Source organism: Monocercomonoides exilis, assembly GCF_001643675.1.
Source record: "Monocercomonoides exilis strain PA203 chromosome Unknown scaffold9-1957334, whole genome shotgun sequence".
NCBI classification, from domain to species: domain Eukaryota; phylum Preaxostyla; order Oxymonadida; family Polymastigidae; genus Monocercomonoides; species Monocercomonoides exilis.
Genome location: NW_027150554.1, coordinates 223,559 through 294,389, shown reverse-complemented (window position 1 = coordinate 294,389; position 70,831 = coordinate 223,559). Strand labels below are relative to the sequence as shown.

General features: G+C 35.6%; 12 protein-coding genes across 12 annotated transcripts in view; 6 read left to right on the top strand and 6 right to left on the bottom strand.

The window, feature by feature from the left end:
- Positions 1–226, bottom strand: part of MONOS_4590 (uncharacterized protein) — a 2,479-nt gene extending 2,253 nt beyond the window's left edge. The window contains exons 1-3 of the mRNA XM_067874677.1: positions 204–226; positions 71–154; positions 1–23 (exon numbers count right to left, since the gene is read on the bottom strand). The exon at positions 1–23 is cut by the window's left edge and continues 1,303 nt beyond it. The gene's annotated coding sequence lies outside the window, so the exon portion shown is untranslated. The remainder of the gene's footprint in view (positions 24–70; positions 155–203) is intronic.
- Positions 227–2,141: 1,915 nt separating this feature from the next.
- Positions 2,142–2,785, bottom strand: MONOS_4589 (uncharacterized protein; the record flags this gene model as incomplete). The annotated part of the gene is made up of 2 exons (XM_067874675.1): positions 2,142–2,698; positions 2,752–2,785. The coding sequence occupies 2 exons, from the start codon at positions 2,783–2,785 to the stop codon at positions 2,142–2,144; spliced, it is 591 nt and encodes a 196-aa protein (XP_067732289.1).
- Positions 2,786–3,050: 265 nt separating this feature from the next.
- Positions 3,051–6,118, top strand: MONOS_4588 (uncharacterized protein; the record flags this gene model as incomplete). The annotated part of the gene is made up of 5 exons (XM_067874674.1): positions 3,051–3,081; positions 3,244–3,299; positions 3,355–3,869; positions 4,826–5,110; positions 5,302–6,118. 5 exons carry the CDS (start codon positions 3,051–3,053, stop codon positions 6,116–6,118), a joined length of 1,704 nt encoding a protein of 567 aa, XP_067732288.1.
- Positions 6,119–10,724: 4,606 nt separating this feature from the next.
- MONOS_4587 (uncharacterized protein) lies at positions 10,725–17,753 on the top strand (the record flags this gene model as incomplete). Its single annotated transcript, XM_067874673.1, has 2 exons — positions 10,725–10,938; positions 11,389–17,753. The coding sequence occupies 2 exons, from the start codon at positions 10,725–10,727 to the stop codon at positions 17,751–17,753; spliced, it is 6,579 nt and encodes a 2,192-aa protein (XP_067732287.1).
- A 9,114-nt stretch (positions 17,754–26,867) lies between these two features.
- Positions 26,868–29,917, top strand: MONOS_4586 (putative EF-hand domain-containing protein 1). The gene is made up of 3 exons (XM_067874672.1): positions 26,868–27,013; positions 27,131–27,455; positions 27,552–29,917. Exons 1-3 carry the CDS (start codon positions 26,918–26,920, stop codon positions 29,744–29,746), a joined length of 2,616 nt encoding a protein of 871 aa, XP_067732286.1. The 5' UTR covers positions 26,868–26,917; the 3' UTR covers positions 29,747–29,917.
- Positions 29,918–30,058: 141 nt separating this feature from the next.
- On the top strand, positions 30,059–33,049 carry MONOS_4585 (uncharacterized protein; the record flags this gene model as incomplete). The annotated part of the gene is made up of 4 exons (XM_067874671.1): positions 30,059–30,208; positions 30,267–30,383; positions 30,443–32,584; positions 32,756–33,049. The coding sequence occupies 4 exons, from the start codon at positions 30,059–30,061 to the stop codon at positions 33,047–33,049; spliced, it is 2,703 nt and encodes a 900-aa protein (XP_067732285.1).
- A 5,522-nt stretch (positions 33,050–38,571) lies between these two features.
- On the bottom strand, positions 38,572–39,377 carry MONOS_4584 (uncharacterized protein; the record flags this gene model as incomplete). Its single annotated transcript, XM_067874670.1, has 3 exons — positions 38,572–38,604; positions 38,880–39,182; positions 39,240–39,377. 3 exons carry the CDS (start codon positions 39,375–39,377, stop codon positions 38,572–38,574), a joined length of 474 nt encoding a protein of 157 aa, XP_067732284.1.
- A 3,032-nt stretch (positions 39,378–42,409) lies between these two features.
- On the top strand, positions 42,410–44,872 carry MONOS_4583 (uncharacterized protein). Its single transcript, XM_067874669.1, has one exon. It carries the CDS (start codon positions 42,435–42,437, stop codon positions 44,154–44,156), a length of 1,722 nt encoding a protein of 573 aa, XP_067732283.1. The 5' UTR covers positions 42,410–42,434; the 3' UTR covers positions 44,157–44,872.
- Positions 44,873–46,629: 1,757 nt separating this feature from the next.
- Positions 46,630–56,152, top strand: MONOS_4582 (uncharacterized protein; the record flags this gene model as incomplete). The annotated part of the gene is made up of 2 exons (XM_067874668.1): positions 46,630–46,654; positions 46,715–56,152. 2 exons carry the CDS (start codon positions 46,630–46,632, stop codon positions 55,429–55,431), a joined length of 8,742 nt encoding a protein of 2,913 aa, XP_067732282.1. The 3' UTR covers positions 55,432–56,152.
- A 3,399-nt stretch (positions 56,153–59,551) lies between these two features.
- On the bottom strand, positions 59,552–60,375 carry MONOS_4581 (uncharacterized protein; the record flags this gene model as incomplete). The annotated part of the gene is made up of 1 exon (XM_067874667.1): positions 59,552–60,375. The coding sequence occupies one exon, from the start codon at positions 60,373–60,375 to the stop codon at positions 59,737–59,739; it is 639 nt and encodes a 212-aa protein (XP_067732281.1). The 3' UTR covers positions 59,552–59,736.
- A 5,466-nt stretch (positions 60,376–65,841) lies between these two features.
- Positions 65,842–66,648, bottom strand: MONOS_4580 (uncharacterized protein; the record flags this gene model as incomplete). Its single annotated transcript, XM_067874666.1, has 2 exons — positions 65,842–66,336; positions 66,382–66,648. 2 exons carry the CDS (start codon positions 66,646–66,648, stop codon positions 65,842–65,844), a joined length of 762 nt encoding a protein of 253 aa, XP_067732280.1.
- Positions 66,649–70,489: 3,841 nt separating this feature from the next.
- MONOS_4579 (uncharacterized protein) overlaps positions 70,490–70,831 on the bottom strand; it is a gene marked incomplete at both ends in the record, with an annotated part of 626 nt that continues 284 nt past the window's right edge. The window contains one exon of the mRNA XM_067874664.1: positions 70,490–70,680. Within this exon, the coding sequence (XP_067732279.1) occupies positions 70,490–70,680 (191 nt within the window). The remainder of the gene's footprint in view (positions 70,681–70,831) is intronic.

Here is a 70,831-nt window from a genome sequence, read left to right as displayed (position 1 = left end):
AATTACACCATATCTCTCCCAAACTCTTTGTTTAAATGAAAAAAATTCAAAATGCAAAAAGAGTTCAAACCTTTGCTCTTGAGTTATTTCTCTAAATAGTTTGCACGTAGCACCAAGTGTAATTAATGTGTCTGCATTGCAAAATGAAAAGATTCTTTGAAAAAAAAGTTAAAAAAATGTTTAATAAAAACCACAAATCAAACAGCCTTAAAACTTCTGTTGGGAGATCTTTAAAATAAAGGAAAACAATAAATTTCTCGTAATTAATCCAGAAAAAATAAAAAATAAAGCTCAAACCATGTAATGATACACTCATTAGACATTTCATGCATGAATGGGTTATGGCTGATGATCAAAGAAAAATTTATTTCAATATGTTAACGATGAATTGTTCCGATTATATTAAAAAAGTCTATTTATCAAACCCGTATTTTAAAATTGATTTAACCTTGGGGTGTGTTGAAAATAATGCTATTAATTCAGTCCAAAAATAAGTATATAAATAAATAAAACATTTTTGGAAATTTTGTGGAAAATGAAAATAAAAAATATAAACATATATATATTTGTTATATTGCATTGCTCTTTGCATCTTGCATTGACACAATTCAAAAATCAAAATCACAATTTTCTTTGACACGACCGTCTGTGATGGTTCAATTTTTGTTATTTGCATGTCAAAATACAGAATACAACTATCTCATAAGTGAAATAATTATGACTGTTTGAAGATTAATTATAATATGAAAAGTTATAAATGGGTCATTATTTTTGAATTCATATCTTTTTTTCGGGGTATTGATTTTTCAAAGATTGTTTACCTTTGGGAAGAGATTTTGTATTCAAATGCCAAATAATCACAACTGATTCAAAAACAAATGCACTATATGAAATAAAAAGAAAGAGGTCTTGAATATGCCCGTTCACTTTTCAGTGTTCATTTGGGGGAAAATACGGACTTTCAAGCTTTTTTTGCACAAAGAATTGAAAAATCACTTCACTCATAACTTTGTTTCGCTTTCTCAGATTTTAAAATAAATTTGATATTCATATCCGTAAACAGGCATCGTTGAAATCAAAACATAAAGGTTTTCAATGTTTCACGAATGTCAAAAAATGAATATATTTTCTACGTATTTTTTGATAAAAATAATCAATGAAAAATGCATAATTTTTTAACGAAAATGCCTGATAGAAATATTTTGCCCCATTTGTTTCATTCAAAAGAAATTTTCGAACCGAAAAATTTGAAAGAATAAATATTATTTCAAAAATAATCACACAAATGAACAAAAAGACATTGGAATTTGATTTTCAAATATTAAAATTTTCAAAAATGAGGACATTTCCAGGTTCATATTATTATTGGCACTTTTTTCTTTATTGGCATCAAAATTTTTAGAAAAGAAAAAAGGTTTTAAAAAAAAAAAAAAAAAAAAAAAAAAAAAAAAAATACAAAATAAAAATGAATTACTCTTTTCGCTTTTCTTTTTCTGTTTTCACGTTCAAAGGGGTTAAATTCATCACTTATTTTATCACCATCATTCTTTATTATTTTGAATGCCCTTTCAACTTTTTTTTCCCAAAAGCAATTCTTCTTCTTCAATTTCTTTTTCTTTTTCCATATTTTCTTTAATTGACATCTTGTGTTTTTCATTATATTCACCTCATTCGTCAAGAAGCTTTTTTTTTATTATTTCTTTTCAAAAGAAGTCGAAACAATGAGAATGAGAAGGAATGAAGTATTGAGAAGACTGAGGAAGCTTCATTTGAATCGATCCAGATCCACTGCTGAGGACTCCGCAGTTAATGAAGGCTTTTTTGATCACCGATAGAATGAATGCAGTGTGAAGGGCTTGTGGCAACACATCTGCAACAGCTGTTCTTTTTGCTGATAAGGAGGTGGATAATGGAGAGCTGTAATTGTTTGATAGCTCTGACTTCAATACTGCAAATACTCCTCTGTCCAGCGGTTGCGAAATATGTGTAGAATGTTGAACGAAGGTGACGACGTCAATTTCGGTTTCCTTGAACTGTCTCCATATAGTTGGATCAGCGCGTGATGAGTTCGAGTCCAGGAGAAGAAAGAAACGATGAGATTCCTTCAAGATACGTTTTCTTCTGTCAATGATAGCTGGCAGCTATACTGTTAAGGTGTATTTTTTGAAAGACTTCCTTGCCATCCAGCGGTTTGTGCTTGGGAAAATTTCAAGTGACTGTGTTAATTGCATCGCCAGTTCTTTGAGAAGAGTTTCACTTGGACACAGCACAACAGAAGGAAGAGAGAAGCCATCAGCAGCGAATACAGCAACGAGAGTAGCATTCGGCATCCGTTCTGCAGTCTTTTTGAATCCAGCTTGTTCATCTGCAGGATGAACAACAACGCCACGTGAAGAAGTTGGAATGCTAAGCGAAGGTTCGTAGACACTGATGATTAATTCCTCGTGATATTGATTTTCGTCGTGTAATGTTTTTAATTTTGCAAACCACGGCTTTAGGACTTTCTGACAAGATGCTGCAAGTCTGTTAATATCAACTTGCTTTGGAAGCGACGACTTCAATTCCAAATGGCGCTTTTTGAATTCGTGAACAATCTTCAGAGTGACTGTCTTTTTCTTCTTTTCTTCTTTTTCTCCTTCTTCTTCACTATCGTTAATAATATTTTGGCATAGGTCTATTTTGTACCAGTTTGGAAAGGCTTTTTAAAATATTTTTATTAACATATTATTAATTCTCATAATTATTGCAAACAAACTGCTGATGGAAAATCGAGTAATTCTTCCATCAAAAACTTGATATTTTTTCTTTTTTTCTCAACCCATAATTTTATCTTTTTGATCATGATCTATTTAAAAAGATTTCATTACAATGCCATTTTAATGAAATGATACTTGATCATATTTGACATTGTTGCATTGACAATTTCCTTGTTTTTATTTGAAGTAATACAGACCGATGAATGTTTGAATGTAGAGTATATGAAAAAATACACATTTGAATGTTTTGTTCACCTTAACAAATTTTTTTACTGATATGACGCAAGCAGAAATATGTTGTTCCCCTTTAATGATCAGATTTATAGTATGTTTATTAATTTGCATTGATAATATATGAATTTTTACATGTTTTTTCATTCTTTTTTTGTTTATCGTTTTTTTTTGATGATTCAGCAATTGTGTGTTTAAGTGAATGACATTTTCATATTATCTTTTTGTTAGCATCACTTTTTTTTTCAACTTTCAGAGGAGGATAAAAGGATTTCAGCAATTACCTTTTTCTGTGCAAAATATGGATCAATTGTTTGTTTTTTATTCATCATCATCGAATATCGTTAAGTTGTGTTTTAACAAAAAGCTTACACAACTTTTCAATATGATTTATTGTCGTTTCCCTTTCTTCCACGGATGCAAATGCTCAGCCGATTCTCCACTTGGCCACGATGCGAATTATGTCGATTATAACAATGTCTTTTTGAATTCAGACAATCCAATTTATGAATGCTACACAACAAACACAGACGACCAGAGGGTGTGCTATGCATACAATTATGCAATTGCAAGTGCCTGGACATATGATCAATCAATGAAAAAGGATTGGCTGAAAGACAAGACGATATATGTTTCAATGAATGGAAATGATTCATATGAGCTGTGTGGGGCATATACAACATTTCCGTGTCTGACAGTGAAGAAAGCGTTTGAGATGTGTGAGGTGCAGATTAGCTTGGCAATCACGCTGATGGATGGGAATCACATAAGCGAGACAACAACAATTGAGATTGGATCAAAGAAGATTTCAGTTATTGGAATGGGCAAAGAGAAGAACGTGATTGGAACAGGAGCTGTTTTGCTTTTATTCTCTGCTCTGCAGTATTTTTATTCTCTTCCTTTTATTTTTTTCATCTCCTTCAGACTCGTCTTCTTCGTCTTCTTCGTCTTCTTCATCTTCATTTATATCTTCTATTTCTGTTTTGTTATCTTCTATTATATTGTCGTCATCGTCTATTTTTATTATTTTGGCTGTTGGAATTATTTGGCTGGAAGCTATGCTGAGAAAAGGAAATAAACAAAATTTGGAAGCAGAAGAGGACCAATTTCATTGGCCGTGAGATAGAAAGCGGAGATGGAGAAGAAGGGTTTTGAGATTGAAATTGGAGGGATGAAGAAATACTAGTCGGAGGAGGAGAAGAAACGACGAGGAAGAAAAAGTGTGTGAAGAAAACTCAAAATAAAAAGGTTTGCTGTATAATTTGTTTTGTTTTTCTTGTACAAAATTAATCCTTTGATGTTTCTGTAATATTTTTTTCATATTTTTCTTTGAATGATTTTTTATCATTTATTTTTTATAATTATTTTATGACAATAAGAATTTTTTGGATGAATATTCAAAAGCGAAGAATGTGAATGGAATATAGAAAGAAGGCAGAGGATGGTTACAGTTGAAAAAGTGATTTTGGAAAAAAGCAAATGATGAAGAATGTTGGAATGTTGCTTCCGTTCAGAAGCATTGAAGAAAAAAGATGCTTTTCTGCTTTTAATGGAAGCCAATCGTCTTCAGCAGGAGAGATAGTAAAAGGATCTGACTTTCGGAAATATTTTGCTACATAGCGCGGAGATGCAAAACAGGCGTATGGTCAAAAAATCAAAAGAGAAGGAAGAATTTCAGTGAGTGAATCGCGTTTCTCATCTTCTTCCCCATTCTTCTTTTCACCATCTATATCCCTTATGTCCCTCTCCAAATTATCATTTTTCAACATTTCAACAGCAAATGAGGCATATTCAACTCCGACCACATCCTTTCACCAAACACCATATCTAATGAATAGTTGCTCCTTTTTGTCTGTTTGTGATGTGTATGATGGTGGAATTGTTCCTTCTCTGAACAGCCCTTCATCATCCCTGGATGCCTCGAACACCTCGTTTGTCAGGTGCTATCGATCACAGAATGTTGCAGTCAATGGGAGTGAAGATAATCCTTCGAAACCAGCGAGACAGCAGATAGCAGACAATGAGGCAAATTCATTCACTTGGTGTGTGTGGAATGGCACAAAAACCACTGGAACAAGTGGTTCTTATTCAGATGGGGTATCGAGTGGAGGTGCGATTAACATGTATAACCTGGGATCGGGAACGCTTTCAGTGAAATTTTGTTCTTTCAATGACTGCTATGCGCATTATGCTGGGGGAGGAATTTTTTGCTATTCAATTCAGTCAAGATTGAGAACAACTCGTTCAATGCATGCACTGCTCAAAAAGATTACGGAGGAGGGATGTATGCTTATTATATTACTTCGTGTGTCAGGATCAGTGGATGCGAATTCCAGAAATGCAAAGCGAATAGCGTCGGAGGAGGCCTTTATCTCGAAAATTTTAATGTTTCTGGATCTTCGTGTATTGGAACAGAAAGCGGCAAAGGAGAGAGCGCTTGCGTGTTTGGGTGCTCATTCACTTCGTGCTCTCTAACATATTCAAGTGGTGGAGGGATGTATTGTTACAATGTTCCATCTGCATTCAAAATGAGGAGTCTCCAATTTATTTCGTGCTCAGCTGTATCATATGGCGGAGGATTGTGTTTCAATCCAAACCAACAAATAGCTCCTAGCAACAACATTTATTGTTATTTCTTCTTCTTCCATGACTGCAGTTGCAACGCTTCCACTCCATATGGCCACGATGTGTATTTTCAAGACAATAACAATCTCTTTTCGTCATACAACCCATTCTACGAATCGTACACAACGAATGGTGATAACAGGAGAGTGTGCTATAATGGTAATAGCCTTCAACATACAGAAAAGAAGGGATGGTTGAAGGAAGGGATGAAGGATCGGTATGTTGGGGTGGGTGGAAGTGACACGAGCAATCTGTGTGGGATGAGCGAGTCTGCACCTTGCAAGACAGTGGGACATGCGGTGGAGTCGAGCATGGCGCAGCTGAGCTCGACAATCACAGTGCTGGGTGGAAGGCATGTGAGCGAAGGGGCGACGATCAATGTTGGGGAAAAGAAGATTTCTGTTTTGGGGAGAGGGAAAGCAGCGAGTGTGATTGGGACGAATTCTCTTTCTTCGATTTCAACGACGCTGTTCAGTGTGACGAGTGGGCAGTTGGAGTCGAAATAATTATGCTGGCTGAAATAACGGCAAATCCCAGGCCTGAAGAAGGTCATCCAATAAAATCATCCGTATTTGTGCTTGCGCTGCCACAGCTGCCAATAACTGCATTTGAGATGAAAAAACAAAATTCTGCTGCAGCCCCTCGTCTCTCCTTACACCCCTCCCAATCGCTGTTTCCATTGCTCCCATCCCCTTCCCCGCTGTATTGGTTCACCCAGGTGCCCGGATCATCGAAAAATTCTTCTGTGGCGAAACATCCCCAGCTGCGCCCTGCTGAGAAATAAAATCCAAAAAAATAGAAATAAAAAAGGTGCAACACGTCAACGGCTCCCTCGTGAGGCAAACAAAATGGCACACCTCCACCAGTTTGGCTGAAAAGATAACATTCTGAAAGGAAACGGTGACACCCACCGACACCAAGCTGCCCCACAAGCCCACTCATGCAACCCTACCACAACATATTAGCAACACAGCGCGTAGAAAGAGGCATCACAACATGCTCCATGCACAGGCACAGCCCTCTGGCCGATAAATCGCTGCCCCATTTCCCAGTCAGCCCAGAGGCTCAGCACCCGTACCACCTCAAGGATCGAGTCACATCCCTCAGATGGTGCCATGTACCATGTCTGTTCCTGGCTGCAAATCCTTTTTCTACATGTTTTTCGTTTTTTATTTCAAATAACATATGTGCGCAAGTCATTCATTGAACTTTTCCCGATCTCTTTTTTTAAACGAAAAAATTCTTCAAAAATTTAGAAATGAAAATTTTTCAATGGCAAAACAAAACACATGAACAATGCCATAATACAGTTTTCTGTAAACTTACAGCAAAATGCAGAATCTGAAAAACTTGAGATGAATAAGATGAGTTCTGATTGGATAAGAACATAAAAAGAAGATGGAATGAAAAAAGAAATAAATGAAGTGAATTAAAAATTAGAGAAAACAGATTTTGAAAGTCATCCACAAAAAAACTTGACGATTTTTGTGGATTTTTGAGTTGATTGCCATCCGTCCCAACGTCGCATCTTTCAAATGATCGTTTTCCTTCTCTTTCCATCTTTTCTTCCTCCTCTTCTTTCTCTCGAACCAACAGACTTCACACTTCCAATCCTTTATATCTCCTTTGATTATTATTTCTCGCTTTTCCAAAATAAATTGCCCCTGCTCTCTCGTATATTTCGTCTTCGACTCCATCTGCTGCTCCATGAGGCTTGTGCTCTTAAAAAATATCCTCATCTTTGTTTGCTGACTTTAAAAGTGCATTCTCTTTCATCGATTTCACTCCCCATAAACTCCGGCTCATCATTCTCTCTTTTCTTTTCGTTCTGCCTGCTTTTTCTGTTGTCTCTACTCCGAAATGAGCAGCTTCTTCCACTTCCTCCATCGCCAACAGGCTCGCCGAAGGTTAAACCAACATTTCTGCAGAATACGGATTTTTCACACTCAAACACATTACGACATCTATCATTTGAATATTACATCTCTTTCTTCTCTTATATTTCTTATTTTTTCTTTCACAAAACATTCCTTCAAAATTCAACACAAAAACAAAGCTCAAAAATACATAACCTCATTTTCCCAATGCATTGAATGTCCCTCCTTCCTTCCTTCTGCACTGCCATTCTTTCTTCCCAGAAAAACTATACATGAAAAGATCTGCTTTACTGGTTTCCTGCTTTCCTTCTTCCAACGAGACGTCTTGAAGCCGAATTCCAGCTGTTCATCTCTTCTTCTTCTTTTATTTCCTCTTTTATTCCACTATCTTGTCGAATAGATCCATTCCTTAAATATCTTCTCTCAACGTGTTCCTCTCTTCCATCCTCTTCATCTTTTCTTCCAATGTCCCTATTTCGCCATTCTCACTCTCCCATTGCAAACAATTAACTACTTACAAAAGCAGCAATTATATCTATCTTTCATATAAATTCAATGTTTATCACAGAATGAAAAAACAAAAATAATAAATGTTCCAATAATTATTATTTCATTGCAAACTGTTTTTCACAATAAATAAAACATTTACCTTTATAAATAGAGTCTTTCGATAATTTATTAAATGAAACATCCATTATTTTGCTAAGACTATTGAATAATTCAAATAATAATTTTAATAAAAATAACATCATTATAAACAATAGATGTGAAAGTTCGATTATCCAAACAATAAAAATATTATTCTCTCTTTGAACATTGAATTGTGAAGTTGTCCTGAACTTTGTAAAGCCAGGAAATTGAATTTTTTATTCTTTGTGATCTAAAAGTTAGAATTATGGGTTGAGAAAAAAAGAAAAAATATCAAGTTTTTGATGGAAGAATTACTCGATTTTCCATCAGCAGTTTGTTTGCAATAATTATGAGAATTAATAATATGTTAATAAAAATATTTTAAAAAGCCTTTCCAAACTGGTACAAAATAGACCTATGCCAATATTTTCCATCTAAATACCAATTAATATTCAATTCAAATATCAATTACAAACCAGATCGCGCGCTTTTCGTAATGTGAGGCTTGTCCCAGATCGAGGTTCTATTGTAACTTCTTCCAAGAATTGCTTTTCTTTTTCGCATTTGATAATTGGCGGGTGCCCAACTTTTGCAGTCGGTCTGCCGTTTTTTATTGCTTTAACTGCGTGCTCCAAAGATTTTTTGCTGATTCCGCCATATTTAACCCCGTCGACCAGCCTGACAACATTGTCATTAACAATGTGTGCAATCCTTTCAAATCTTGAACTATATTTTCTGTTCTGAAATGAAAACATTGCTTCCTTCAGTCGCTTCTACGCAGCTTAAGCTTTCTTTTTCACTAAAAATAACATATAAATAATATAAAAATGATCATAAATATATTTTTTTATTTTTTAATTTTCATTAAAGAATTTTTAATTAATATTAAAATTTTTGAATGAATAAGAATTATTTACAAACCTTTGTGCAGTCCAATTTCTCATGAAAGCTCAATGGAAGGACTTGAACCCCCCCATTTCCCCCCCATGAGAAATTGGATTTCTTTCAAAATTCGAAAACTGGAATACACGATAATTGTCTTTATTTTAAAAATATTTATTTAAAATATCATTTGTTGAAAAAAAAATATGTTTTAAACAAAAGAACCAATAAAGAAAAAAGTGCAAAAAAAAAGATGACCCTATTCCATTTGTCGAAACTTAGTGAAATGGAAAAAGAAATAAAAAAACGAAGTGTTTAATAACAAAAAATAACCAAAATTATAAAGAAATCAAGTTTATAAACAATAACAACACTTAAAAATCTCAAAACAAAAAGCACGTGAAAATACGAGCAAGTCTATGATCTGAAAAATAAAACAAAAAACACCAGATCTTTTCACAAAAATTAAAATATGAAAAAATATATTCAGAAATTGTATATTATAATATATTAATAATTTTCTGTTATTTCTTTTTTCTAAAAGTGCTCTGGAGAGCCAGAAAATTTATGTCCCGATTAATTTTTTGGGTACCGATAAATTTCTGACCCTAAATATTGAGTTTTTTTGAAGCTTTTTTCATTTCTTTTTATTTTCTGAAAAATAACCATCATGTTTTCGAAAACTAATTTAAAATGTTATTTATAATTATTTCAGTTCATCAATATGTTCAATCAAATTGTTCAACAAAAACGAAATAAAACATTACAAAATGTTGTGAATCTCAGTTATCATCCAAAAAAATGATCAAAATGAATTGCTGTTTCAATTTAACATCACTGTTTTGCACAATGAATCTAATATTTTTCACAAATGAACATTTTCAAACAAACGAATTATGTCGATCTAAAGTATTATTTAATTTTATCAAACAGAAAAGTTGATTAGCCTGCGATGAGCATTCATCTATTTCTTTTCGCATGTTTGCTCTTTGCCGGGAAATTAATGTTGCATGATGCCACACAAGTGTATTTTTTCGAAAGCCAACATACTCGCTTTATTTCTCAATTGCATAATAACCCTGTTTATTCGAATGGAGGCAATTCAAACGATGCACATTTTCAGGCAAATAGAGAACTAAAAAATGTAGAAAGGGGGAACATATTTTGTAATTCCAAAGGATTGCAGCAAGTTACATCAACAGCAATTAATACATTTTTGAGATTATTCAACACTTCGGCTGAACTGAAAAATGTGGCAATTGAACAATCTTCCTCACAATTTATGATTCTAACAGAAAAGTCGAGGGTAATGCTGGATTCCTGTATTTCCCACCAAAAATCATCATCTCCTTTTCATTTGCAAAGCGGGTCAATCATCCTTACAAACATGAGTTTGATCCCCCAAAAGAATTTCAACCCTTCCAGCCTCGTATTTTCATCTGATGATTCGAATTCTATGGATTTGAGAAATACCATCATTTCGGATCTGGCTATTTCTTCATCGGACAATTTTCTTGTTTCAGGGAAGAGCCACAGCGAACAGATCACTAATTGTGCCTTTAGGAACATGTCTATGAAATACTGTGAGGACATTGATTGTCAAATGGAACACTCATGTTTTCGAAGTTATATGGAGAACTGCCTCATTTGTTCATGTGTGAATGCTTTTGAAGGAGGAATTTCAAGTGGATCTTTTTCTTCTCAGGAATTTGTCTGCAAAAACATGACAATAAACCTTGGGAAAAGAGAAACAAATGCTCCTGAGAAAAAAGAACAAATGAATATCACAGATAGTCAATCCTTTTCGTTGTGTGAATGGATTGATTGTACAGCCGAACAAGGAGGTGCTCTTTATGTTCATGACAATGCAAATGCTATTCTCACTGTTGAAAATTCAACATTTACAAGATGCAATGCCTCTTCTGCAAACGGCGGAGGTATATACGCTTTGAAAATGGCAAAATGCATTGTTCTTTATTCAACATTCCTTCATTGTACAGCTGCTTCATCAACAACACTTTCTGGAGGAGGAGGAATAATGATTGAAAATGGCTATGTCCAACCAATTATCGATGATTGTTTTTTTCAAAATTGTTCTTCTGGCAACGATGGAGGGTCAATTGTCCTTTGTCAAGTAATAACTCATACACAGAAAGAATGCATAATAAATTCTTTTTTTGATAATTGTCAATGCAATAGTTCTTCAAACGGTGCAGGAGGAGCAGTTATACATTGGTTTCCTTCGGACAAAGTTATTGTCTCAAATTGTCTATTTTTCAATTGCCATTCAATGTGTGGAGGTGGAGCTGTTGGATTATTAATTGATAGTTACAATAACGGAACATTGCTGTATTTCTGCTTTTTTAACAATAATTCATGTGTGAAAGGCGGACATGACATTGCACTGCATTATTCTTCAGAAAACAACATTGATCCAAGTTGCTATTCAACAAGACAGACAACAAACAGAGTTAGCGCATTCTACAATTCAATTTCTGATCAAAGTGGATGGCTACGAAATGATTTTGGAAGAATTAGGTTTGTCTCTTCAGTTCAAACGCAGCCGAATGCCATTGATACATATTCGTGCGGAATAAATGAGTCTCATCCATGCAGCACCATCAGCCATTGTTTGACACAACTTATTCCTGAATATGTGACTGATATCGAAATACTCACAGGAACAATAATCGAAACAAATAGTTTTGATTGCGGAACAGACAGTTTTACTGTTTATGGCCAAAGTGATTTGAGTTCAACAATTCAAACAGAACTAGAGTCTGGTTGTTTGTCTCTTTTTTCAGTCTCAACAGGCATCTTGTCTGTCAGAGACCTTGTTCTTGTGCACAACTCAGCACATGCAAATAATCGAGCTTCGAGGCTTTTTGAGATCACTGGAGCAGGAGAGATGCATATAAGTGGTTTGAACATATCTGCCGGAAATGGGCAATCTTCAGAAGCAGCAATTTCCACAGAGCTTATAAATGTACATAATGGTATGCTACAGATGGAACGTGTGAATTGGGCAAAGACAATTTCCACAAATTCATTGTTTTCGCTTTCTTCAACAAATGAAGTTTCATTGACGCTTTCAGAATGCACCTTTGATGGAATTGAAAGAACAACGAGCGGAGCGGCTGTGATGTCGTTTTCCAATGGCAAGGCAAATATCGATCTGGATTCTTGCACTTTTGAAGGATGTGGAAGCACAACATCAGGTGATGGGGGATCGATGATGCTATGTGTTGGGAGTGAAAGTGAAGTGAAAGTGAAAGGAGGATCTTTTGATGGATGTTTTTGTTCAGCATCCAACGGACTAGGAGGAGGAATCTTGCTTCGATTGATGAATGAAAATCCCAATTTCCTGATTTCTTCTTCCTTTGGCACAAACACAGCCAAATGGGGAAATGATATCTTTGTCATTTCTCCAAATCTGGAAGAAACTGCAAAGTCACAAAAAATCACGTGTGTGACAGCTTCATTGGATTCTTTTGACGAAGTCCGAGGATATGACAATGGAAACGCTAGTGTGGCCATTCCTCTGTGCATCTATCTTCTTTCTCCTCCATCAGAGATTTGCGTGAGTAACGTAGAGGCATCTGATCATTCACATTGTGGAATTGTTCAATTCCCATGTTTGACAATGAAGCACTCCCTCACACGTATTACAGGTGAAAAGAAAGTTGTTGTGAATGGAATGATTGCGATGAGTGATGAATTGACCTTTGCTGATCAGAAACACGAAATCAAAGGAAATGATGATCAAAGTGGCTGGACAGTTTCAAATACCTCCGCAGGAACAAATACGGCAATGGTGACCGTTGGGGTTGAAACAGTCTTGTCAACTCTTATCTTCTCTATTCCTCCTTCTCTTTCATCACACTCCACTTTCATATCATCATCTTCACAACTGGCTTTATCTCAATGTTCTCTTTCCCTTCAAAATCCATCATCAGAATTGGTGTTGCTATTTTTATCTATTGAGTCTGGAAAATTAGCTATTGATTCGTTTTCGTCTTCATCAATCACCTTGATCGAAAATCCGCTGATCTCGTTGTCTGGAAGTGGAACAAATACCGAGTTGATGAGCACTCTGTGGTTGAACATGACGAACTGCACTTTTTCAGAAATTGAAAGGGCAGCCGGAAGTGGAAGCTGTGTAAACATTGGCAACAGCAATGATGAAAATGCAAATACAAAAACAAATATTGAAAAGTGTGTTTTTGATGTATGCTCTGTACAGGCTGATGAAAGCAGAGGAGGGGCTATCAATGCTCAGATAAAAGGAAATATTCAAATGAATGTTATTTCATGCACATTTATAGGATGCACTGCACCAGCTGGAGAAGAGAAGATAGGCTTTGGTGGAGGAATGGCACTGAAGTTGATTGATGACGATTCTTCGTTTGTGATCTCGTCCCCTGTTTTTGAGGCAGACAAGCCAAACATTGCAAGATATGGAAATGATCTTTTTGTGGAATCATTCAACTTGACAAAGAGCATCACAAACACCTCTCTTTTATTTGTATCTGAGAATCTGAATGATATTTCCTTGGATTCGATGAGAGGGTTTGATGGAAATGATTCAACGAATGCCATTCCATTGGTGTATTTTTGGCGAGCGATTGGTACACAGATATTTATTGGAGACAAAGGAAAAGATATGAGTGCATGTGGGTTTTCAGATTATCCTTGTGTTTCAATTGACTATTGTTTGGATCGATTGCCTGAGGGAAATGAAAAGAATATTAACATCATTGAAAAAGGAGTTCTCCAAAAAAGTGTTGATCTCGGTGGAATTTCAATATGCTCAAATAATACAGACATGTGCTCTTTGGAATGTCTCTCATCACTTGAAGGATCAGAAGATGCAGCAATGAAGATTTCTGGAATTACTAAATTTGAATTAATTGACATTGTTGTTCCATCTTCATTCGCATGTGGAGTCAGTTATTTGATGCATGTTGATTCTGGAAATGGATTATTGACTCTGAAAGATTGTTCGTTCTCAAAAAATGGAGAAAACAATGTGGAAGAGATTATGAATTATGGACTGATCAAAGCAGATGGAGGAACAGTTCAATTGGAATTTGTGAAAATGCAATCGTTATCTTTTTCAAAGGATGTTATTTCTGTGTTGTCTTCAACGATTTTGAACATTAAGAACTTGACGATGAAGAATATTGAGCTGAATGGGGCAAGTGGATTGAGCATATCAAAGAGTTCAAGAAGAGAGAAAAATGAAGTTCAACAAGATATTATTATTGAGTGGAGTTCATTCGAAGAAGTCACTCAGAATACAACAGAGAACATTTCCATCATTCGAAATGAGAATATTGATGAGCCTTTGAAAATGGTGATACGAAACACAACGATGAAGAAGTGTGGGGGAACAAGGTGTGGAAAGGGGGGAGGGATGTTTTGTGTGTTGAATGAGGGAGGAAGCTTTGATTGCTCATTTTGCACGATTTCTGAGTGCTTCTGCTCAACCACAGGAAGAGGTGGCTGGCTGTTTCTGGAATGCACCTCGGCAACTGAGCAGCCGTTGAAATTTGTGTTATCGAACATCACATTCAGAGACAACTCTGCATTGAGAGGGAGAGATATGTATATTCGATGCAATTCAATTGAAACACAAATAGTCGATGAACAATTCTTGCTGGATTTCAGATTGCCATTTGTGAAGGATCTGGCGATGTGGGGATGTGAAACAGACTCTTTTGTGGGGGAAGAAGATCTTCTGCTGAGGGTTGAGAAATACCAAAGTGAGACTATATTTGTGTCTTCGGTTGCAGACAATCACAAAGACAGCAAGCAATGTGGAGAGTTCAACATGCCTTGTGAATCGTTGAATGTGGGAGTTCAGCATATTATTCCATCTCTGTACTCTCAGATGTTGATAACAGAGGAAACAGAAATTGTTGGGAAGTGTGATGCTCGTGATGTGATCATCCGCTCGCTTCAATCTCCTTCAGCAGCATTGGTGCATCTGAACTCAGCAATAACTAATGAGGGAAATCTTATCACAATCTCAGAGAAAGTTCGGATTGAGAGATTGAAATTCAACTTTGGCCAGTCATTTTTGTATTCAGGCAATTCTATTATCCATGAAACAAATGGCCAATTATCTCTTTCGTTTGTTGATTTTTCTTCGATTGGCCAATCCGAAAACATTGAAGCTGTTACTCTAAACTCAACATTGCTGAGCATCGAAAATGGAATTTTGCACATTGACAACTGCTCAGTGTCGTTCTTCTCATTTAAGAAACCTTCATTTCTATTTGGTGGAGATGAGATTTCATTGATGAATGTGAAACTGGAGCAGATTGAATCGACAACAAATGTGTTTGAGATTGAACAATGCAAAGAAGTTGTATTCCATGGAGTATCTGCGGAAGGAGTGAAGTTATCCAATGGCTGTATCTTTTCAATTAAGAACATAACTTCTGGAACAATCACTCTTGTTGATTCGTCATTGAACAACTGCTCAAGGAATTCAGAAGGCGCTTCTGTTCTTTCAGCTTCACCAGCCTTTGCCCATTTAGAGTTTTCAAACTGTTCTTGCATAAATTGCAATTCCTTGTCTGACAAAGGAAGTGTTGTTGAGGTGCATGATGTGAAGGATGCTTCGATAAACATGTGTGAGATTGAAGGAGTGCTTGTGAAAGAAAGTGAAAATGAAAGAACAAATTCTTTTGAAGATATCTGTCAATGGAATGGATCGCTTGTTCATTCATCAAATTCTTCGTTAGTGATGAAATACGTAACAATTTCGAATTCTTCAACAGGAGGATTATCAGTGTCTGCTGGAAATGTGAAGATTGAGAAAGGAGAATTCTTCGACAACAATCCTTTCATGGAAAAATACCCTTCTCTTCGTCGGAACATCATTTGTTCGGATTTAGCTTCATTGACCATTTCGAGCTTGAAGGGAGGAGATGGGTTGATGCCCAATTCTTCTCTTTGGATTTTGAATGATGGATGCACACTTGGAGGGATAGCTGCAGAAAGGTCATCGCCTTTCTTCATTCCAAAACTGGAAGAAGTTTCTGTAAATGAAAATGGAAGCAACATTTTTATCAAATTCAAGGGATCTCTTTTTGTGCCATGTGATTTGTCATTCAGATTGATATTCAAAACAGGGGATGTGGAGTTGGTTGAGACATATCCTTTTGAGAAAGACGGTTTTGTATCAGAAACAGAAGTGATTGGAAGAGTTCCATCAGAAAATATTTCAACTATTGCAGATGAAACGGATGTGTCAGTGATGATATTGTTTGGGAAACAATTGGCTTCGACTTCTCCGCAGATTCTGAAGAACAAAACAGAGCCAAAAACAGATGGGGAAGGAAGACTTGCTGAAGGAGGGAAAGAAGGGAAATTTTATTGGTTGTTGATTGTGATTGTGCTTGTTGTTTTATTGTTGATTGTTCTCATTGTATCAATAATATTGGCAATTCGATGGAGAAACTCAAAAGAAGAAGCGAAAAAATACAAGGAGATTGTTGATGATAATATCAAAAAGGATCCGAAACTGATTGAGATGGTGACGATGGAGATGTCACCAGAAGAGCAGTGGAGAAGGGCAGAGAGGGAGGCAGAGAAGAAGAATGAAGAGAGGATAAAGAAAAGAATAAATGGAAAGGAGATGGTCCATTCCGAGTCATCAGAGCATCTTCTATCTGAGAGTGGATCGACTGAATACATTCTGGGAAGAGACTCAGACAAGATTCCTCAATGGATGCTGGAGAAGGTTGATGATGAGGAAGAGATAAGGAAGAGAACTCCCTCTCCTTCTATTTCTTCCACTTGTTCAACTGATTCAGATTCAACATTTGTTCGAGGGGAAGATCTGTGCCCAACAACCTCATCAATGTCGAATCTGGTGGATGCCATGGCCTGCTCGTCTCCTCATGAAAAACTGATTGTGGATCTGCGAGATTCATTGTTCATGTTGCTTCATGGGAGGAATGAGAAGAAAGAGATGGCTATTGGGAGTTTGCAAGAGAGGGAGATGACAGCTGCGCAGATCTTGTTCTGGGTGGTGAATGGAGCACTGCACTCATTTGACGAAATGGAAAATCCACTTTCATCTTTAGAAAATCTGAGTCCTCACATTGTGCTGTTCTCAGAGCACATGGTGATCTGCATTGCGATGCACTCAGAGTGTTCTTCTGATGACAGTTCAGATTCCTCTTCAATCTCCTCATTGAGTATTGTTTCTTCTTCGTCCAATATTTCGTTGATGAGCGAGAGATTCACAGACTCGCCACCTCCTTCATCAGCATTTGAGGATGATGAAGGATTCAGAAAGGAGTGCTTGAGGTGGAAGGCTCCAGAGCTGCTGATGAACAAGAAGATGGGAGCGACAAAGGAGTCGGTGGCATTCTCGATTGGGATGATGCTGTGGGAGTGTCTGACGCTTCATGTTCCGTTTGGGGAATATGAGGCGGTGATTGCAGGGGAGAAGATTGTGAATGGGGAGAGGCCGAAGCTGGAGCTGGCAGAGGAATCAGGTCTGTTTGGGGTGATGCAGAGCTGTCTTTCTGCAAAGGCTGAGGGGCGACCCGCACTGATGGAGCTGAAACGAACATTTTTTGGGCAGTTTCCAGCTGAGGCGATGGTGATGACGATGACAGACGCAATGTGCTGTGAGGAGTCAGAAGAGTCAGAGGAGTCAGAGGAGAAGGGCAGGCAAACAAGGGACAGTTGCCCTTCTTCAACGATCATGAGTGACGAGACGAAAAAGTGATGGGTGAAAAGAACAGAAGCAAAGACGAGTTGTAAAGCTGAGAAGAGATTTTATTGTTTTTGTTGTTCTTCACATTTGTATATTTCTGTTTTTGCATTTGTATTTGTTTATTTTTTTCGAATTTGTCAATTTCTCTGAATTTTCCGTTTTCTTCACTTTTTGTGTGATTTCACTTTTATGTTGTTGTTGTTTGTACCATTTGCGTTGTTTGGATTGTATGTTCTTTTGCAACACCATTTTTGCTGGAGAAGGATCAAAGCAGAATTTTGTGGAGCTTTGCTTCCACACATCTGCTGATCAATTGTTTTATTATTTCATTCATTCACTTGTTCATTCATTCATTCCATTTTATAACTCCCATTTGATTTTTGGTTGAGCATGTTTTTCGTTCATCTTCTGTCTTTGAAACGAGAAGAACAAGCCAGGAGCATTGGAAAATGCTTCTTTACAAGCGATCTTGATTCCTTTTGAAAGAAAGTGATCTTCATTTATTTTTTACAAGTCGATCAATCCTCTTCTCCAGTGACTTAATTATCTTTCATTCATTTCACATTATATATTCATCATCTGTTGTATTATTAATCTTGACAATTGGATTGGAAAGATAGAAAACAAAGCAATCGAAAACACCAAATTGTATTTTCTTTTGTCATTGATGAGTGTTTTTTCAAAAGCCAAAACTTTGAAATTGAATCAGAAAATCAGAAATCCTCATTTACCAACAAGATCAACTTCTTATGTGCGGATGTTCAATCAACATTTTGACCCACTCACAGATTTGTTGTTACTTGTTCAGATTCCTCTGCCAATTTCAAAAGGAATCAAAATTTCACCCACTGACACATTTGAAGTTTCTTTCGTCACAACTTAAAACATTGAGCATCAACAATCTTCAAATACACTTTTTGAAAATTGGTTCTTAAAAAAGATCATCTCCTTTCTCCTCTTCAATAATAGAAATCTCATTCACAGTTGCTCCTGCCTTTGCCCTGCATAGAAAAAATAACGTTTAATGAAGGAGAATTAAGTGGTAATTCAAAAAGCAAATTGCCCATATTGTTGTTGGATGACTTATGTAAAAGGATTGCGAAAAAAGGATGGAAAGATTCATCTAACAAATGAAAATGGTTTCATAGAATATTATGAATTTTTCCTTTTGGATTGGACTGGAAAAGCCATTCAGGATATTCTTCACAAACAATTTCATTTGAACAAAGCAATCAAAGTGACATGTTTTATCACATCAATCATATTTCCAAAAGTCTTTGACACAGATTTCTCGGATGAAGAACTCATTCAACTGTGACTGTCCTTCAGATTCGTTTCTTTGCCTCTCTTCCATTTATTTGTCATTCTTTTTTCCATCACGATCCCACTCATCTTTTTCTGTGAGTTGATTATTTTCAACTTCTCCAATAAATAGTGATTCAAAAAATCGATTCACAAATATTGAATGATGTCTTTTTCTTTCTTTTTTGAAACCAATATGAAAGCAATGGATTCTCAATTCAGAGCAACAAAGAAAACGCACCAAAAAGATCTTCACTTTGCTGATCAAAAGAAAACTCACATTGCCCATTAAAAAAGAAAATCAAATAATTATTATATCATTTCGATTTATTTTATGAAACATTGCTTTTTCAGAAAACAAACTTTAAAAGGTGTGCAACAATCAATTACAACTATTAATTGGCAAATTTTTGATTTCTTCCGAAAGAAAAAAGTTGGTTTTCTCCAGCTTCATTTGTTTCAATGTTATCCCCAAGTTTCCATTCAAGAATTGTGGCTTGACAACTCCAACAAAAAGATTGTGGTACATTCACATAGCAGAGAATGTCACAAACAACGACTGGCTTCCAATTGTTGCCCAGAATGTGATCGTTGCCAATAGCGGTTCAGACATTGATGCATGTGGCATTCTTCAAAAAACACAAATGAACCAAATGCCTAATGATGCTATCACTAAAGAAGATGATGAAGAAGAAGACGAAGATCTTATCGAGATGTCATATGTTGGATATATTCTATCAGAAGATATTCTCAACATCACAACCTCCTTCTCTGTTCCAGCAGACAATTCTTTGACGATATGGCCCAAAGATGAGGGAAAAGTGCCTTTTTATAAATTCTTTTCCTCTCCAATCGCAGTGAAAATATCGGGTCCATTCTCATCGTCTTGCTCTGCAAGGATAAGATTGCCAATTTCAATAACAAGTCTGATTCCTGCACGTTGGAAAGGATACGGATAGAAATATCTTCACAATATATTGATAAATACAAAATACACACATGCTGGTATTTTCATTCAAAATTTAAAATGTTGCATTTCGTTTGTCTTCCGATTACCAAAAATTAACAGAATGAATTTCCTCGTTCGCAATGTTTTTCCAGTGATTGACGTTAGCATGAAAAAAAATACAATCGATTCTGCAGGACAGATTCGTTCGCTGATCTCTCACCTTTCCAATGGATAATCTCGTTCAAAGAAAACAATTTGATCATTGAATCCATAACAAATAAAGAAAAATCGAAAAAGCGTTGTTTTTCTCCATATTCGCTTGGCCAGAATGTCAACAAAAGGAAAAACAGTGTGAGCACACGTGTTTTATTTGATTGTTTTGAGTTTTTTTATTTCATCTATTTCATTTATCCAAATATATGCGAATTAAATGTGAATGGCTGAAATATTAATGCTTTCTTGAACAATTTTTTTTTAAAAAAAAATGCAGGAGACAGACAACACAAAAATGTTCAATAGTTTGCGATTGTTATTGCAAGCGAATTCTTGTTCATTGCATTTTTTCTTTGTTTTTTATTGAAGAATTGTTTGACGAGCTTGGAGGTTGCGATGAGGAAGATCAGAAACAGAAAATTGTTGAAATGAACGGTCTGGTGGACTATATGAATGAAGATGAATGCAAATCTGTTTTCACGATTGAGCTATTCAATAAAATAGATAAAATGATTGGAGAAGAACGAATTAATTTGAAAGCTGCAATTCTTCTGTTGAAGCACATTGGTTATTGCAAGAAATTAAAAAACTTTCGTTGCTATAGCTCTTTCCATTCTTTGCTGCCTAAAAGAATCGAGGAAATGATTATTAAAGAAGAAGAGAAAAAAGGAGAAAAGAATGAAATGCTTCTTATCGATCTTTGCGAGTGCTATATAATGACAAACCAGTGCATAATTCCAGACAAATTGATTGCGATTTGTTTGCCTTGCCTTTTGAAAGCTGCTTCTCATAAACTGGAAAACGAAGAAACACGAAATGAAGTAGAAATGGTTCTTTTTTCTTTGAGTTTGATTGAAACGACAATGGTTTGAAGTTTCCTTCACTTTATTTGCTTGGAGTTGCAATTATTTATTTTTTTTAGAGAGTGAATACAGATATTTACCTGAATGAGATTATAGAAATCATTGAATATCACAAGGAACATCGGAATTTGACACGACTTGGTTATCAATCGGCTTGGAAGTTTATGATACTGAGACTTCAACGAGAAGGAGAATTTGAAGACGTCATTTTGAATGAGTTTCATTTTGTGAAAGAAGCAACAAGAGAATTGGATGAGCTGAGGGAATGTGTGAATTGGAAGAGAAAAGGAGGGAAGGAGAAAGAGGCGAGGAGAAGCGAAGCGAAAGAAGTGAGCGTCATAATGGAATGGCTCAGAATGGTAATGGCTTATTTTCGTGAACGTCTGTTTTTGGATGAAGAGCATATTGAGCTGATTCGTTGCATTGTCGCTCTGTGCAGAGCAGCAAGAGAACATGAAAAAGAAATAATAATAGTGTGCATTTTGGTTTTTAAAACAGCAGCACAAACAAAAACAGTTTGCGTGGATTATTTAACGAAGAGTGGAGCAGCGAATGTTGTTTTGGAGGAAATTCAGCAAGCAACTTTGAAACATGACATAGCGCACAATTGTTTGAGATTCTTTTTGACAATTTCAAAAATATTGAAAAGGAAGATGGTTGATGAAATGGAAAAAACGAAAAGAAAGGTTATGAAAATGGAGATATCTGAAAAGATGGAAGAGGAAGGACATGAAGACTTTATCATTAGCTTTCAAAAAAAGTTTGGTTTCCTTAATAGAAATTGTTATCCCAGCTTATCATTAATTGCATCGGACTATTTTGTGAATGTTTAAGAAAATGATGTTTGAAAAATTGTGTAATTTCTTTTCTTTTTTTGTTTGTTTGTTTGTAATTTCACAAAGAAACAAAAAAAATGATTCTTTGAAATCCAAAAAAAGTCTGTTTTTTTCAACTTCATCCAAATGAAGTGAAACTATTCAAAAAGAAAAAAACTTGTGGATCTTCTTTTGCTTTTTTTCTTTCTCCAAAGTTCTTTCAAAAACGACTGATCTCTTCAATCTTCAACAAATGACTCTCTTCAAATTCATTATTCGCTCCGTTGATTGTTTTGTCAATACAAACTCTTCTAGGTTTATGGGCAAAAAAACCTGTGTTTCTCCATGTTCTTTCTGCTTTTAATGCTTCTCAGAAATACTCAGTGAACATTTGAAATACTCAAAAAAAGCTCACATCATTGAAAAGCTGTTGCAAGTTCAGAGAAATAAACAAATTCAAGGATTTCTTATTCCCTTTTTATCATTATTCGACATTTCTGTATCCAAAAAAAAATGAAACCCATTAAAAGCATGTTGAGTTCGCGAAACATATTCATTCGAAAGTCTGATTATTAGAATGCATTCTGGCAGAGATTCTTTAACTTTCTATTGTCAACACATTCTTTTGGTTTGTAAGATTTTTCTTTATTCTCTAACGATATTTTGATATTCATCTGTTTTGTCTTTTTCAACCTCTTCCACTATTTTGATTCAAACAAATAAATAGTTATATTTTAATTAGAAAGATATGAAAATGCTTTATATTTTTGCATTTCAAACGTATTTTCAAGACAAAATGGAGCTCAGAATCTATATCAATTTAAAAAAAAAATGTGAAACAATTTTTTTTCACAATTAACAAATAAAACTGAAATTCCAATCGCAAAAGAACCTATTTTCTTTTAAAAAAAGCACGTCAAAAGAAGACACAAAAACATTGACAGCAACATTTTTTGTGAACTACAATTGGTTTGATCAAAAATTGTCAAAGATCTTCGTTTTTTGTTTAATTCCGAGAAGGTAATTAATTCGAAATTACTCTTTTGAGTTATATTTTTTTACCAACTAATCCGACTTTGGAACTGTTATTAATCAAAAAAAGAAAATCAACGATGTTTGAAAAATATTCATGAAAACAATATCTTGAAGAGTTGGTATAAATTTGAAGTGTTTTTTAAAAGCAGAACGAAGATGAGTGATTGCAACAAATCTGCAGATTATATTGAGGAGACGAATCCGAAAGAAAAATTTATCAGTTTGCTCATTTTTCTTTGGATATGTTTGTTTTTTTAAAAGCATTGTTCAAACAAAATGAACCTCAAAGAATTGTTTGACGAATTGAAAAATTGCTCTGCATTAGAGCAAAAACAGAAAATAGAAGAAATGAATGGATTAATTCCTGGAATGAATTTTGCAGAATTATATTCTATCATGGCAAAAGAATTATTCAACAGCATGGAAAAAATGTTTGAAGAAAAGAAACTTTCGATGGAAGATGTGCTTGAATTGATGAAGAACATTGGATGTTGCGCGACATTGAAGAGCATATTCAACTCAAGTTTTTGTATTTCTTTATTGCGAAAAAGGTTTGAAAAAATTATCGTTGAAGAAGAGAAGAAAAAAGAAAAGAATGAAAAGCTTCTTGTTGATCTTTGCGAATGTTATCTGATGTTGTCACAAGACATTTTTTCAATTGAAATAGTTGTTATTCGCGTGCCTTTCCTTTTGAGAGTTGTTTCTAAGAAAATGGAAAATGAAGAAAAACCAAAAGAAGTGGAAATGGCTTTGCTAGCATTAAGTTGCATTGAGGCTCAAAATGTATGAGTCGTTGTTTTTTATTTTTTATATTTTTGCTTTTTTTCTTGTATTTTGAAGAGAATAGATAAAAAAATGTATTTGGAAGAGATCAAAGAAATCATCAAATATCATCAGGAACATCGCAGCCTTACTCGTCTTGCCTATCAGTCTGCTTGGAAGTTTTTGATCAACAGATTGAAACATGACAAAAACTTGGAAGAAGTGATTGTGAGTGAGCTGCATTTTGTGGGAGAAGCAACGAGAGAGTTGGAAGAACTATCAAAATGCGCACATTTGCAAAACACGAAAAAGAATGCAAAAGAATGTGGAAAAGTGGAGATTACAAGATGGATGAAGACGCTTTTCCGATTTGTTTATCATTCTGCATTGAATGAAGAAAACGGACTTGCTGCTTTGACTGGGAGCGTGGTGAAGTTGTGTAAAGAATTTGAAGATGAAGACAAAAAAATATTTTCGAACGGAATCGATCTTTTAAAAGAAATAGCATTTAGAGGAGGAGTCAATGCTTATGAGCTGTTGAATGGAGAAGCAGTTGATCTCATTTTGAAAGAATTTAGCCAATCAACATTTGATGACACTTCAACATCGAGTTGCTTCAGTATGATTTCGATTATTGTTAAAAGTTTGAACAGAAAGAAAAATGAGGGAAAGGAAGAAGACTTCAATGAAACGAAAAGAGTGAAGTTCAAAAGAGAAATGTTTGAAAAGTTGGAAGAAGATGGATATGAAGAAAATATTATCAGATTTAAAAGAATGAAAAGTTATTTAATAGGTTCTGAAACCTTCGAACACTTTTTTATTTTTTGCTGAGTTTTCTCATTTCATTTCTTTTTTCTCTTCTTTTCCTTTTCTATTCATGAAAAAACAACAAATTTGTTCAAATAATTTACGCCTTTTGGTATTTCTTACGTACAGATTTAAAAATTTTACATAGGGTGGTTTTTTCATTTAGGATTTTTTTTTAATCCGGACATAATTTATAATTCAAATATTTTAGCAAATAAACAATATTGTTTCCCAGAAATTTCCTTTGTATTTTAAAAGCACATGTGTCATCAATTCGAAAACAAATTTTTTTTTGAAATGGGAGAAAATACGGACTTTCAAGCTTTTTATGCACAAAGCATGAAAAAATAGTTTCGCTCAGAACATTATTAAACTTAATCAAATTCGGAAATAAATTTGATTTTCATATCTGAAAACAGGCATTGTTGAAATCAAAACATTTAGTTTTTTTATATTTCTCTAATGTCAAAAAATGGACCCTTTTTTTAATATTTTTTTTTGAAAAAATTCAATGAAAAGTGCATAATTTTTCAATGAAAATGCTTGAAGCAAAAAATTTTTCCCCAAATGTTGTAGATTTTTTGAAATAAATAATTTTAATTTTTGAATATCTGACTTTTGAAGAATTTTTCTGTTTTCATTAAACGATTCAGTTCATTTTTTGCACACACTTCTAATTTTTTCTATGATATAAACAATTCTGGTTATTTTTTATTTTCGGCAATTCGCTCACTTTGATTGAATGGAAATCAATCGTTTTTGCAAAATCATAGTCAATGAGACGACTCAAAAAGTATTTCTCAATAAATGCAGGAGCATCTAACTTAAAACAAACACTTGCACTTTTTTATGTTAGATAAAGGATCATTTTTCTTTTAGCACCTGGTATTTTATAAGATCCAAATTTTTTTTTCAAATTGTTTCGAACTGAAACTTGTATTCAGTGACAATAATTGTCTAACAAATTATATTTTATTATTCAGTTATATGCCTTATTTTTTTATAAACTATTTTTTTTAAAAAAAAGATTTGAATTTTTTTAAGTTTTATTTTTTGATCACTATTTTGCACATGCTTCCGCGAGTTTGTTTAAACGAGTGTTTTCCTTGTTGGAATTATTTTTTGGTATTCCTTTTTGTCATTTCTCTTGTTTTTTTTTACTTAAGAAAAGCCTTTATTTCCAATAGTTATCACACATCACTAATTTTTAAATAATGCAGAAATATAAACAACGGAACATGCTTTTATTCAGATTTCTTGTCCTTATGTGGGTGATTATTTTTGAAATCATAACTTTTTTCGGGTTGTTGATTTTTGAAAGGTTTTTTGTCACTGAGATAAGATTTTGTATTTGAATGCTGAATTCTTCACAACCGTATAATTGGCATATGTTTTTTCACAAACAAAAATGATGATGTCATTTGTGAGTCTTTTCATTTTTCAGTGTTCTTTTTTTGGATGTTCAAGTGAAACATTCGAACCGAAAAATATGAACGAAAAAATATGTTTTCAAAAATAATCACTTATGTTAAATATTATTTCATTTGACATTAAATATTAAAGTGTTCATGACCACTTTGGTGATTATTCATGAATTCATAACTTTTTTTTGGATGTTAATTATTTTGAAAATTCATTGTGATTTTTCAAATAGTTGGAATAAACTATTAGTGAGTATTTTAGATTAAAAATTTTAGGGGGTGTTGTCTTTTCAAAGGTTGTTTGTTTTTGTTAAGAGTTTTTGAATTGAAATGCTCAATTCTTCTCATTTGTTTCAAAAGCCATTGTTTCATCTGAAATAATGATGAAGATCTTATCGATTCGCCTTTTCCCATCGGTGTGTTTATTTGTGAATATTTCAGTGTATTTTTCGGTTCGAAATTTTTGAATGAAAATATTTGATTTCATGAGTAATCACCCACACATCCCCCTTCCTTTTTTTTTTTTTTTTTAAAAGTTAATAATTTCCAAAACAATCTGTTCATTAAAGAAGAACATTCATTTGAAGGAAGATAAATTAAATTATAAAGAACCGAAAAAAGAAAACAAAAGATGAAAATATAATTGAACATTAAATGTGAAAAAATAAAAAAATTTCTTAATTTTCTATTGTCGCAAATCTCTTCATCTTTCCAATTAACTCAGGCTTTATGTATTTATTGCAATATGGAAGCAACACAAGGATATCATTGACTGAATTGAAACTTATTTTTTTTTTCCTAAATAGATATTATAGTCCGCTTTCGAATTATCAATTCTGTGAACTATCAACAAAAACAGAATATTTTCATTATTCAATATAGATCGATTAAAAATATATTTTAAAAAATATATATTAAACTTTTATTAAAACGTTATTCTGTTAACGAAAATTCCCATTATTTAAATTCAGTTTTTGCTAAAACTGTTTGAAATCTTCAAACAAGGTTAATGTCTTATAAAACTGAAAAATTGTCTGCTGATGACAATTTAAAGGCTCAGGTTAAGCTGCCTTTTCTTCCTGGCACGACATTTACAGATCCAAAGGTTGCATTTTCTTTTTAATAGCTCAATTATATATTATGTTTTTAATATTTCTCTTAACCATTAAATTCATAATGGAAACAAAATCGTTTTGAAAAAACAACAATTAATATTTCTAAGAAAACCAATTTTGCAAAGTCGCACACACTTGGATACAAAGATGGAATTCCAACTGCAAAACTGGATTATCCATCCATAGGAAATGAATTCCGGCGCACTATTGATGAAAGATTTAGCTCTGAAGAATTGGAAAAGTCACGAGATTTTACATTTGGATGGACAAGAAAATGCTTGGAATACAGCTCTGTTGGTGGTCCTGATATCAAATCAAGGGGAACAACAATTGTTTCAGCAACTGGAACAACAGCACCTCCAACTGCAGAAACAATTCCATCTTTTATTGCATATGATAAGTTAGTTATGTGTTTTTATGCATATTTCAAAGGTACCAATCCTTTTTTTCTTTTTTAAATCGAAATTTTTGAACGATATTTCTTATTGAACATAAACATAATATAAAAATATATATAACAAACAATAGAGGCTGTACATGAATCGCGGGAAGAAGTTTACAGAGTGAGAAATGTTGATATTCTATTTTATCTTGAAGACGATACCATAAGTGTTGTTGAACACAAGCAGAACAATTCAGGAATTGTTCAAGGAACGTTTTTGCGTCGCCATCGCGTTCCGCGTGATGAGCGCGATCCAGATTCTGGGTGCATTGAGCTTGACGATTTGGAAGTTGGGAAGGATGTCCGCATATACGGGCGACTGTTCCACATATACGATGCCAATGGCTCGACACGAGAGTATCTCGAAAAGGAGTACGGTAAAATTCTGAGCGAAAGAGAGCCATTGCCCTCAGACGCGCATGCAAAGGAAAGAGAGAAGATCGAGTCGCACATCCGAGTGACGGTGCGCGATCCAGACACGACGACGCAGAAGTTCCTGAAGTACGACAGACAGGTGCTGAGGTTCAACGCAGTGTGGAACGACGCGACGATGTTTGGCGAGCAGCGCTTCTTCGCACTGCACTACTTCCTCTCTGACAACACCATCGAGATCGTCGAGCTGCGCAAGGCGAACAGCGGGCACGAGGCGTTCCCGTCGTTTGTGCGGAGGCAGAGTGTGCCGAGAGACGGGGTGGCGCATCTGCACCACTCCGACACGGCGTATGAGCCGATGCAGCCAGAGGACCTGATGATTGGGAAGGAGGTGACCATCTTCGGGCGCACGTTTCTCTTGTACGACTGCGACGACTTCACCCGGCGCTGGTACCAGCAGAACATGGGTGTGACTGATCCGATGGATCCTCTTCCACTCGGGGCAGAGGAGACGTCCACGGCAGACAGAGAGGTCCCGCCGTATTTGGGCTTCGGAGAAGAGCTGGACTCGCTCGCCACGTGCTTCCACATACAGCCCAGGCCGTGGCCGAGAGACTACTTCAAGCTGCTGGTGAAGGACAAGGACGCCTTCCATTTCCTGTGCAGAATCGAGACAGCGTCTCCAGGCGAGTCAGAAAGGCGCTTTGTACTGACGTTCCATCTGAGCGACGACACGCTCTCGATTTACGAGCCGCCGCAGAGGAACATCGGCTACGTGCAGGGCAAGTTTATGGAGCGGACGAAGATGTACAAGCCAGACTCGAACGTGTACTATGGCCCTGGCGACTTCTTTGTGGGGGCAGTGCTTGAAATACGGACACGGCGCTTTGTGCTGCTGGACTGCGACTCGAAGACGATGCAGATGCAGAGCGATATGGGCTGTCCAGAGCCAGATTTAGTGAGGATTGAGGCAGAATATCGTCTGCGGCTGTCAGACCTCTACAACATGCAGAGGGCGAACAAGGCATTTGACAAGTTAGGAAAGACAGCCACACTGACAAAGTTCAAGCAGATGATGGATGCGTTTCAGGTGGGGCCAACACAGCTTGAGATGCAGGCGCTGGCTGAAGTGTATGGAAACTCTTCATCTTCAGGCTATTCTGAAGGAGGAGAAGGAGAAGAGCCGGAGTTGGACATTACTGCCTTCCGCGAAGCGATCAGAGAGGCGCCACGAATTATGGATGGCACGCTGTTCAAGACAGATGCAGCGCTGCATGTGCATCCCATCACGCCAGGCACAATCACAGTGACTGACGCTACAGGCTCGAAGACACGGAGCTTTGGACCAGGCGGACGGATGGGGGTGTCGATGAGTGGGGCAGGCGGAGTGGGGGTGAGAGACGCAACACTGGCAACGTCGTCGGTGTCTCTGGAGCCAACAGACCATTCCGAGCTGACGCTGACGACGAGGGCGTTTGGGCCGGTGGGGAAAGCAACACAGCCGTCGCCTTCACTTGTGAAAGCAGTGCCACATTCATCGGGTGTGATGACAGGGACAATCAAAAGGACGCTGCTGGAAGGAGAGTCAGAGGCAGACTTCAGGAAGAGGCTGGCAAAGGAGAAGCAGATTATGATGAAGGCAGTGGAAAGAATCAACTTGAAGCACGCGTCGCTGACGGAGGCATTCAATGCATTCACACAGAAGCAGACACCGCGCCTGTCAAGAGAAAGATTCAGAGACCAGATGATTAAGTATGGTGTGCTGCAGAAGACATCCGAGATGGAGCTGTTGGAGAGGCACTTCTTTGGAGATGCGGAGGACATTGGGTATCAGGACTTCATCAGAGCTATGAATCCAGAAGAAACTCCTTTATCATTCACTGCTGCTATTGCACCTGCTCGAACTTAAATCATTTTTAATTTTATTTTATTTTTTTTTTCCAAACTCTATTTCTGTTTCTGGTTTATTAACTTTCTTTTTTATTTTTAAATCTCAGTTTAAACTTCTCTTGATAGTTTTCTATTTCATGTCACAATATTTCTTCAAATAAAGAAAATTTCACTTTCAAATCCAAAAAAACTTTTCTATGGGCTGAAATATTCTTCTAACAAATTTGATTATTTCGAAAAGATTGAAAGGCCAATGAGCTGGAGTGAAGGTTGTACTTCTTTATTTACATTATTTCCTATTTTTATCGAGTATTAAGGTCATGATTCTCCAATGAGCCTTCGTTCTTCGATGCGAATGGATTCAAAAGGCTTTGCAAAAGTCACATTAGCTCAACATGAAATAGAAGCCATATCAATGGCGCAAGAAGATAAGTTATCATACAACGTGAGACTTGAGGAAATAAATGCATCAAACAAAGCGGTTTCAGAGTCATTATTCTTTTTTCATATTTATTTTTATTTTCTAAAATTTGTAAAAGGAAATACAATCATTAATACTTGAGTCGCACAAATTAATAATGCATCAAGTTCAAAGAATGAATCAACATGGAATGAGTCTTGAAGACAAAGATGCTTTAATTTTCAGAAATGAACTTGTTTGAAATTACTTTTAACAAACAGTTTTCTTTCTTTGAACATTTTTAAATTTATTCAGGAAAATGAAAAGTTGAGACAGTTTAAATATCAGATGGAAAAAACTATTATACCTCAGATTAACACAATGATGACAAGTGTTGAACAAATGACAAAGCAACTTACTGAAAAAGATGCACAGTTAGATTCAAAGAATAAACAAATTGAAGAATTGAACAATAAAGTTGCAGAGCAAAGTGAAGAGATCCAAAAATCAAATAATCTTATGAAAACAGATATTCCTGAAATTAAGAATGAACTCCAAAAACTAAGAAAGCTTAACCTTGATCAAGAGAACAAGATTAAAACTTTATTAGAAGAAAACGAGATGTTGGCTAAGAAAGCAGCCGATAGTGAAGCAAAAGCAAAGCAGATCCAACGCGAGGCAACTTCGGCCATTAAAGAGGCGACTGTGGCAAAGTTGAGTGAGATTTCGTGCAAGGCGACGTTCAGCAGAATGTTTACAGCAACAAAGCGGATTGCCTCTTTCCACCGCGATTTGATGCTCGAAAAAGAGCAGGACCTCAGCTACGCTGCAGCAGAAGCCATTTTGAATGAAGAAAATGCCATCGCTAATGCTTTGCTTTGTGGTGTGCAGCCATTTCAACTTGTTTCGAACAGAAAGGATATGCAGCAAGAAAGCTATAAATTGCAGAAGAACAAATTGATTAGTGAGAAGAGTAGAAACAGAATAAATAATGAACCAATAGATAAAGAGGCACCAAAGGGAACTTCAATAAGAGAGCCTCAAATTCCTACGCTTTCTTCTGTTTTGAATGAGATCCAGCAAAGTGATCCAGTTATCAAAAAGCTTCAATCTCACATTAGTCGATTTCAAGGCTTATCAACACCAAACAGTCGTCTCTCAAATTTAGGCCAAGTTTCCCCTGGCAGTCAATCGCCTTCTTCTTCCAGCAGCCAAAAAGAAGAGAGCGACACGCCAAGAAGCAGAAGTGGAACATCTTCGAACACTTCAAATAGCCCAGCGGTGCAGTCACCAAGAGCGGATCTGCCTTCGCCTGTGCTCAGCAGTGAGGAGATCCAAGAAATCAGCGCACGCTTCGACGCCATTCTCTCCCAGCTGAACTCGTCTGGCGATGTGCTTTACGACCTCTTCTGCTCTCCGCTTTCGGACAGCCTTTCCTTTTCAGACGAGACCAGCGTGCTGAGTGAGTGGAACATGCAAGCGCATTCTTCTCTCGTGTTCCCTCATTTTGTTCAGATCCCTGAAGCTCAGCAACAGCTCCCCTCTGCTGCCTCTGAGTCTGCCCCCACTTCGCTCTCTTTCTCTTCTCCTCCGCTGAAGCCACACAGCTCTGCCGCACGCGAGTCGATGATGGCTGAGGCAGGTCTTGTCTTAGACCTCCTGCGCCAGCTGAGCGTGCTGCATCCGCCTCTTTACTCTTCTCTCTCTTCCCCAGCGCCTCTCGTCTCCTTCCGCACGCGGATGAGAAAAGCAGTCGGCCAAACTGCGGAGGCAGTTGAGGCTGTTTTCCAGACAGCACAGGCAACACAGCAGGAAATGCACACAACACTCGAATCAATTGACGGGCTGTCCAAAGAGCTGTGCGAGGCTATGCGGGAATTGTCAACACCCATTTCACTGAATGCTTCAGGCGAAGAAGTGCTATTGGATACTTCTGATGCTAGTCAACGTGCTGAACGCTCATCAAAAAGTTCATCATCATCATCGCCTTCTTCTTTTGACTCATCTTCCAATTCATCTTCGCTTCAACCCCAGTCTTCTTTCCCATCAACGCCAACTCGCTCTTCCTCTTCAATCTCTTCTCTGTCCATTCAAATTCCCTCATCTCCTCCTCCCTCCCACCTGCTTCTCTCCACTGCGCCTGTCTCTTCCCGTGCTGCTGAGCTGCCTTTGACAGATCTGTTGGCTTCTGCCAGCCGCACTGCCGAGCAGCTGGCGTTGCTTCTCACAGCCGATGCGCTGCCCCGCCTGCAGACGAAGATTCAGCACAACAGCCAGTTGGTTGCAAAGCTGGTGGAGGAGGTGTCGTCGATGAGGGCAGACGGAGAATTGGCTGAGGGCAACGCGGAGCAGCAGATGGAAGATGTGGAGAAGTCGATTGCGAAGATCTCGAGCTCCATCAACGGCCTGGCTGACACAGGAGCAGACATCAATTCGCTTGACTCGGTTGTTCAAAAGGTTGTTTATTGATTTTCTTTTCTTTTCTTTTTTCTCTTGTTATTTGTGTGTATTATCAATATTATTATTTATGACTTCTGATTGATAAACTGACTTATTTGTATTTAATTTAATTTATTATTATTATTATTTTTTTTCATTTTTTAAATGTTTCTCTTTCTCATTCCTCAGGTCCGTGATGACTGCACCCGATGGGCATCTGCTCTTGCCAGCTGCACAGAGAGCAGGAATTCGATGAAGCAGCGCCTGACGTCTGCGATGGCGAGGCTGCAGACGTTTCAGACAGTCGCCAGGGCAAAGACGCTGTCGCTGGCTGCACTTTCGCCGATTCTGCTTTCTCCGACTTCTCCTCTGTCGAAGAACAGAACTCCCACTTCACCACGCAGAATTTCTTCATTGTCCTCCCCTTCGTCTTCATCTTCGTCTCAGTTGCTTTCTCCAACTTCTCAGTCTCTTTTAATGTGATTGCTTATTATTATTATGTCTTGGACAAATAATTTGGCCATATGCTTTTTATAGATTCCATTAACGATTCATTTCATTTATACTTTGTTTTGTTTGAAAGAAATTGCTTTTTTTTTTTTTTTTTTTTTTTTTTTTTTTTTTTTTTTTTTTTTTTGTTTCAACTGTGTAAAAAATTAGCTCTTTAAGAAAAAATTTTATTGTTTGTTTATTTTCTTTTGAAAACATTATTGCACAATTTTATTTATTTTTTCTCCGGATTCTTTTCCATTATAAAAATTGGACTGAAAGAAGAATGTATTTCAAAAAAATGTGAAATTTCTCAAAAGAATAAAATAGTAATTATGCCAGATTCGAAATGGGACAAAATTCTTGCTTTTATGAAAAAAATAAGGATTTGTTCCAAACTTTTTCCACTTTCATATCATAACAAGTCAAACATTCTCATTCAAAAATGTTTAGAAAAATTAAAAAAATGAGAAATTGGTTCGAATATTCAGAATGGAACAGCATTCACAAAGCAAAAAATATCGTTCCAAATTTGAATGGAAAACCAAAGAATAAAGAATTGTTTTCGTCTTTATTATTCAGTACAACTCTGGGAAAATGATTGAATTATCGATGAAGAAAAGAAGAAAATGGAGTTGCAGGAAAAAGATGTTAATTTATTTATTTATTTATTTATTTTATTAATTTCTTTTTTCTTGTTTTGATTCTTTTTGAGAGGTGAAAAAAGTCATCAGAAAAAATCAAAATGTTAGATGAATTGTGAAATGAAGAAAAAAGAAAAAAAAAAAAATTAAAAAAAAAATTGGGAGTTACAAAATTCAACATCTCTCATTTTCTCAAGCATAAAAAAAATAATCAGAAAAATTCTGCAAAAATGATTGATAATAAAGTTCATATTTTAGAAAATTCATTAAAATTCCATGAAAGCTTGTGACGATGTCTTCGCATCCTTCTTCTTCTAACTTGTCGAAGATTTGCCTTTTAAACTCTTTTCTTTTCGTTTTCATTTTTTGACCTTTCCATTCTTCTTTCAATCGAATTGCAAAATGCGTAAAAAATTTCAAGCATACAAATAATATTTTGATTTTCAATGTTTGTTGATGAATTTCCTCCAACATGAGATCAATGGCTCCGCATTGAAACAAGTCTTCAATGTTCACTTTTCTATTATACGCTGCTGTTTCCAACAAATAGATGCACCGTCTGCGAATTGCACTGTTATTATTCTTTGCTGCTTGAAAGATCTGAGCAACGTTGCCAATAAGTTCGACGGTTTCTTCATTCCACATTTGACAGTTCAAAAGATAATCGTCAGCTGTCACAAGCCATCGAATCAAAAGAAGCTTTTCTTTCTCATCTTTTTCTCCTTTCCCTTCTTCTTTTCCTTTCCCATCCAAATAGTTTGTCAGATATTCCAGTTCATTTATTGCCTCTTTGATAAAATGCAGCTTATTCACAATCAAGTCTTCCATTTTATCTTCTTTGCGTAATCTGTTAACCAAAAACTGGAAAGCAGACTGATAGGCTAGTCGTGTCAAATTGTGATGTTCCTGGTGATGTTGGATAATCTCTATGAGTTCATTCAAATATAGTTTTCTTTCAATTTCCTAATCAAATATATATATATATATATTTCAAAAAGAAAGTGAAAATGTACAAACAGGATATTTAAGATTGTTCAAAGCTAACAAAGCCATTTCCACTTCTTTTTGAATTGTTTTGTTTTCCCCCTTGTTTGATGCAACTTTCACAAGACAAGACACACATATAGTAATGATTTTCGATGAAAATCCCATGTTAACCAAAAGATAGCATTCGCAAAGATTAATCAGCAAATTTTCATTTTCTTCTTCTTTTTTCTCGTTTTTAGCATCAATCATTATCTTAAATCTTTTGTTTAATAAAGATTCTTCAAAATGAAGACTTCTCACATTTTTCAACTCTTTGCAATATCCAACATGCTTCAATAGCAAAATGGAATTTCCCCACGTCATTTTCTCTTCTTCAATCAAATTGCCCATTTTGTTTAACAGTTCTTTTGTGAAAACTGATTTGAATTCATCTCTATTCATTTCATTAATCAATTCATTCATTTCCTCTATTTTCTGCATTTGTTCATCTTCTCTGCAACATTTCAGTTCAGAAAACAATTCTTCAATAAAAAAGATAAAAATTGTGACAATCATGAATTCAAATGCAACAACAATAACAGACCTGTAACTCTTTTTGATATGTGATTCAGCTGCTTTTTCAAAAATGCATTACAACCAGAAAACAATTTCATTTAGCCATTTATATTGAATTCGCATATGTTTGGATAAATGAAAAAGATGAAAAATAAAAACTCAAAATAATCGCAAAAATCTATGAATTCACACCATAATTCTATGCGCAAGTATCTTCAACAAAGTATTAAGAAGAGAAACAACGTTTTATTTCCAATTCGCTTTGCTATAATGGATAATTTGATCGAATTGTTTTCCTTGAACGAAAATATTCTTTATTAAAAATGGATATGTGCGTTCAATATACCAATAGAATAAGAACAACTATTTCCTGTGAATTAACATTCCGTGTTGATGATATATTCGTTTTGATTTATTGATTCCTAGTTTTTTTCACATTTGAGCGGCCAAGCAGTCACAACATAAAAGTTATTGAACGTTTGAAACTTATTGTTTTCATTCTTTTATTGCCCCCCCTTTTTAAAAGGTATTTCCATCTGAATCCTTTTCAAAGCCCGGAAATATCACGAATTATTGAAATGGCCAATCCTTTCTTTTCAGGGCAGATAACAATGGAGAGTGTCAAATGTTGCCTCATAAATATCATGCGTTTGATTCTGGTTGCTTTTTTATTTTCAAAAATATTCACCTATTATTGTTGACTCAAAGCGAAATATGTGGAAATGCGATGAAAAACGGATATTAATTGAAGGGAAATTCACGGGATTGAAAGACGTCAAAAGACAGAAAGAAAGAATGATCAGTTTCTATGAAAAGAGAGTCCTTTTTAGAATATGGAGAGGGTGCCATTAAAAAATTTTTTGATTGGAGTGATTGGAACAAATAACCGAAACAGGAGATTGGCAGAAGTTGGAACAGAACAAGGCGACTTTCTTGGGATGAGAAGGACAAGGCGTTGATTTTATGGGCTGGGAAGAGCAATGGAACTAATTTTTATTGTTTGGCTGAAAATCCAAAAATTTGAGAAAATCAATCAATTTGACTTCATTCAAGTGGCCGAGATAAATGACAGGCAAAATGGATTTGAGTCATTTAACCATTGTCTTCAGCCTTATGTCATAGAAGCGTTATCCACACGAGCAGAAAATGAGGTTGCGATGCTGAGGATACATTCAGTTAGAAGACATTCAACATTTTATATTTCAATAACAACTTCTTCATCACCTTTTGCATCGTCTTCGTCTTCTTCTTTGCCATCATTATTTTCATGTGCACCTCCTCAACAAATAAAATTATAAATTCACAATATCTTGTCAATTATTTTCTTCGCCTTTTTCTTCTTCCAAAAATGTTCATCTTCCTCTTTTTCTTTTTATTTTTCTTCTTCTAAATCTTTTTCTTTTTCTTCATAAAAATTCTTCTTCTCCTCCTCCTTTTTCATTATTCTCTTCTTCGTTGTCATCACCATCAATGCATTCTGCAGCTTCACTGGATATGCATTTGAACTGCTCAACTCTTCCACAGTGGCACATCCCACTCTGCTTCAGCATTTCATATGGCTTCTGCACTCAGACTGTGCTGAATGGGGTGAATGGAAATGAAAAGGAGGAAGGAGCTGCCAGCAATATCGCACGCATGCTCTCATTTTGTGAAACTGTCAAGAAGCAAAGAAAGAGGAGGATGCGTTCAAATGGAAGAGGCAAAGAAGGTGGATTTTAATAGCAAATTGAGCACACAGCTGAGAAAAGGAAAGGAAGACAACAGGAAGAGCCTAAGACAAAGATGAAAACAAATGAGAAAGATGAGTTTAACACATCGCAAATTGACGCTTTCGACACAAGACTTGCACAGACATCAACAGAAAGGAGGAGGAGGGGAAGTGGAAAAGAAGAAGAAGGAGGAGGTAATGATGAAGATGAATAGCAGCAGACATTTTTTCTTGTTCGACAGCACACTCTCATCTGCCCAGCTGCACACTCAACACATCACAGCCTCCTCAACATTTGCTTCTCCTCCTTTTTCTCTCTTGCTCCACACCCAATTGTCTGCCTCATCTGTTCTTTGGCACTCCTCCAAAGCCCCTCACTCCTTCATCTCTTGTCGCGAACTCCTCTTCACTCACACACGAAGGTCCTTCTGCACATTCAGCCCAAGCTCCGCTGCTTTGTCGAATATGCCTTCTTCTTCTCCTCCTTTATTTTCCTCCTCAAGCAATTTATTCATTGGGCTCAATCGCTCTCGAAACGTTTCAGCCAATGGAAGTGCAAGGAATCTGCAAAAGTTGGGGAAACAGCAGATGGCAGACGATCATGCGAATCCCTTCTCTTGGTGTGAATGAAATGACTCAAAAACAACAGGAACAACAACATCTGCAACTGATAGAATTTCATGTGGAGGGGCGAATAACATGCGTAATCAGGCATCTGGAACAATTTCAGCCAAATGAAGTTCATTTTGCGATTTGTTATTGTTTTAATTTTTTTCGACCTGTTTGATCGAAAATGTGAAAAATATGGATAGAAAAAATAACAAAAAAGAATTAACAAACATTGTGAAAGGAACAATAATGTTTAATCGCTAATTGCATTTCTGTTTCGATGGCTTTTGTTGTCAATCAAATAAATAACATGATTTTTCAGCATTCATTTACAAGAAACAAAACAATTAGTTTAGAAAAATATTCATCTAAAAGTTTTTTTTTTTTTTTTTTTTTTTTTTTTTTTTTTTTTTTTTTTTTTTTTTTTTTTTTATGGTTTTGTTTTTATAAACAAATATATTTGATTCATTAACAAATGCACTTACTGGAAAAAAATGTATTTTCTTGAAACATATTAGAAAATAAATTTTTTAAGAATTATTCTGAAAAGACTGTCTTCATTCCAATTAAAATTTTTTTATTCCAATTAAATATTGATAATTTGCAAAAACTATTTTCATTCGAATAAATCAATCTATTCCAACTCCATCTTATTAAATAAGAATCGAAAAAATAAATAATAATAATTATTAAAATAATAAAATCAAAATCAAAATAAAATCAGAGAGAGCGAGAAAAAAGAGAAAGAAAGAAAAAAGAAAAAGAAATCAAAAATTGAACTTCCTAGACACAATTTGTAACTAATCTCATTTCCTCAAACACTCACAAAATAATCTGAAATATTCAATGATAAAACATTTATCCAATATTTTCTGTGAAGAAAATCGAATATTTTATGAAAGCTTATTATGACATCTTCGTATCCTTCTTCTTCCATCTTTTCAAGCACTTTTCTTTTCAACCCTTTTCTTTTCTCTTCTTCCATTTCATCTTTTTTTGATTCATCCTTCTCTTCATCCTCCTCTTCTTCCTCCTCTTTTTTCAATCTTTTTGAAATATTCAAAAAGAAATTCAAACAATTAGTTGCATTTATTTCTTGGAACGTTGTTTGATGAATTTCTTCCAAAACAGCATCAACAGCACCGCCTCTCAGCAAAGTATCAACTTTCACATTTCCATGTTCTGCTGCACGTTCAAAAAAATAAATGCTCCACTTACCAATTTCTCTGTTATCATCCCTTGCCTCTCCATATACTCTTGCAATGCTTTCGATAATCACAGAAGATTCTTCATTCCACAAATTACAGTCGAAAAAACAAACCACCAACATTCGCAGCCATCGAATCAAAAGAAGCTCTTCTTTTGTTTCTTTTCTTCTTTTTTCATTTTCTTCTTCTTTTCTCTTCCTATCCACACGCTTTGACAGATCTCCAAGTTCTCTTCTTGCATCTTCCACAAAATGAAGTTCATTAACAACGGCCGCTACCAAATCCTCATCGTAAAAAGATCGATAAATCAAAAACAGCCAAGCAGACTGATAGGCAAAAGGTGTGAGATTTCCGCATTTCTGGTGATATTGAATTATTTCTTTGATCTCATTCAAATACAGCTCATTTTCCACACCCTTGGAAATTAGAAAAAAATCAAAAAAATACCAAAAAGGAAATAGAAATATTCATACATTATACAACTCAATGCAACTCAAAGCCAGCAGCGCCATTTCCACTTCTTTTTGAGTTTTTTCACTTTCCTCCTTCGACAATGCGACTTTCAAAAGACAGCGCACACATATTTCAGTCACTCTTTCTGGAAGGTCCATATATTCGTAATTTAATAAAAGATAACATTCACAAAGACCGATTTGAAGCCTTTCATTCTTTTCTTTTTTTTTCTGCTCTTCAAAAATCATCTTTTCAAAGTTGCATTTCAGCCGAGAACTAAAAAAAGAAGTTCTTCTCAGATCTTTCTCCAATGAGCACCTTCCAATGCGCTTCAGCAAAAATAATGCATTTTCAAAAGACAATTTCTTTTCTTTAATCATTTTTTGAATTTTGTCGAACAGATCTGTAATGAAAACAGAATCAAACATTTCTTTATCCATTTCCTCCGCAAGTCCGTTAATTTTTTCGATTTTCTGTTTCTGATCTTCCTCATTGCAACCTTCAAGCTCGTCAAACAATTCTTCAATAAAAAACAAAGAAAAAATGCAATAAACAAATATTCACTTGCATAACAATTGCAAACTGTTGAATATTTTTGTGATGTACATATCATGCATTATTTTCTTTTTTTTTGAAAAAAAATTTGTTCAAGAAAGCATTAATATTTCAGCCATTCACATCGAATTCATATATGATCGAATAGAAGAAATAGTTGAAAAATAAAAACTCAAAACAATCAAATAAAACATGCGTGCTCACACTGTTTTTTCTTTTGTTGACATTCTGGCCAAGCGAATATGGAGAAAAACAACGCTTTTTCGATTATTCTTTATTTGTTATGGATTGAATGATCAAATTGTTTTCTTTGAACGAGATTATCCATTGGAAAGATGAGAGATTGGCGAAAGAATCTATCCTGCAGAATTTATTGTATTATTTCACATGCTTACATCAATCACTGGAAAAACATTGCGAACGAGGAAGTTCATTCTGTTTATTTTTGGTAATCGGAAGAACAACGAAATGCAACAATTTAAATTTTGAATGGAAATATCAGCATGTTTGTATTTTGTATTTATCTATATAATGTGAAGATATTTCTATCCGTATCTTTTCCAAACGGAAGAAATCAGACTTGTTGTTGAAATTAACAATCTTATCTTTGTTGAGCAAGACAATGAGAATGGACTGGATATTTTCACTGCAATTGAAGATGAAAAGAATTTATTAAAGACACTTTACCCTCGTCTTTGGGCTATATCGTCAAAGCTTGGCTTGCTGGAGCAGAGAGCGAGGTTGTGATGTTGGGAATATCTTCTGTTAAAATATATCCAACATATGATATCTCGATAAGATCTTCATCTTCATCTTCTTCATCTTCGTCTAAGCTATCATTGTTTTCATATGCACCTCCACAGCAAATGTTATTATATGTATTTTTTAATTCTTGATCATTATCTTCTTCTTCTTCTTCTTCTTTTTGTTCATTATGCTTACAATCATCACAACAATCTTAGTCACACAGCAATCTTTTTCTTCTGATTTTCTTTTTGTATCTATGCCGTACGCAAATTATCTTTCATCCTAAGGGCGTCTGAAGCTGACGATGGGATCAATGATCAACTACAGCCATCTCCCCAAAAAGAGCTTCGGACTTTTGAACAACTCCAGTTTCATTCTATCTTCAATGAATAATCTTTAGCACTTCGTTGAAAATAACTTCTTGATGCAGGACACATTGGCCACGGAAAAGAAACAACGGATGATATTTGATGTGTGAAGGAACAGAGGCTGACGTGACTGAGCTGGCAAGTATGCTGTTTCTTTTGCTGTTTTCTCGTGTATTTCCAGTCTACGCGAAGAAGGAGGTGATCAGCACTGCATTCAAAAGGAATTGAATTGAAAGTTACAGATAGATGACATATCAGAACTCCAAATCGAAAGAGAAAAAACATAAGAAAATTTGCAGAGACGTCAGAAATGCAAAATGAAATGAATGGAAAAACCACAGAAAATTCATCTGGAATGTCATATTTCGTGAAGCTAGCGCTCAATAACTTGTTTTCTTTTCTTCAAAAATCACTTCGTTTATTGCCATTCCACAAATTTTCTTCAAACCAAAATGGAAAATATCACATAAAATAATGTAATGTATTTCTTTCTCGTTTAACTGTAAATTGTGGCAATCCAATTTCGCTGCACGTTTCATCATCAAAATTTGATGATATTCATTCTGATTCTTTTTTGAATGAAACGTATCTGCTGCGCATTCATCAATAATAATCCCCTTCGTCAACTTCGTGCTTCTGCTGCTTTCATACAAATGCTCTTGACATTATATGGAACGGTTGCTGTTCTCTTCAATGAGTTTTCTCTCAGCATCACAAAGAAAGTAGGTAACGAAGAGACGAGAAGAGAAACGTAGAAGGTTTGTTCCGTTTGAGGTTGAATACAGAGTGAATGTTTTTTTTTTTTTTTTTTTTTATTTTTGAAGCAAAACTGGAAAAGGCGGAGAGGAAGAAGAAGATACTGTTTGAAGCAATATATGTCTTGGTCACAATAGACGGAATATTAAGAGGGCGAATAAATTCAGTTTGTAAAGCACATTCGTCATGCGAAACAGGAATTAGTGGATAAAGAGGAGAAAGAGGAGAAAGTGGAGAAAGTGAACTGCTTTGTAAGAAGTCTGCTGTATATTGAGAGTGCGTTCGATATTGGCAGAATGGGCGGAGGTCTGGAAGAGATGAAAAGCAGGAGCTCCAGCAAATAGGATTTGTTGAAGATGAAAATGAAATGAGATGAAAAAGAAGCAGAAGCGAAAAACGAGACAAAAGATAATGCAAAGTATTCACAGATGATGGTTCCTCTAGGAGGGGAAAAGATATAAGAAGAGGTGAAAGAAAGGAATGATGCGAAATCAAAATCTTAGAAAGAACATCAAATATCATTATCATCTTCTTACATTTTTTGGAATTATTTCTTTTTTAAAATTAAAATTTTGTATTTATTTTATATTTATTATTTTATTTATTATTTTTATTTTTATTTATTTTTTTTTTTTTATTTGAATTTACAAAAAATCTTTATATTTTCTAACTGATCAGTGTTCTATTTTTTCATTTTCTCATGTTTAGATGTTAATTGAAAATTTTTGTGATAAATTTTAAAGTTATATAAATATTGATCAGAAAATTGATTTAAAAGTGAAATTAAGAATGTCTTGGGGATTAATTCTTTTCCAAATTGTGATATCGATTTTCTCTCAAGATGAACAAATTATTTCTTCAACCGTTTACGTGAAGCAAGGCGGGAACGAAACATTCAATGGTTTGGCAATCGGCCAGGAAAAAAAATCATTGAAAAGTGCATACGGTTTGTTAAGAGATGAAATGGAGTACACCATTAAAGTTGTTAAAGATACTATCCCATTGACTGCAGAAGCGATAACCTTCAACAAGAACAAAGGAATAACGATTGAAGGAGTTAATGGAACTGGAGAGGGAAATACAGAAGTGGCAATTGATTGCAATGTTAGCGCATCGTCTGCTCTATTCACATGTGAAAAAAAAGTGGATATTAAGTATTTGGCATTCAACTTTCCCACATCAGGAATAAAATGGACTTCTTTAATTTCCGGAAATGAAATGTTGGCGTCGCTCACGATCAGCAATTGCCTATTTGTCAGAGTTGGTTCGCAATTACCAGATAATGTGAATTTAAATGTTGATGAAGATGGTTCTATTGTTGGCAATCTTGTAAGTGTTATTGGAGGGAAAGTTTCAATGAGCACTGTAACATGCACAGACAACGGCAACACAGTTTCGTTTTCTTCATCGCCATTTTCTTTCAGCAGTGTGAGTTCAGCTTCGTTGAATGGAGTGGAGATCAGCAACGCGAATGTTCAAAATGGAGCAGCGATTACCATTGAGAATGGAGGAAGCACGCATTCAGCAGTTAGCATTGAAGGGCTGAGCATGAATGGAGTGAATTCAGAGAATGGAAAAGTGGCTGGCATGGAGATTTCTTTGAGTTCGAAAGAGTCAACAGTTGCGGTTGGAAGAAAAAGCAAATGCACATTCAAGTCATGCACAGCACCAAAGGGGAAAGCAGGGGCAATATTCATTGAGATGCCAAAGGCAACATCGAATCTTCAACTTCCTTCAACAGGCAATTTGGATATTGATAGCTCAAATACAGCTGGTTCAAAATCAACTTCTCTGTTCATCGTTGCACCTGATTTAGATGAGTTCTGCAAACAAGAAGATGCATTTGAATTTGCGAATGATTATGACAATTCAACAGTTGGATGGATTGTGGGAGCAACAGATGAAGTATCCGAACCAGCTGATGTGTATGAGAAGTATTTGAAAGGGAAGAAAGATAAACCGAAGAAAGATGGGCCTAAAGAAGAGGAGGAAGATGAAGGAAAAGACAGAAATAAAGGAGCGAAGGGTGTTCCTTGGTGGATTATTGTTGTGGTTGCATTCACTTTGATTGCAGCTGGGGTATTTTGTGTTGTTTTTGTTGCAGTTAAGAGGAAGAGGAGGATATTCAAAAAGAAGAAGAGGGTTTTTGATGAGGAGGGAGTCGATGGACCTGAAGGAGAAGAAGAAGAAGAAGAAGAAGAAAGAGAAGAAGAAGGAGGAGAGAGAGAAGAGAGAGAAAATGAAGGAGGAAGAGAAATCAAAGATGAATTCAAGAACAAATACAAAAATGAATACAAAGAAGAAAGTGAAAAAAGGGGAAAATCAAGGCAGCAACTGTACAGTACAACACATGGCATGTATGATTCAACAGAACAATTTGAGCCAAAAGAGAAAAAGGAAGGAATAAGCAGTGAGCTAATCGAAGAAGCTGTCAATCATATTTTGTCTTCTTCTTCTTCTTCCGATGATAATGATGATTTTTCCCAATTCGAACTCAAAAGCTTTTCTTGAGAGGCTCTTTATTGCTTTTGTTATGAAACTAATCTCTCTTTCATTCTTTCTTTCTCTCTCTCTCTCTCTCTTTTTTTTTAAAGTTTAAATTTCAGACACTTCATTTTTTTCCTTCTTCTTCTTCTTCTCTCTTCATATTTTTTACTATTAAGCTTAAAAATGCTTCTATTTTTTTTTTTTGAAAGTTGTGATTTATTTTCTCGTTTAATTGGTTTGTTATTTCATTTTCGTTTTCGTTTTCGTTTTCGTTTTCGTTTTCGTTTTCGTTTTCGTTTTCGTTTTCGTTTTCGTTTTCGTTTTCGTTTTCGTTTTCGTTTTCATTTTCATTTTCCTTTTCCTTTTCCTTTTCCTTTTCCTTTTCATTTTCATATTTATTTATTTTTTTCTTTTTCATCTTCTAATTTTTTTGGAAGAGAATACAAATGCTATTCTTATGTATATTTTAATGCACTTTGCAATTTTGATTCATTCAATGAAAGCAAGTCTTTTTTTGAATGATTCGTTAAGCAGATTATAAAGAGAAAATAAGATAATTGAGATAATTATCTTATTTTTTAATTTTTTCATTTTTTATTTTTAAATTTTTTGTTTAAATTATTGTTGTTAAATGCCGTTTAAGTATTTTCGCATTTCATTCTTATCCTTTTGTTTTGAAATCATTTTGATGAAATTCTTTGAAATTTAATTGAAAAAAAAATTAAGAAAATTCAGAAAAATTATTTTTTATTTTATTGTTTTCAATTGTTCAAAAATTAAAATGTTTCATAAAATAAAAGCAAATTGATTCGCTTTTAATTTGAATGCATCGATGAATGTTTTTATTTAATACTACACAATTTTGAAATACGCAAAGATATTCCCCCTTTTCCCAATCTTCTCCCATATGAAAAATAATCATTTCTCTTGTTTCTTTCTTTGTCTGATTATTATGAGTGATAATTAAGCTTATCTGCCAATTTGTCCAATTTTATTCTTTTGATTGATTGTTCATCTTATCACAATGTTATTTTCTTCTCCTTTATTTCAGCTTCTATTTGGAATAAATACCGTTTTTTCAACTAAAAGAAGAAGAAGAAGAAGAAGAAGAAGAAGAAGAAGAAGAAGAAGAAGAAGAAGAAGAAGAAGAAGAAGAAGAAGAAGAAGAAGAAGAAGAAGAAGAAGCAGCAGCAGCAGCAGCAGTAGTAGTAGAGGAAGAAGAAGATAAAGGAGGAGGAGGAGAAGAAGAAGAAATGGAATCGACTATGAGAATGAAATGCGTGTGAAAAGACTAATTCAGAAACTGAGAGCGAAGATATTAACATATTTTTCACCCCATTTTGGTTGATAAATTGCAAAATCATTTCTGTTATCTTTGAGAAATTTGATGGGTGATTCAGTTATAAAGATTTGCTGTTCTATTCTCCAAAGCAGAAGTCACAAGCATCGCAGTCCCTGTTGAAAGGCCCAAACGATTGTGTTGTGCAAGCTCCTTGTTTGCCTTCCTTTTCCCGTTCAAAAAAGGTCAAATGTTCAGTTATTTCCATTTTCTTCCCAATTTCCTCTTCATTTCCATCTTCCTTGTTTCAAATCACTTTTCCAACAGGTTCGTTAACCGCTCTTTTGTCTGTCGTTTCACCTTAAAATGAATCAATCTCAGACTTTTCTGCGAAAAATGAGACATTCATTCTCTTTTCACCTCCATTATGTTTTAACTCTTTGTCAAAAAAATGAACAGTTCCACAAACGCCCAATGCTTTTATCCCTTGCCTTCATGAAAGGAGTTCGCTGTCCGCCTTCGATATTCAACTGAATAATCGCATATTCATCATTTTTTCGTTTTTGTTGATTTCATTCATCTGAGTTGACTGAAATCACAAAATTAATCAACACTCAAAAAAAAAACAAAAATAAAAATGCAAGCAAACATCAAACTTTCCTTCTTTTCCGTTTTGACAACTGATGCTTCTTCGGTGTAGCTGGCTTTCTAACACTTTCTTCAATAAAAAAAATAACGTTCAGCTGATTTGACTTGTCTGGACATTTATTTAAAATTAATAAATAAATAACACCATTGTGCAGTACGCTTCGAAAATTATCGAAACTTTCAACAATATTATGAACTTTTATTTCAGTTTTCTGTTAGCAAAGGAAATATCAAGATTGATGAATCAACAATTAGAAAATGGAAGAAAATATGATCTATCTCAGCTCTGAACATAACACATCCAAAATAAAAATCTTTTTCTGATATATATGAAATGGTTGGAAAGTCCTGAAAAACTTCAGAACAGAGAGAAGGAAAAATTGATAATTCGTCATGACCATTATTTTATTATTCTTTTCTTTGATTGTTCATTTCACACTTAGCATGAGATATTTGATTGTAACGATATGTGTGTTTATATACACTATTAATTGTCATCATATCCACCAATTGGCAACAGTCGATCATTCACCTGGTTCGAATGTTGTTTTCAATGATAAAAACTGTGATATGAATGAGTACATGCAGATGAAAAGTATGCAATTTTTGCCTTTAATATATTTTTATGATGCAAATCTATGTTCAATATTTTAAGATGCGTGCTCATTTGGCAATGAAGAATTGCTCAAAAACAAAGAGAATAATGAAAATCTGGATAATGTAAAAGACTTCAAACAAATCAAACACAGAAATACTGAATCCCTTTTATCTTTCAGAGATTATGGAAGAATAAGCGAACAAAGTCAAATCATTGGAAATATGAGATTGATTAATTCATCAGTTGAGTTGAAGGGGATTGAGCTGATTGGAGATGAAATTGGGAGGATTGTATGTGGAATGAGAGGGAGTGTGGTTGTGGTGAGGGGATGCGGTGTAGAGATGGGGAAGGGCAAAGAGGCGGGGGTGTTTGAGCTGGGAGGGTGCAGAGGAATGTTTTGGAACATCACACTGAGAGGGATTGGAAGGGGAGGAAATGTGTGTGGGAGACTGTTTGGAGGAGGGGGGAGGATGGAGCAGACGAAGAGTGAGAGAGAAGGTGGAGGAATAGGAAGAGCCGGATTAGGAAGAGGAAGTGGAAGAGGTGAAGGAGGAGAGAGAGGAGAACAAGGAGGAAGTGGTGGAGGAAGAGAAAAAGAAAGTGAAGGAGGAGGAAGTGTATTGGTGAGTGAATCGCACTTCTCATCTTTTTGTGTGTCTTCAGCCCCGTTTCTGGCACCTCCCCTGACACGCCTTGTATCTCTCACTCAGCTGACCTTCTTCAACATCTCCACAAATCCATCTAAAACAACATATCTGGGTGAAGGGTTGGGCCAAAGGGTGTTTCTGATGAGTGGGTGCTCATTTTCATCGGTGTGGGATGTTTATGATGGGGGCATTGTCCCTTCACTGAACAGCCCCTCATCTTCGTTGACCGCCTCGAATTCCTCGTTTGTCAGGTGCTATCGATCAGGGAATATTGCTATCAGCGGGAGTGAAGGGAATCCATCGAAGCCAGCGAGACAGCAGATAGCAGACAATGGGGCGAATTCATTCACCTGGTGCGTGTGGAATGGCACAAAAACAACTGGGTCAGGAACTTCTTATTCAGATGGAACTTCAAATGGTGGAGCAATTTACATGTATAGCAAGACATCAGGAACACTTTCAGTGAAATTTTGTTCTTTTAATGACTGTACCGCATACAGTCAAGGAGGAGGAGTCATGTGCGCAAATATCAAATCGGTTGAGATTGAGAACAACTCATTCAGTGCCTGTTCCTCTGAAACACGTATTGGAGGGGGGCTGTGTGTTTTTTCGATTTCTGCGTGTGTTCGGATCAGCGGATGTGAATTCCAGAAATGTTCTGCAAAAAATAATGGAGGAGGATTATTTCTCCAATCTTTTGATGTTTCTGGATCTGGCTGTATTGGAACAGAAAGTGGGAAAGGTGAGAGCGCTTGTGTGTTTGAGTGTTTCTTCACTTTATGTACACTCTCGATCACTGGCGGTGGAGGGATGTATTGCCAAAGTGTTCCAGCTGCATTCAAGATGAGGAGCATTCAGTTCATTTCTTGCTCTGCAACTGCATATGGTGGAGGAATGAGATTGTATCCATACAGACAAACTACACCTGATGATGGAATCTATTGTTATTTTTTGTTTTTTCACGAATGCAAATGCTCTGCAGCCACTCCATATGGGCGTGATGTGATGTATTATGATAATTACAATTTATATTTATCCTCGAATAACCCGTTCTATGAATGTTACACAACAAACACAGATGAACAGAGAGTATGTTATGGATACAACTACTCGAATGCAGGTGCCTGGACGTTTCAACACACGGAAAAGAAGGAGTGGCTGAAAGACAAAACGATCTATGTTTCTGTCAGTGGAAATGATACATCTTTTCTTTGTGGGGCAAATGAGACATTTCCTTGTCTGACAGTGAAGAAGGCGTTTGAGATGTGTGAGATACAAATTAGCTTGACAATCACGCTGATGGAAGGGAATCACACAAGCGAGGCAACAACGATTGAGATTGGGGAAAAGAAGATTTCGGTCATTGGGACAGGCAAAGATAAGAGTTCGATTGGAACAGGGACACTTTCATCGGTAGGAACGCTGTTCAGTGTGACGACAGGCCATCTTGGAATGAGTCACATGAAGGTTGATTGCAACTCAAATTCAAGCCCTTCGCCGAGCGTGGTTGTGGTATCTGATGGGAGTGGGTCACTCTCATTGGAGGATGTTGTGATCACCACGAGTAAAACAGGAGACTATGTGATATCGTCGTCAGTGTTTGTGGTGCAGCTGTCGCAGCTGTTGATAACCGATGTGGAGATCATTAATATGAATGTGTCAAAACCATTGTTCTCTGAGCCGGATCAATCTTCTCCTTCTTCTTCTTCATTGTCATCATCGTCTTCATCTGCATTGTATCTGACAGCCACAGCATCAGGAGATAGCGTGCTGGCGAATATGAAGGTGACGAATGTGAAGTTGACAAGTGGAGATGGGGTGGTTGTGGCAAAGAGTGTGAAGGCTGGAGAGACGTTTGTGGTCAAGAATGTGACAATCGAAGATTGCGAGTGCAAGGCAGGAAGTGGAGGTGGGATCAAGGTTGATTTATTATCACCTTCAAGCAAGTTGCGGGTAGGGACTTCATCAGCTCCAGGAAGTGAAACAACAAAATTCAACAGATGCAAGTGCAGTGGATATGGCGGCGGGATTATGCTTCATCTGGCAGATGACTCGCACGACTTCTCAATCGTGTTTGTCGACTTTTCAGGTTGCACTGCTTCATTGAGTGGGAATTATGTGTTTGTGAATGGGAGCGATTCAGCGAGATGGGCAATTGCAACAGAAAAGCTGAATATCCAACATGACAGTTCAAAATACAATGAGCTTGTGGGATACGATCGGAGTAACACATCAATGGGGCTGCTCCCACTGAATGTGTTTCTGGACACAATATCTGGTGCAGCGCATGTGGGGAAGGGGAAGGATGGGCTGGGTGGATACGACTCTTGGTTTTGCGGGCTCGATTATTATCCTTGTGCCACCATCACCCACACTGCACGGGCACGATTTTCAGGGGGAAATAAAAATATAGAGTTAGATCCAGAATTCGTGCTTGCCGAAAAGGTTGCCATGGATGATGCCTATGTATGGGATATTTCATGTGCCACAAAAGGGACTGCAATCGAGGTGAAGGTGCCAACAACTTTTGAATCAGAAAACTTTTTGATCGATGTGCAAAGCAGATGTTCAATTAAAAAGATAAAATTTATCATTCCATCTGCTCTATCCAGTGCATCGGCGATGATTTCGGCACACTCCCCATCGTTCAATATCACAGACTGCTCTGTTGTAAGTTCACCAGACAGTGTTGTTGGCCAATCGATTGGATATAGTTTTGTAAATGCGTTTGCGGGAAAACTGAGAATGGAGCAATTTGAAATCAGAGAAGGTCTGACATTTGATGGGCATTCGTTGGTTGAGTTTGTGGCGGGTGTGAGTGTTGTGTATTTCAAAGGATGCAACATAGCAAACGTTAGAAAGATTAATGGAGACGGGGGGCTGATAAAAGGAGCAGTTGGAACACAGTTTGGGGAAGGAGAGGGAAAGGTTGGGATTGTTGTGATTGAAACGTGCACTGTAATAAACTGCAACTGCCAAGGGAAATCAGAAGAGATTGGAAAAGGAGGAGGGATATGCGTGAGCTTAGATGGAGAGGGAAGTGTTGTTGTGAATGGGACGAGTACAATCGATTCATGCGAGGCGAAGAACAACGGAGGAGGAACCAAAGGAAGAGGCGGAGGAATGATGCTGACAATGGAAAGTCCGAACTGCAAGATGGAAATTGCAGAAAATGTTAAGTTTTCATCGACATCTTCATCGCTGAATGATGCACAATATGGGAAGGATGTGTTTGTTTGTTGCGATTCAACGATATTGCTTGGAACAAAAGTGAATGCAAACTCTTTTAAATTTTTTGATAATAGCGCCATTCCATCGGATGAATTGAAGTTTTGCGGGAGCGAGGATGGGAAAGATGAGAAAGTGATTCCGCTGTTTGTGTATTTGTTCTCAATCGGATCGAAGTTGACTGTCGATGGGAAAGGAGAGGTGGCATTGGATCACAGTTCTTGTGGATTTGAGAAGTTTGGGTGTCTGACAATTGACTATTGTGTGACTAACAGAATTAATTACGGCTTACAAAAAGTTGAGGTTTCTTCTGAATCCTCAATAAAAAGTGAAATGAAAGTGCTTTCATTTGATGTGAGCTTGACAGGAAAAGCAGTTACAGCAGGAAAAAAGATGAAAGTTGAGGTGAAGGATGGAGGAGAAATTAGCCAAAATGGTCTTATTGAGTGCACAAAATCATTTGAAATGACTAATTTGGCATTTGTAATGAACAAAGTTATTAATGGAAGGAGGAGTGCATTTGTCCATTCTTCGTCATCAACAATCACGATAACAAGCTGTTCTGTCTCGTTTGCAAGCAATGCATTAACAAGTGAAAAGATTGGATACAGCATCATCGACATGACAGGAGGAGAACTGATTGTGGATGGATTGATGATGGAAATTGCAACAACACTGACGACGAATGGGAAGTCGCCAATAACGATGACAAACGGAGAGAAATTGAACATTAAGAACAGCAGAGTGAGTGGAGTGACGGTGGAAGGCGGGAGCGGAGGAGGAGGATGCATTGGTGCAGCAATTAAAGAAGAAGGAAGCGCGGTTGTGGATAACTGCAGCATTTCAACAACATGCACAGGTGGAGGTGGGATGAAAGGAGGAGGGATGATGATTTCAGCTGAGAACGGAGGAAGTTTGGAGATTAAAAGCGTAACGTTCACGGGATGCCAGGTGCCAGCAGAGGACAACTTGCAGAAAGGAAGAGGAATAGGAGGAGGGATGTTTGTAAGCTTGGCAGATACAATGGGATCATTTGTGATGGAAGGAATGAAATTTGAGGGATGCAGTGCGTGGAAAGGGAAGAGAGTGTTCATATCGGGAAATGAGCTGGACGATGTTATTTCAAACGAAAAACTGAAAGAGGAGTTGAGTTCAAGTGATGAGAAGTCATTGGATGAGCTGTGTGGATGGGAAAGGAAGACAACAGGAAAGGGATATGTGATTCCACTGGTTGTGTATTTGTGGACGAACTGGAGTGGGAATGGGTTTGTTTCGAAAGATAATGGAGGAGACTTCAGTGGGTGTGGGTTTTCTGAAGCACCATGTTCATCGATTGACCACTTAATTTCTCTGAGATATGAGCCACTTGGAAAAGGCGAAACACACATCAACATTGTGGGATCGGGGTTATTGAGCCATTCCATATCATTTTCTTCTTCATTGCCTCCAGCTTCACAAGATTCAGATTCACCAAAAGTTGTGATTGAAGGGACAAAGAAAGGAACAAGCGTGACAATTACTGATGAAGACGAGAATGATTTGGATGATGGTTCAATGATATCGTCGAATGTGAGTCTGTCATTCTTCAATTTATCATTCACCAAACCAAGCATAACCACCAATCATGCAGTATTCATTGAATCGTCAGGAACAAATGCATTCTTGACAGTCACGGATTGTTCATTTGGATCGTTGACAGGGCTGATAGAGACAGCAGGATATTGCGTGATGAAAGTGAATGGAGGGAGCGCCACAATTCAGAGCTGCACTTTGAATAAGATAAATGGATTAAAAGGGTTCATCAGTTTCAGCCCAATTGCAACTGAGGTGACTGTTCAGAATGTGAACATTTCATTTGCTGGTGTGACAGAAAGAAGTCTGATATCGATGATGGAGGAAGAAAGTCAGATGAATGAAAAGGAAAACACTCATTCAAATGCAAATGGCAACAGACCAGTTTTGAGAGTTGTTGGATGCTCATTTTCCAACATAACGAAGGAAGGGATTGGAGCTAGTGTCATTGAAGTGGGATCATTTGAGAATGGAGTGGAGTGCACGATAGAAGAGTGTGCAATGAAGAGTTGCAAAAGCGCTTTGAGTGATGAAGGAGGTGGAATGAAAGTGGAGCTGAAGAACGAAGAATCTGTTTTGAAAGTGAATGGGAGCACGTTTTCGATGTGCAGATGCTCGACGGAATCAGGGCGCGGCGGAGGACTGTTTATCAATGGAGCCGATCCAAATGTTAACTATGCTGATGAAACTCAGATACCATGCCTGAGGATTTTCATTGTGAATATCATGTTTTATATGAATGAGGCTTTTGTTGGGAACGATATATTCATCAAATGCTACTCAATTATTCGACAGATCAACGAAACGATGTTTGCTTTGAACTTCAACCAGGAATCATTGAACTCAGACAACTCCATCTGCGGGAGCGATATAGAGGGAAATACAGACATGGATCTGATTCCACGAATCACATTCTTCAAAGGCCTTCAAGTGTTTTTGAACTGGTCAGGGGCGGATGGCAGACGATGTGGAGCTCAGGCCAATCCTTGTTCCAGTATCAATTGTGGGGTTGATCACATCCAGGAAGGAGTGATGAATGCGATTCTGATTGACGGAGAAGGGGTTGTTTCTGGAGAATGTGTTATTGGAGATCTAGTTGTGAATTCATTCAAAAAGAAGCAGGCAATTGTGAAATTGAAATCCAAGATTGAGAAATCAGCTGAGAAGGATTGTATCATGGAGTTTGTGAATGAATGTTCCGTGGAGAGGTGCTCATTCCAATTTGAAGATGGATTTGAATCAACTCACAATTATCTTATGAAAGTGAAGAACGGAATAACGAAAATACAAGAATGTGAGTTTTTCTCTTCTTCAACAACAACAGTTGAGTTCATGAAGTTGAACAGTTCGGTTGTGAGTGTGGAGAGTGGAGAGCTGAAGATATCAGAAACGACATTCAGAGATATTCATTCAAAATTATCAGTTATTTCATTTTGTGAAGAATCAGATGTGACAATAGATGAAACAAGAATGTCGAACATCAATTGCGAGGGAAATGTTGTGAGTGTTGGAGGGAAGGCGAAAGTGGAGATGAAAGAGATGAAAGTTGAGAATGTGACTATGATGTCGAAGGGATGCGTGATTGGGATGGAAGATGCTGAGCAAGAGGTGAGTGTGCTGAACAGCTCATTTGGAAGATGTGCAAATTCGGTTGATAAGGGAAGGATGATGCAGGTCAGGAATTCCAAGAATGTGAGAATTGTGAATTGTGTGTTTGATGGAGAAAAAGAAATTGAGTTTATCAATGAAGAAAACAATAGAAAAGAGGGATTATGCAAATGGAATGGGTCATTGGTTGATGTTGAGAAGAGCAATGTAGAAATGAGAGAAACAACAGTTATGAAGAACAAGGGAGGAGGGTTGTGGGTGAGTGGAGGGAGTATGAAGATTGAGAAAGGAGAATTTGAGAACAACAATCCATCGATTGAAGGATATCCATCAGCTCGAAGGAATGTGATTTGTGAAGGGAATGGTGAATTGAATGTTGTGAGTGTGAAAGGGGGAGATGGATGGGAAAGAAATACCTCATTGTGGATATTGGATGAGGGATGCGAAATGGGAGGGATTACATCAGAAAGAGAATCATCGTATTTCATCCCGGTTCTGGAAGAAGTGAAGAATACAACACAGCCGAGCGGAGGCATGGACTTGAGCATCCATGGGAAACTGCTTCTTCCATGCAATCTGTCAGTGAAGATAAGCATGAAGGATGGGGAAGTTGAACATATCCAAACACAAAAGATCGAAGATGGATGCGTGTCGGAAAACGAGGTGCATTCTGATATCTCGTCAGAGCTGGTGGAAACGATGGAAAATAAATCAGAAATAAGTGTGTGCATATTGTTTGGAAAAGCAGAATCTCCATCATCTACTCATTCATTAATCATGAAAAACAAAAGTGAGATCGATGCAAAAGTTGATGAAAGAATGTCTGAAGGAGAGGATAAAATTGAATGGAGTTTTGTTGCTTTTATTGGGTGCATTGTTGTAATTGTGATTCTGTTATTTGTGATTGTTGTGGTAATTGTGTTACAAAGAAGGAAGGAGAATAGAGGTGGAAGGAGAGTTGAAGATGGAGATATCGAAATAACAAAGAATGTGGGGAAAGGGGAATGGAGAAAAGAAGATATTGCAGAAAGAGTTGAGGAGGAAGAGGAAGAAGAGGGGGAGATGCGAACATTATTGGCAGGAGAAATGAGGAATGAGATGAGAGTGCTAACAGAGAAAGGTGAGGAGCTGAATGTGTGTGAGAACAAAGGAATGGTGGAGAGTGGATTTGATCGTGAAGAAATAATAGCGGTGGCACCAGTGAATTATATTGAAATGCAGACAGTTGCCTCGCTTCTGAGTCGTGAAAAGGATGGAAACATGGAGATCGGTTCTTTTGCAGGGGGAAAGGAAGATGAGAGCATTTCAAAAGGAGATAGAAAAGTGAAAAGGGGGAAGAGAAAGAAGGGGAAAAAGCGGAAACATGTGGAAGAGGATGATGAAATTGGGGATGAGAAGGAAGTATCCGAGGCTGGATTGGAGGAGTTGGGTGGAGTCACTTCTGAGGATGGAAGAAATGGAATGCCAACAGAGTATTATATTGGGATATGTTCAGCACAAAACAGCAATTTTTCGATGATTGGAGAAGATTCAGAAGAAAAAGTTGTTAACAAGGTATTGGATAAAGCAAAGGAAGTGGTGAAAGAAGACAAAGAAGAAGAAAGAGAGGAGGAAAAGCCAAAGAAAAGGAAGAAAAAGAAAAAGAGAAATCAGAAAAGAGAAGAGAAATCAGAAATTGTTCGAGATATTACTGAAATGGGGTTGCTTGATGCGGGATAGAAGGGCATTGAGCAGGACAGATAATATCATTGTGCTTTCTTCAGAAAACAAAGGAAGATGAGAGGGAGGGGAGGTTTATGCTCAGAAATCAGAAAGAATAATAACATGAAAGAACTTTCAACTGATTAAAGCACTGATGGAATTGTTTTGCTCCTTGAAAATAAGTTCATTTGCGAAATGAAGATTCTCCCAATTGAACTTTTTGATGTATCTTCCAAAAGAGAGGAGTTGAAACAACTTTTTCGTTGTGATAAGTTGCCTATTGTTGCCATTGCTTTTATTCTTTAAATTTTCACAAAACTATCAAAATTCATTTCACAATACTTATTATTCTTATTTTTATTTGCTTCTTTTGTATCTTTTTCCAGCAGGAAATGTGCAACTGAACATTTCACTTTTGAACCTTTTTTTGAAGAATAAGTTTTTTCCAACTGTAATATCTTTGTTCAATTTTATCCTTTGCTTTAGTTTCTAAATTTTCTCAACTTTTTTGATTCGTTTCTTTTTCAATCTTGCATTTCACTTGTCTCACTTTCCATTTGCTTGATTGATCAATAGTTATTCACTTGGGCTGCTTGTCATCGTGCTAACCACATTTAGTTGAATGAGGATATTTTATTATTATTATTATTTTAAATTTTATTTTTATTTTTTTTTAGCTGCATTGAAAATTACAAACACCTTTTAAATCCAACTATTTTTGAATATTGAAATTAATTAATTGAATTCTCATTTTTTGAAGCCCAGTAATTTGAATCCACATTTTGAATACGAATTCCCTGCTTCTAATTATGGATGTATATTTTATTAAGTACTCTTTCATTATTTTTTCAAATAGCTTGTTTCTTATTGCCAGAAATAGTTAAGCAAAAGTCTCCAATTGAAATTATTTGATTTCAGATTTGCTGCAAAGGGTTGAAAGCCTTCAAAAAAATGTTTCCATATTAATTAATTTTGTATTATTAATGGAAAATCAAATTCTCAAAAAAAGAATCGGGCTTTATATCTGAATTAATCAAATACTGTCTTCTTCTTCTTCAAATCTCTTCCATCGCATCCTTGCAAAATCACATTTATTCAGAACACGAACTATTAAACCTCAAAAACATTTTCAACTTCTTCGACAAAGGCTTTTTTCTTTTTCTTTTTCTTATCTTTTTCGCCACTTCACAAGCAACACTTCTTTTCATTTCTCTTATTCCACATTTTCTTTTCTTCTTTCTTTAAATAATTTCATCTTCTCTTCTCTCTCTCTCTTTTTCTTTTTCTTTTTCTTTCTGGCTATCGCACGCTCAGTGCAGTTGAAATAAGGTGCTTTCTTTTCTTCGTGAATTACACAGAGAATCTGATTGAAATTGTTCAGAAAACAATTAAATTGGAGAAAGGGTGAGTGAAGATGGATGTGTCACTCGAATAGACAAATAAGATTTTTGGACGCGATAGAACAGAAGCATTAAGCTGTCGGAACGTTGCTTTGTTTTGTTTTTCTCCGATTGCTTTCCCGACAAGATGGATGGTGATGGAACATCTGGAGTGGAGATGAAATATTGTGAACTGGAGATGGCTATATCTTGAGAGTGCACAATGAGGCACAGTTTCTGAAGAAGGTGCATATCATAAGGCTGATATAATTTCATTTGTTGATTTGTTTGCGAATTTGTGCGCGATATGGTAAAATCGAAGATTATTGAGAACATGGAACACAAATTAGAAGAAATTACCACTTAAACACTTCTAACGGATTAATCATCACTTGTCTGCCTCATATTCTGCTGTTTCGTAGAATTTTCCAACAAAAATGTATTTTTCACAAAAAAGCTTTCCCTTCGTTTTATCTTTGATTGATTGTTGAATATATTTGGTGTTTGAAAATCTGAAGAACATCAAATCAATCATTTGAACATTCCAAGAATTGCTTCAATAATATATTCTTTTCATCTGTGCCTCTTGCACCTTTCAAATGAATATGGAAAAATCATCCTCCTTTTATATTTAACTCCATTTGATAGACTTTTCTTGGCAAAATAATGTTCAGTTTCATTGAAATGTGATTTCTGGATGAAATTCCATGTTTGAATGAATATTTCTTTTTGCATTTGCAAATTGATGCTGAAGACGAAACCTGCGTCGATTCTGATGGTTGTTGAATGAAATGAAAAAATCAACTTTTTTTTTATTGATCATTTAAGAAGGCGTTGAAGAAATGAAGAAGAATCACAATTGTTGAAATGCAGATCGATGCTGTGCGAATGTGCGAATGATCGAGAAGTATTTATTTGAGGGAAAGAAGAAGAAGAAGAAGGATACGACGGCGAATTGAAAGAGATGATTGAAGATAGAGAAATTTTCAAAGAGAAACATATCAAACAATGGAGAGGCTCACTGAAAACAGATTTTTCTTGAAAACTTCTTTCAAGCTCATCTTTTTAAATGCGAACAGGATCTTCCAAATCCATCATATATATAAAGTTCAACCCTCTCTCTTTCATCAACAAAAAGTTGGACATGAATCACAATTGTCAATTCACTTTCATTTTCTTCTTTTCATCATTTTTTTTTCACTTTCGATCAACATTCAATCCTCAGATAATAAAACAATTTTTGATATAAATCACAACTCAAAACATCATCAAAAAATATCTCTTTCTTCAGATCTTCTTCACTTTATCTTCAGCTCAATTTTTCAGTTCTTTTCTTCCATATAAGTGCTGTTTTTTTAGTCTTTCTTTCTGTAAACTGAATGAAGAAAATAACGATTTAAAAATATTATAAAATTAAAAACAAACCTTCATTATCAATGATTAAGCCATTTATAATCTTCGTTGAGAAAGCAATGTTCATTTCCCTCAAGTATAACCTATTATTCTTTAATTTTCAATGATTTTTCAACAGACACAACAAATATCCTTTCCAACAGCCTTTTCGCCTCCAACCCATCTATTTCTGGCTCTTCTGAAAAGTGTGGAATTTATGTTTCCTGTTCAAATCCATCTTTCTCATCATTGAAAAATATCCTTTTTTTCGTCAAAAAATATCATCTCCAATTTCCTTTCCAATTTCTTCATCCAGCACAAATTCCCAGTTTCACCTGATGAATGAACTCAACATTCAGCACAGATAAAGAGAAAACCCACCTTCTATTTTCATTTTCATTGAATCCTGAAACTGCTCTGCTTCGAAATAGCAATCATCGTTAATATTTTTTATAATTATAACACACACACACGCACAAAAAAAAAGGAAGAAGAAGAAGAAGAAAAAGAAAAAAAAAAAAGAAAAAAAAACCTGCACGTTTTTGATATTGTTGCATCATAATCTTCAAATTCTCCTTTTTTTGAAAAAAAAGACACCGGAGTCTTAGTAATGAATTCCACTTGCATTCATCTTGGAAATGAAAACCAATTGCCAAATTGAAAATATGGTGGGGAGAAAACCAATGGAAGCTAATACAAAAAAAAAAAAAAATATTTCAGTTGGTAAATAAACATATTTATTTTTTAAAAAATTTGCGGAATGTTCAACATCATCATGTTTTTTTAAAAAAATGCTGTTATTTTTCTTGAACTGAATTTGAAATTGTTGAAATTAAAAAGAGAATGCAATAACATCTTTGCAATCAATTGATAACGTTCAAATACGTCTCAATTTGACTTTAAAGACAGGATTGATTGAGTATTCTATTAAGTTAACTAATTCAATATTATAATGGTTTGAAAGCAATTATTTGAAATGAATGTTATTTTCTTTGAAATGAACTTCAAAGAATACATATTTATCAACCAATTTGCATTAACAACACAACGGAATTGTTTGTGTTTGTTGTTTTATCAAGTTGTTTTTCAGTTTGAACGAACTTTTATTGGAGAATTGAACACTTTATTTAATAAAAAGCATTTACAAGAAATGAACTATGAATGCATAAAAGACTTTGTTCATTTTCAAAATTTCAAAGCTATGCTAACACTCATGACATGCAAAATTTTGAAAAGATCAAACATTTTTAAAAAATCATTGCTTGTGTTCAATGAACAACTTAAATAAAACAGAAAAAGTGATGAAATGAGAAATAAGATTGATTCATTGAATTTCAAAATGGATCATTGGAAACACAAAGGATATAAACATACATATAAAAGAATAAAAATTTTCTCCAAAATTGGAAAATTACTATTGTAATTCGAAATAATAATGAAAAGTATGTCTGTTTTCAAACCTACCGTTCTCCAAATAAAAAGACCAATAAAAACATTACTTTCATCTTTTGAAGTGGAAAAGAAATTTCAAGGAAATATTTTATAGTGTTGACTATCCATAAAACAAAACATCACTGATCTTCCTAACTTCATCGTCTTGCTTAACGATCTGATCTCCACTCACAGTATAGAAATGTAATAATCCTCCAGTATATGACAGCCAAGCAACATCTGCTGTTTGCATCATTTCAGTGTTCGATATACTAATAATCTTTTCTGCTGCATTTGCTCCGTTCAAAACATAAGCGTGAGTGCCTAAGAAAAAATCAAGTTTGCACAAGTCTTTTGAAACATTAACGGAACAGTTATGACGATGCCTTCCCAAGAAAAATCCATCCCAATCATCTGGGAGTTGAGGCATAAAATGAAGAAGAATTTGCGTCAAATTTGAAGGAACAGTCGCATCATCTTCGAGAACAAGAACGGGCTCATCCACTCCAGTTTGATTTGCTCTTTCAACGATGTTAAAATATATTTGAAGATGACTTTGCCAGCAACCAACAGTTCCATATTGCTTGAAATACGGACCCAAAGATAAGCAAGCGTTTGTAAAATTGAATTTCGTGCGAGGATGTACTCCACTTAAAAATGTGAGCTTTTCATTTGTGCAGTCAGATGAATTCAGAAGTTTTCCATCAATTGCTGGAAAGAATTCGTATTGAAGTTGCGCATTTTTCAATTGAGAATCCATATAACTTTTTCAATCAGGTCTTCGTTCCAAATTTATAACATAAGCTCTCAAAAGAGCAATCTTTTTTTCCCACTGCTCTAGAGATTGCGCAGATAGTTTTGTTTGATCAAGAAAATGATGAATCAAAATAAAAGAAATAAAAGCAATGATAGAGCTTGCTCCTATCAAAGCTGTAAGTATAACTTGATGTGATTTGAAAGAAGTGGCTTTCATGCTGAAATGATTGACAAATTGTTTCAAAAGAATGAAATTGTAGAAATAAAATGACAAATTCCATACTCGATCAAACAGAAAATTACTTTTTGCAATATTTTATTTCCAAGTTCACTCTCTATATGTTTATAAGATGAAAAAACAAAAAATGGAAAAATTCAAATAATGTCTGCAAAAAATTAATTTTCATTCTAGCAAAAATTAGAAAAAAAAATTATTAACGGAAATGGTTGAATTTCAATTTATAAAAACAGAACATATCATATTTCTTTTTGCATAAATAATTCAAAAATGGAATAAATGATGAGTGTCGGAGATCACCATTAAAAGCTTCTTGCATTTCTTTCCAAAAAAATTAGAAAAATATCCTTTTCAATCTCAAATTTTCCACCAAAATTCGAATTCTCAAAAAATCAATTGACTATCACCAGAACAAAAAATGGAAATTGTTACGACAATGGATGATTAGGGTTATGATTTTATGTTGACCTTTTTTTTTATCAAGGGCCTTTTCTTTTTGGTAAAAGGAGATGATAGGGGAACACGAATTTTTCAAATTTTTTATTATAAACGGACATAAAACAGTATAAGAATCATTTATAAATTAATTAAAATTTAAGATCATCAATCATAAAAATTTCTTATTTTCTATCAAAACATTTTGATCTAACCCAGTATTTTTTTTATAATTTGGGTTAAAATTCATAAATAATCTCAACATTAATAGATTAGTTTAGGTTCTAGGGTTAGCGTAACAAATCTTGGGTTTAGGGTTTATTCCCGTTCTTCTTTTTAGGGTTAGCACTCAAAAATAACATGAAAATTTATTGATCTATCCCATAAATATTAAGAATCATTGATTATTATTTATCAAAAAATTAGATGATCTCAAATTTTAATTAATTTATAAATGATTCTTATACTATTTTATGTCCGTTAATAATAAAAAATTTGAAAAATTCAATTTCCCCTATAATATACATTTACCTTCTTTTTTTCTATGTCAGAAGCTGCACTCATGCTTGTTAAAAATTCAATATAACCAGAACAGTTTGTTGTATAATCATCTTATTATTCTGAAAAATTTTTTGTTAATTTCATATTTGGGACGATATTTTTTGCTTTATGAATTTTGTTCCATTCAGATTTTCCGAATAAATGACTCATTTTTTTATCTTTCTAAACATTTTTGTATGAGAATGTTTGACTTGTTATGATATGAAAGCAGAAAAAGTTTGGAACGAATATTTGTTTTTTTCAAAAAAGCAAGAATTTTGTCCCATTTGAAAAAAAATTTGATTTACAAATAAATGATCTTTTGTTTTGAAATTTAATGAAATGAAACAAAAACTAATTTATAATAAAATGATATCCAAAGAAAAAATAACAAAACGTTTGTACTTGGTGAACAGTTTTTTGATCAAAATTTTCATATGAGGGAAAATATGGGGGCTAATTTTTGACTTCACAATTTTTCTTTCAATATTTTCGGTTTTTGAATCCGCTTTGAATACTGTTAAGTGAACACTGTTAAGTTATAACTCCTTTCAAAGTTAATTTTTTCTTTACATATTCTCAAACGTAGTTTATAAAAACAATTGTAAAGATTTTTTTCTTTTGAATGAATAATTCCTCTCCAAATTAATAAAACCTTTTAAATACTAACACCTCGAAAAAAGTCATGATTTCAAAAATTATCACCCATTTAGACTTTCAAGCTTTTTTTGCACAAAGAATGAAATAATAGTTTCCCTTGTAACTTTATTTCTCTTTCTCAGATTTCAAAATAATTTTGATTTTCGTATCCGAATATAAACAAAATTGATATAATTTTATTGTGTTTTGTGATATCAAACGTTTTTCTAAAAATGAATTTTTTTTTAAATAAAAATTTGGATAACAAAAATTACATCAAAAGTGCATAATTTTTCTGTGAAAATGCAAGAAGTCAAATATTTTGTCCCATATGTTCTTCAATTTCGATTAAAATTCTTGTTCCTTTTTTTTTCAATTTCGAAATTAAACAAAAATTTAAAATAAATAACACCTTGTTTTTATTTTTTTATGTGCTTAAAAATTCACACGAATTCATATTTATTCCGATAATCGTGTTTTATGCAAAAACAATGAAATGAGAAAAAAATTTCAAAAATTTTATTGAAAAAGTTAAAAACAAGCAAAAACAATAATATACGAATGTGGAATTATGAAGCTTTGGCTTTAAACGTTTTGTATTAATCATTCACTTCATGGCCAGCAAGTCTTTGATCTGGGTACTGAAATAAAAAAAATAATAACTATTTTCATGAACAAAAAATTATCAAAAATATTAAAGAACAGAAAGTTCTAAACAATAATGATAAATAAGTTTATTTATTTGTTTTTTATTTCAAACATTAGCTCAGCAAGAAAAAAGGTTTCAGAAAATTGCAGAAAAAAGGGTTGAGATAAATTTTTGAAGTCAAAATAATATGGCTGATCTTTTTTGAAATCATGCTTTCGTTCGAGTTTTGATTAAAAATTTTATCTCAATGGGATTAAATGAAATTGAACTTAAACAGAAATCAAATATTGTTCATGATGTCGTTATTGCAGAAACATTATTTACACAAAAATACCATTGAGATAAAATTTTTGATCAAAACTCTAACGAATGCATGATTTCAAATAGGATAGCCATATATGCACCATATCGAAATCTTTTCCTTTGCAGTTTATTTTATATGAAAGAAATTATTATTAACACAACGAAAAAATCTTTAAAGTCAATTCAAAAAATAATCTGTTTTGAACAAAAAAAAATATTTAATATTCTGAATATTGATAGAACGTAGTGAGACAGGTTTGCTCCAAGATTATGAGTATTAATTACGATTTGTGGGTAATTAAAGTGAGAACTTCGCTCTCCAAAATATGACGTGGTAAAAAGTGCGATGTGAAAATATAGGCAATAACATTTATACAAAAAATAGTGTTCTATGAATTGTCCGCTTCACTTCACCACCGACTTCGCCTTTTCGCCTTGATCACGAAGACAAGAGGGCAGGGGACATTGCCCCTCGGAGCTATCTCCTGCAGGTTGTGCAGGGATTCGGTGAGGCGAGTGTTCTGTTCGGAACAGAAAGAAAAACCGCTCTTGCTTCCGCGAGGCGTGGAAAAGAAAACTGCTTATGCAGTGCTCTGCCTCCCGCTCTTCTGCCGCTTTTGCAGAGTGAGTCCGTTCATCACACACTGCAAATAAACGAACAAATTCCTCTCAGCACAAATCATTCACACAAAATATTGGAGTTGGCTTATGATTGAAAATTGCTTCTTCATTCCATTTGTATCTGTCCAGGTTATTGATACGCTAAATCTTTCTGGGAGATTTCTCTTTTCCTATTTCCTCTGATGCCTCGCCTTTTTACTCGTCGTTTCTCCACAAACTTCTGGTTCACATTCGCACGCAGCTGCCTATCTTCTCTCCATCCGCATTCGTATTATCTCGGAGCAAACCTGTCTCACTGCGTTCTATCAATTCGCAATAGAGCGAATCAAGGAACGCAAGGAGCAGGTTTGCTCCTCAATAATGAGTCTTAAAAACCCATTTTTGATATTTTAATGCTAATTTTTATTAATTTATATTTGTTTTTTGAAATGATCTTAAACCCTCCTGCCTTGCACAATATCGTGCAGCGGATGTTTGGAGGGCCTGCGGATAAAGGTGCATCCCCTGTCTCTTCTCCCTCCCTTTCTTGGGGTGTTTCCGAGGTGTTCTTAATCGGGTCTTAGACGTTTCTGCGGTACTGATAATTTGTCCTATGCTCCTCTCTCCGCGTTTCCTCCGATCAGTACCCAGCTTTTTTTGTCAGACGGTGTATCTGCCCTCCGTCAGATCCACAATGCTGCGGGGAATTATGGGGGATGTCTCATCACCTTTGGGGGGTTGTGTTATATCGCTCTCGAACTGCGAACTCATCTCTCGAATTGGCCTTCGTCTCTTCGATCTCTTTCTCTTGCTTATCTCCACTTCTCCCCCCAGTTATGATGTTTTTTCAGGATACTCCTTTGCTCCAGATTCGGTATTCTCGTTGATTATATTCTTTCTTCCGTTATCCTTCTCCGACTTGTCTCCCTTTTCAGCAAGGGGGACTGGGCCTCCGATCATCTCCAGGATTTATTTCGTCTTTTGTACATGCAAAGCGGTGTGATATTCCTGGGCAAATCTTAAACCTGGAGCACATCTCGCGCACGTATTGATTGCTTTCTAATCTACTCTCTCTCGTTTTGCTAAGTGCGATATCACTGAATATCTGATCGAGAACACAGAAAATATGTCTGGTATTCGTTCTCTCTCATTATAGCCACAAACTCTTCTTCTATTCTTTGCCAAATTGTCGATTGCTTTTCTCTAACATCATCGAACGCGAGTTCATCTCTAAAACTCGTCCTTGTCTAATTAATTCATCGTTGGAGAGCCAAAACAGCATCGATACGTGGGCAAAAACAATTATTAATTACGAACTTAATAGTCTCCCCTCCTGACATCTTTGCATGAACCTGTGTCAGTACTGTATTATTTCAAGGCGTTGAACATTCCATCCCCGTTCTCTCCAGCTCCGCTGGTCTTTACGCTCCAAACATCAATGTGAGGATGCGGGCTCTTCTCTGGAGTATTTGTGGGCCTATGGAATTCTTTGTGGCTTCTTCCCCATAATCAATAATTGCAAAATCCCACATTTGTTTGCATCATTTGCCCTTCTCGGCTTCTCGCCCACATAAGTTACAAAAATATATCTGTATTTTTCACATCAATCTTCTGATGAATCACTCCACTTGAAAGATTCGTATTAGATAGGTTCTCAACAAATCTTGCCATAATTCACTTGATATCTTTTTCTTTGAAGGTGTCAGTATCATCTATACCTTCTCTATCCAAATTTTGTAAAAATATTCGCAGCGCTCTCCACGGATCCCTTTCACTCTTTTGATTTTTCAGTATTGCTGCTGATATATCCTTCACTCCAACGTCTTCTCCTCATGTTTGAAAAAGTTCCCTTCATGGTATATTTTCCCCGCTGCATAAGGCTTATTCTTTACTTTGGGGGTAACTTCTCGTCATCATTTCTCATCTCTTTTGAAGTCAATCCGATATTTCTCAATAACGGACTTGCACAATCTCGTTTCTTAAATATTTCTATTTTTCTCTTCCTTTTTAGAGAAGATAGTTAACAAATAGCTCTGCAGGGCACAGGAGCAATCAGGTCTAAAATTCTATCTAATGTTCTCGGTGCGACTATTTTCTATATCTCTGCGACCTTCTCCCCTCTCAGTGCATAGTCCGACTTTCTCGCTATCCGGCTGAGTGCATCTGCTTCCGTGTTCTGCTCTCCCGGGAGATGTTCCGTCTGTATTGAAATGTCCAGGCTGTTCAGTTTCTTTTCTAATGCTCTCAATGTTGGAATGAGCGACGGTGCTCCCCTCTTCTACTGTATCGTCCATCTCGTGGACATGTTGTCCGTCTTCAGACGAATATGATCTATCTGCTGTTGTTGCAGTCATGCTTCCTTTTTCCCTTGTGTCCTCAACACTGCTCTGTACTCCTTCTCGTTGATTGCAAGCATGCTTTCCAGGAGGGTCCAACTTCCGTGGACATATATTTTCTCCTCTTAGTTCTCCCTCGGTATTGTTAACACTGCACCCCACCTCAGCTCTGAAGCGTCCGTAGTTAGCACTGCTGGCCTGTTCCTTCTCTTCGGACTCCTCGGTCTGTTCTCAAGAAGGGTTTTCCTCCAATGTGTTAATTCTCCCAACATCATTGGGTTGGCTATTTCCGTCCCCTTCCAGCCCCCGCGGGCTATCGCCTGCCTCAGCGCGTATTGCAAACGCATCATCCACAAGCTCACTGGTGGGTGTTGTAACCTCACAAAATTCAGCCTCCCGAGGAGTGCTGCTAAGTCCCTCGTCTTTTATCTCCTTCTTTCCTTTGCATGTGCTATCCATTTTCGCACAACCTCCAGGAGCAGCACTCTCTTCCTCTCTTGGAGCATCACTTCCATCTTCTCTGAGTTCCACAACCATCCCAGAAATTTCACGCTCCTTGTGGGTTCCAGTTTTTGTTTCTCTCCGACAGTATCCAGCCCAGATTTCTCAGGAACTGGGCTATTTCTTGTGTGATTAATCTCAGTGCATCACTGTCTGAATGCATGAGGAAATAATCGTACAGGTGTTTTACAAGCTTCACTTTCCACTTCTTTCGAAATATGAATGTTGGGTTGAACCACTTCACCTCCGACTCCTGCGCGGGCTTCACCACTCAGTCCTTCAACTTCTTCTTATAAAAATTTTAGCAATTGCTCTTTCGTGAGGATCTTCAATAACTCTATGAGGTTCCCCATTCTGATAGTTCCTTCTTGGGTACTCGACTACAATTCCAGAAGCTTTCTTTATTCCTCTCTTGATTTCCTCCTTGCACATCATCTTATTCTTCGTTCTCATTTCGTGGAAATAAGCTGAGTCCTCCTCCATTTTATTCACGCCGTGCTGTGCGACTTCTTTCTATATCCTCATCTCGCGGTTCTTCCGCAGCCTCTTGCTCAATATTCTCCTTATGATTTTACGCGGCTTTCACCTCTTCAATTTTCTAGCGAAATTTCGCGGTTTCAATATCTGCACCTATCTCGCTAAAGCGTTCTATTTATTATCGTATTATCAAATGGAAATTTCTCTCAATTTCTTTCTATTCTTATCTCGCAGCAAACTCAGCTTTCTCTTCCTTCAAACCCATTCGATCGGAAGTTATTTGTCATTCCATTATAATCTCGCGACAATTCACATCTCTCTTTTATTACTCAGTCCCGTTGCAGTTCGCGGTTTCCCTTTTGTAATTAATTATCTTGTAATGAATCGTATCATTTCAAATTATAAATTAATGATATTTCACTTTTTTGTTTGATATTATGTCGCAACACAGCTTGTTTATATTTCCTTTGCAAAAGTCAATCGATTTACTGAGTTTTCTATCTCTATTATCATCTCGCTGCGAAGTGCGGTTCTCTGCTCTCTCTCCTCTCATGGTCTCACGATTGAACGCGGTTTCTCTCTTTCATTTCTCTGTCTCACTGTCAAGCGTGTCTATCTCTGCTGTCTCTTCTCTCATGATCTCGAGATCAAACGCGGTTTTATTCTCTGTATCTATCTTTCGAATATGCACCGCTACGTTTGAAATAATTATCTTTTAACTGTTATGAAATTATCCTTCTGTTAATATCTCGCTGCAATCTGTGTCTCGATTTTCATAAATATCCTTATTTCATATATGCGTGTATGTTTTGTTGCTGCATTTATCAATATCTCGCAGTACAAGACATCTCTTTTCCCTAATCTTTATTTAGTTTTTCATTGATTCTCTTCTTATCCCTATCTCGCGGAAAGGTGCGACTCTCTTTTCTCTCTCCTCAATCAAGATCAAGCGATTAAACTCGATTTTGCTCATTGCAGTTGTTTCGAGACAATGCTCTATTTCATTTCAATGAGACAAATTTTTATTATAACAATATTCTTTTATAACGATCTTGCTGTAATATGTGTGTCAAAATTCTCATGAACATGTTCAACATTTCATCACTGCTGAATTAATTCATTTCTCGCATCTATGCATGGCTCTTCTTCCTTGTATATTCTATCAGTTTTCTGAAGTTAAATTGTTATGTTATATCCCGCGGCTATGAGAGGCTCTTTTTCACCTTTTGTCTTCACTTAAATCTTCTCTATTTTGAATTTTTATTCTTTTTAAAATAATCTTCTGAGAATGCACAGCTTCACTTCAATAAATTATCTTTCAATTGAAAACTAGTTCTTTCTCAAAAATAATCTCACTGTAATATATGGATCTCTCATTTTTGATTCTTGAGGTTTCAAGTGATTTCTTTATTCAACTATATCTCGCTGCAATTGATAGCTCATTTTCCTAATAAATGATCAAAATATTTTGAAGTTTCATTTTCTTTGAAAATCTATTGAAATACATATCTTCATTTTGCATAAATATCTCATAAATATCATAATTTCAGTTTTCTGTTTTGCAACTTCTGTTATTGATATTCTCTCTTCAAAATACACGGTTCTCTGTTCAATTCTTTCGGCTGTGCACTATCTTCCATTCCGGATGTTGTCTAACATTCACAGATCCTGGTGAAGACTTGAATAATATTTTCCACTCTTTCCAGAGGCAAAAATAGATCAAATTCTTTTCCATCACCGTCTCTGTATTTTACAAAACAGGTTGCTGCTTCATATTTAATGCTGAAAATAAAGATCTTCTTTGAATTTGAGAATTGGCGAAGTTAGATCTTTGACCACCCATAAATCGTGATCAATACTCATTATTGAGGGGCAAACCTGCTCCATGCGTTCGTTGATTCGCTCTATTGCGAATTAATAAGAAAGAAAAAATATTATAAAAGTTTCTTGAGTAATTACTCACAGCTTTAAAAAAATTTTTTTTATCTTTTAACTGAAGATCGCACAACACTTTAGAAAGATGCACCAAGATGTTATTATGAAAAACACATAAAAACATTATCATTAACAACATTACGAATATGACAATGCATTGTATTTGAATGTTTTCCAATTGCAAAGATGTAATTGTTGAAATAAATGAATGTTTTTCGAACATGTTTCAATATGATTGAGTATCCAGATGAAAAAGTTGGATTTGTGATCGAAAAAAGAATAAAAATCATCAAGAAAATACCATCACCTTCATATTGAATGAACGAAAAAAACAGTTTTGATTTTTTTTTTCAAAAATGAGTACACAGTTTCACCAACTCAGGTTCTTTTTTTCACATGGTGCAGTATTTTTGAATTAAAAAAATATTCAATGATTTGTTCCAAACCTTTTCTAATATCGAATAGTTGTTATTTCAAAATCCTCATGCAAAATAATATATTGAAATGAAAAAAAGTTGAGAAAAATAGTTAAAAGCTATGTGTGGAACAAAAATTATTAAGCAACACATTTCGTCCCACATCTTCTCCGCTTTGATTGATAACATTCAAAGTTAGTGAATTTTTTGCTTTCGAGATAAATTGTCCTTTTCTTTGCAACATTTCTTCTTTTATTCTCTTACATTGTGAAACAATTCAAAATGGCATTGTTATCCAATTCATGCAGAAATATGATTTATGCTTGATGCGGAGAATTTTTCTGCAACTACAGCAAGCTGAATATAAAATGACAATTAATTTATTAATCTTGAAAATTTTGCCAATTTGATTAACATTAATATTTATTCATTTCGACAAATAAAACATAAAAAACTTTTTCATTTATTTGCAATTCAAGATTCTTGAAATGAAAAGTCTTTATGAATAATATCTTTTTTTTCATTCAAATCTCTTTATTCTTCAAAGCCTTCTCTGATGAACAACAAAAATATTACAAATTATCAATTGCTCAACTTTCCTCAAATTCAAGTCCAAAACTTGCCTATACTTTTTTTCAGAAAGCCAAGATTAATATTTGTTCTAAGATGGAAGGTAAGCCGAAATTAAATAAGAATAGATATGATTTTGAATCAAGAAAAGCAGAGCAGCAGACTTGCAATCGAAAAAGGAGGACGATTTTGCCTTTTTTTATTTGGAAGCTGAAAGAGGCGCAGATAAAAAAGAAAGAGTATTAGAGCAATTCTTTTATGAAATGAATGAGCTCAAAAATAGCGTTCGGCAGGTTACACAACGTCACACGCCTTCAATATGTCGCAGAAGATGAGACGATGAAGGAAAGCGATTTCAAAGAAAGAAATGATCAAAGAAATATTCTATGAAACAGCCAAATTAACAACAGGTGTGTGATGATTAATCCACCAAAAGTGTTTTTGAGTCAATTTATTATTTTTTTGTGTGTGCCTTCTCTTCAAATATCTTCGACTTTGCCTCCACTTGCACCAATCCACCAACAAGTCAGCTCATGAAATGATTTCCGCCTTATGATCTGCACCTTCTTCAGAAGCCCCGTCGCATCGTGCGCACTCTTGTAGGGAGTCTTTTCCAACTCGCAATTCATTGCTTTGATGCCAAGATGACCATCCACGCATTCATTGTCAGCTGTATGCCCGTTGAGAAATATGAATAAATCGACATTCTAATCACAGAATGCTTCTGTTCTGTCATGTCCAAAAATAGAATTATCTTAAAGAGATATGCTGCAAATGTGTACTATTCCGGTACGTCAGAATTGGCTTTTTTTTATGATAAA

Coding starts and splice junctions, on each gene's coding strand:
- MONOS_4586 (XM_067874672.1), top strand. CDS start 26,918: ATGTCTTATAAAACTGAAAAATTGTCTGCTGATGACAATTTAAAGGCT. Junction 27,014..27,130: donor CGACATTTACAGATCCAAAG/GTTGCATTTTCT, acceptor AATATTTCTAAG/AAAACCAATTTTGCAAAGTC. Junction 27,456..27,551: donor TTTTTATGCATATTTCAAAG/GTACCAATCCTT, acceptor AACAAACAATAG/AGGCTGTACATGAATCGCGG.
- MONOS_4583 (XM_067874669.1), top strand. CDS start 42,435: ATGTCTTGGGGATTAATTCTTTTCCAAATTGTGATATCGATTTTCTCT.